General features: G+C 33.9%; 1 pseudogene; it reads right to left on the bottom strand.

Annotated features, from left to right (window-relative positions):
- Nucleotides 1–26,260: 26,260 nt before the first annotated feature.
- Nucleotides 26,261–28,595, bottom strand: LOC149551108 (transcription factor MYB123-like; annotated as a pseudogene).
- Between the last annotated feature and the right edge of the window lie 43,494 nt (nucleotides 28,596–72,089).

Here is a 72,089-nt window from a genome sequence, read left to right on the forward strand (position 1 = left end):
ATAGGTTGACCTATGAACCTCTTTGACCCATTAAATGAGGAGATATGTCCCTAGGGGTCCTAAGACCCTTAGGGACATATTAGAATAGTTAATATGGGTCAAAGGGGGTTATAGGTTGACCTATGACGCCCTTTGATTTGTTAAATGTTGAGATATGTCCCTAGGGGTCCTAAGACCCTTGGGGACATATTAAAATAGTTAATATGGGTCAAAGGGGGTCAGAGGGTGATGTATGACCTCTTTTGACCCATTAAATAATGACATATGTCTCTAGGGTTCTTAGAACCCCTAGGAATATATTAGAATAATATATATGGGTCAAAGGGAGTCATAGGGTGACTTATGAGCCCCTTTGGCCACTTAAATGATGAGATATGTCCCTAGGGGTCCTAGGACCCCTAGGGACATATTTGAATGGTTAATATGTGTGAAAGGGGGTTATAGGTTGACCTATGACCCCCTTTGATCTGTTAAATGATGAGATATGTCCCTAGGGGTCCTAAGACCTTTGGAGACATATTAGAATAGTTAATATGGGTCAAAGGGGGTCATAGGTTGACCTATGACCCCCCACGACCCATGAAATGATGACATATGTGCCTAAGGTTCCTAGGACTGCTAGGAACATATTAGAATGGTTAATATGGGTCAAAGGGGGTCATAGGGTGACCTATGACCCCCTTTGACCCATGGACATATTAGAATAGTTAATATGGGTCAAGGGGGGTCATAGGGTGATCTATGACCCCTTTTAACCCATTAAATGATGACATATGTTCGTAGGGGTCCTAGGACCCCTATGGACATATTAGAATTGTTAATATGTGTGAAAGGGGGTCATAGGTTGACCTATGACCCCCCACGACCCATTAAATGATGAGATATGTTCTTAGCGGTCCTAGGACCCTTAGGGACATATTAGAATGGTATATATGGGTCAAAGGGGGTCATAAGGTGATCTATGAACCCCTTTGACCCATTAAATGACGACATATGTCCCTAGGGGTCCTAGGACCCCTTGGGACATATTAGAATGGTTAATATGTGTGAAAGGGGGTCATAGGTTGACCTATGACCCCCTTTGACCCGTTAAATGATGAGATATGTCCTTAGGGGTCTTAGGATGCCTAGGGACATATTAGAATGGTTAATATGGGTCAAAGGGGGTCATAGGTAAACCATTAACCTTCTTTGATGCATTAAATGATGGAATATGTTCCTAAGGGTCCTAGTAACCCTAACGACATATTACAATGGTTAATATGAGTCAAAGGGGGTCATAGGGTGACCTATGACCTTTTTTGACCCATTAAATGATGACATATGTCCCTAGGGGTCTTAGGACCCCTAGGGACATATTAGAATTGTTTATATTGGTCAAAGGGTGTCATAGGTCACTCTATGACCCCTTTCGACCCCTTAAATGATAAGATATGTCCCTAGGGGTCCTATGACCCCTAGGGACATATTAGAATGGTTAATATGTGTGAAAGGGGGTCACAAGTTGACCTATGACCCCCTTTGACCCGTTAAATGATGAGATATGTCCCTAGGGGTCCTAGGACCCTTTGAGATATATTAGAATGGTTAATATGGGTCAAAGGGAGTCATAGGTTGACCTATGATCCCCCACAACCCATGAAATGATGACATATGTCCCTAGGGGTCCTAAAACTCCTAGGGACATATTAAAATGGTTAATATGGGTCAAAGGGCATCATAGGGTGAGAATGGTATATATGGGTCAAAGGGGATCATAGGGTGACCTATGACCCCCTTCGACTCCTTAAATGATGAGATATGTCCTTAGAGACATATTGGAATGGTTAATATGTTTGAAAGGGGGTCATAGGTTGACCTATGACCCCCTTTGACCTCTTAAATGATGAGATATGTTCCTAGGGATCCTAGGACTCGTAGGGACATATTAGAATGGTTAATATGGGTCAAAGGGGGTCATAGGGTGACCTATGACTCCCTTTGACCCATTGACATATTAAAATGGTTAATATGGGTGAAAGGGGTCCATAGGGTGACCTATGATCCCCTTTGACCTATAAAATAATGACATATGTCCCTAGGGATCTCAGGACCCCTAGCGACATATTAGAACGGTTAATATGTTTGAAAGGGGGTCATAGGTTGACCTATGACCTCCCATGACCCATTAAATGATGAGATATGTCCATAGGGGTCCTAGGACCCCTAGGGACATATTAAAATGGTTAATATGGGTCAAAGGGGGTCATAGGTTGACCTATGATGCCCTTTGACCCAATAAATGATGACATATTTATATACTATTAATACTATTGTAGCAAAATAATAATAATAATAATAATAATAATATAAATAAACACTAAATATTAATACTATTATATCTATAGTAATAATAATACTATTATGGTTATAATAATAATAATAATAATATATATATATATTAATACTATTATCGCATAGTATATATATATATATATATATATATATATATATATATACACTATTGTAGCATAATAATAAAAATATAAATAAACACTAAGCATTAATACTATTATATCTATAATAATAATAAGAATACTATCATAGGTATAATAATAATATTGATACTGTATATTAATACTAATAAACCAAAGTCGATTTCCCTCCAATAATTATTCTAATATTAATACTATTATAGCAAAGGCTGTTTTCCCTCCAAATGTCATTGGAGAAAATTGGATATTAGATCTGAAATCGGATATCCGATCTTTCTTGGCAGCAGTTTCCAACATATCCCTGTCCCTGGAAACCTAACAACATTACTTTTTATGTTTTTTTTCATGGATTTTGCAAAAAAGTGCGTTTTGGGGCCCAACCAATTAAAAAAAATTCAAAAGTATAACCTTAGGTGTTGAAATTTGTCATCTCAATGGGGAGCAACAGTCATCGAAAGGATAAATGCAAAAGGAAGATATCCAATGAAGACATTGCGACATATAGGGAAAGAGAAAAAATGGAACACCGAAGAAAAAGACAAGGTATGTGGAATATTAGTCAAGTTGACGATGAATTAGTTGAAGGTGAAATCATAGAGTTAGATAATGAATATGTATAGTTGGGGAATGAAAATGTATCTATTGAAAATGATAATGCCGAAATTAAAAATTTAGAGAATGAAAATTTTGAAGATGAAATGCTACCAAGTCATAATCCAAATTGCATAATTGACCATGTCGAACATACAATGCACAGGAACCTAATGTACAAGAACATTATATATGTCCTAATTATAATCAACATGAAGGTTTTAAAACACCAAAATGGATAATTAAAATTGATGAAATGATTATTACTAGTTTGGAAGGGAAAAAATCAGAAAGAACCATTGAGTTATGGGCTTCAAGACTATATTAGATGTTTTTTTGGAAACAAGACAGTGGTAGAGCAATGATAGCTTTTCATGCACTTATTAAAGATGCAAAAGATGAGACCTATGCTTTTGAAATTGAAGATTCGTGTCAATAAAATGTTGGAAAGATATGCCATTATTGTGAAGAATCTTTTCAATGCTCTCAATAGCATTGGGAAAAATAATAGGGAGAAGGATAACAGAGCTGCTCGAAGGGTTATTACAACCTCTTTGGTAAGTCATCATTTGAAAAAGGGTAGATATATGAGACAAACTTGTATTGATTTGAATCTAAATCATACTACTTTGAGAAGAGCACTTAGTCGATGAGAAAAAATTAATGATCCTCTTCAAAATGAAACATGGGCATTTGGTGGGAGACTTTCACATTTTGATAAGAAGCTATCGGATGATGTGAAGGAAGAAATTACAAAATTTTGGCACTCTATCTCACAATATCACCCAATGCCAAAGACGTGTTAAAGTTGAGAATTTGCATCAAAGACTGCATGCCACATCCTAAACACTATTTGGAGGTAAGTCAAACTATGTTGTTCAAAAAATTTAGAGAGAGTCATCCAAGTCTTCATATATCACAAAGGGCTTTTGAATCTTTGAAGCCATTTTATTGTGTGCCACTCAAAATTTGAAATACATGTTGCAAATATCAGTTGAGTTTTCTATGCACTATGAACTATTACGCTCCATCTGTTCTACTTTGCATAGTAAAGAAATGTTGGAGGATTGTGGTGCTAGTGGGCTTCCAAAATCATCAAGAGACTTGCTAGATCAACTTTTATGTTGTAGAGTTGATGGTTGTATCTTTTATAGAAATGCTTGCTTAAATGAGAAGTGTTCAAAATGTGGTGGCTTATCCAAGTTTGACAAATGTTTCCATGAGGGGTGCAAACAAGATCTTGGAAAGACAATAGTGAAAAAAAAGGTATATGAAATGGTGAAATACACATTGAAGAGTGGAGGTGAGAGCTCTAGATGTGATTTGGTTGGAAAAGATATCAGTGTGGCCAGTTTTATTTCAGATTTCAAGGAAAATCTTTTTTACAAGTATGCAAGACATAGTGATAGGTCTCAGTGGTTGGATGAACAATTTAGAATGTGCAAGGAGACTTTTCCCATTGGAACTATTATATTAGTTGTTGATTTTGCTGAGAACTACACATTGCAACCTCAAAATGAGGCACAATCTTAGTATTACAACTCTATTCAAATTGCTATTTTTGTTCAAATAACATATAGACATGCCCTTGATAGTGCGGAAGATAATAGAAAGATTATTAGAGAGTATCATTTTTATATGAGTGATGATAGATCTCACTCTCACGAGTTTGTGCAACATTGTTTCGAGAATTATTTTGATTTATTACATGAGCATGCAATTGCTATGGATAGACATATCATTTGGTCAGATAACTGTACAGATCAATTCAAGAATGCTCGCATGTTTTATTGGTTGTATAGGATGCACGTAGAATGAGGGGTGCCTCATATTTAGAGTTTTTTTGAGTTCGGCCATGGAAAAGGGGAACATGATGAAGCGGGGGCATGTGTGAAGAGAGCTCTAGGCAAGGAGCAACTGAAGATTTCAGCAGCAGAGCTTCTTGATGCTCGTAGCATTGTTGATTGGTGTAGTTTAGCATTATCACAGGGGAGGACTCTTGATTCAGTGGTACGCAGATTCTTTTGGTTAGTTAAGGAAGGGTCCATAGCTGATAGATTAGATTGTGCTACAGTGAGAGACTCATAAAAAATGCATTCATTCTAGAGCTTTGATTCTAGTACATGGACCATTTGGACACGACAGCTAGCTTGCTTTTGTCCTAGTTGTTGTCAATGTGATTGGGATCATTGTGAGTCAAGTGAGTGGGTGGACACATGGGCTCCACATTATCTTACTCCATTTTCTATCATATCCTCTATCAGAAATGATGGCATGGAAAGTTCACTTGAGCATAACCATCTATCAGATCTACTTCAGCCAAGACATGTCTTTGCATTGGTTACACCACAAGGGAATGATGAGAAATCTGATTATTGGTTCGCACGTTGTGTAAAAGGTAAACAAAAACTTGCACAACCAATCACAGATGATGATGGATTCACATATCCTACTGGTTCAGTGGTTGTCGCTACAACATGGCTGCGAACATACATGCTTAGAAGGAACGAAATTTCTGCATTCGAAGACTATCAGAAGCACAAAATAATTCTCATATATTCGCATCTTATTATCGCAACAAATGTAAAGTTGTTGAAGCATCAAGGAAGACCAAAAGTAAAAGAACTTTTTACTATTGCTAATGTTGATCATGAAGCCCTATTGGAGACCCTAAAATAGAGAGAGGACCCTATTGGAACACTTGACTAGGTATATTTACTTATGTTATTTTCTTCATAATGATTCAATGAACTAATGATTATCTTGTTTAATACAATAAGTTACTAACTTTTTTATGATATTGGAATGTAGGTACATCATGAAGAGTTGGTGGTGGGGGGGGAGAGGGGGTTGGTATTGGGGAGAATTCCTAAGATTTATGATGTATTATGATGTAAAATGTGAAGTTTTTTGTACATGGTTTTTGTAATAATGAAAAAGACAAGTTAAATTAGTTGGACATTCTAATTTGTATTTTGGTAGGTTCTTTGTAAGGAATTATAAGAGGAAGATATTGAACAAGTTCTTGCAAATCATATTTGCATGTGATACAAGGCTATAAGGATAATTTTAAGAGTATTTATAACTATATGAAAGATAATTTCTTGCGGATATCTTAATAAAAATTTGGTTTTTTCCTTATTTCACATAAAGCTGACATTATGATTATTAAAACTATTTTTATCAAACTAATCAAATAAGAAAAATTTAGAAAGTACGGATGAACAATTAGAATACTTGATTTCTTCCATTTTGCAACTAATCATGGCATTTGAAAGCCTAAAGAGTCATAATATTGTATAATGTTTTGAAAGACTTTCATATTGAAAAGTTGTAAAGGACCATGAGATTTGAACTTTAGTAATGTCTAAGTTTGCATAGGGTAAGTGAGTCATTACATAGGTCCTAATAAGGTCTCATAATCATCTCAAGTCATTTCATAAGTTGAAAAATTCACTAAGTTACTTAAAATTTAGCTTATTGCTTTAGAAAATTCAAATCTTGAATGTAACGACTACATAAGCTTTTTGGAAGGAAACTCTATAGTTTAAATTTTATGAAATACAGGGAACACTAGTGCAAAGCACCTAATTATTTTTCTTTTCTTGATGTAATAAGGTCTACGGATAGATCTAATGATCTCCCTATGACCATCCACATTTGCAATGGACAATGTTAGAAGAAGATTGAGTGGAATATTTGTAAGCTTTTGAGGAAGATGTTTGGAAGAAAATGGAGTGGAAGCCTTTGGAATATTGAATGTCAACTTAGATTTATGTTCAATATTAAAGTCTTTCAAGAGAGACTTTGCAGTCCATATAGCTTTAGATTTTCCTTTGGATACTTTATAACACATTTCTTCAATAATGGGTTTAGGAACCCATATTTTCTTTGATTTCACTTTTTGAATAGTGAACCTTTGTGGTATCTTCAATATATTTTCGTTATGTCCATTCACATGTTGATTAGATGAGACATAATGATCTCTAATTTTTAATGTATTATTATATTTCTTGTGTTGAACATCCAAATTGCTTCCAAAAGATTTGGGACTTATGGATGAATAAGGCTGATATGACTGGTTTAGATGGTTGAGTGGACGGTTATTTTCTAGGATGAATGTCTTGTTGATCTTGAGGTACATTAGGAGAGATAGAAGTAGAAATTGTAGGAGAAGGTTTGAAGACTTTAGATTAGATGGATAAGGACCAATGATAGAATTAGGAAATGTAAAGGGATAGTGACTAGGGATTTTAACATCTTTAGAGTAAGTGGCATGACCAAAGTCATCAATAGACTCATGAGTACCTTTTATAGGAGAAAGACCTTTGATAGGAGTGTTTGAATCTTGAGCATAGTTTTGAAGTGGATATGGAGAAGTAGAACATGAGGGGACACTTTGATCTTGACATGTTTCTTTATATAGCATAGAAAGATCACTTTTCCCATAAGTTTTAGTAAACTCAATGGAGGTAGTGGAAATGGTATCCTCATCATATGTAGGAGGTGGGTAACACACATGATATAGAAAGGTGAAATTTTGGATGAGATGAAAAGGTGTTTGATCTTGATCTTTATATATATATATATATATTTTTGAGAGTCATCTTGATATGAAGCACCTTCTAAGGATAAGGTAAAATGTGAGGTGTGCATGATAGAATCTTAAAGCAATAATGTAGGATTAGCTAAAGTGGGCATAGTAATCATTGTATTACATGAATGTTGAGGATATTTAGTCTTAGTGGCATGGAAAAGGTTTGCAGACAAGTGAAGGTTAGCTTGATTTTCTTTTAGTTGTAGCCCTTGAGGGTACACATGGTCTATATGGAAAGAATTAGGTTCTTTGTTTGGTGGAGACATTTTGGAAAGCTTTGACACTTTAGGAAGTTCATTAGTGTTATAAGAAGTGAAGCTGTCAAGGAAATCATCACTTGACATAGGTTCATCGGCATGATCTTGTGACACATGAGTCATTAGAGGTATCAACAATCCCATCATAAATGAGATCTTGGATTTTATGTTTCAATACTATGGAATCTTTAGTTTTATGAAATTTTCTTCCATGGAAGTGGCAATAATGATAATTTCTCCAAAATAGAGGTTTGATTTTGGGTTCATAAGGTCTAGAGTTGTCTAGTAATGTGATGGTTTCATTATCAAGAAGAGTTTGCAAGATGTTATCATGAGAATCTTCCAATGGAGTAAAAGTTCTCTCAAAAATTTCTCCATGATAATTTTGTTGTTTCTTAAGTGAATAGAATGCATCCATGTTTTCATCACTATCTTGGTCAAAGATAGGTCCATAATGAAAGTTTGGCATAGGCTCAAAGGAGGTATCACTTGCTTGTTCTCTAAAGAGGTCTTTAGATCTAGAAGATGAAGATATTTGATGTCTTGGAGTAGAATATGTAGACCTTGAAGAAGATGACCCATGTGTATGTAAAGGTCTCAAGGGAGATTAATTTAAGAATGCAATATTCTCCTCTAACCTTTTCTCAAGTTTAGAATTGATTTCTATCATGTGCTTAGAGAGACGAAGGTAAGAAAGATTATTCATCTCTTCTAGCTCTTTGTATTGAACATATAGATCTTGAAACTCTTTAGTGGCATGGAGGATATCATGATCATCTAGATTTGGTTGAGGTTTGGTAGCACAAGGTTTGAATACCATAGTGATAGATAGATAATAAAGCATGAAGGAGACTAGAGGAAGCTAATAAGGTGACACAAGATAACTTGATGTCCAAACTAGAGAGGTACAATGTTCACATGTCAAAGAGAGGTAGAAATGAATGAGTGACTTGTCAAACAAATTTTCCAAGCAGGTTACAACTGTAGTGACTCAAGTCAAGAGCTACGAAAAAATCCCAAATAGCAATGTAGATAAAGAAAGAGAGATGAAAAATGAACAAATTTAAGTGTAGTCAATAGATCAAGGAAACCATTTAGTGAAATAAATTCTTAGTATGCATATCATAGACCATGAAGTTAGAAAATACCAATAGCTCTAAGACCAAAGAGCTATTTTAAGAATGTTCAAGCACTAGAGACATAGAAAATCAAAGTCAATTTATGAAACTCCCCTTAGCAAAAAATGCAAACAAATATTTGCACTTGATGTTTTGACTTGGTTGAAAAAGTTAGACAATAATTGATAATATTGCAAGCTTGATGTTCAAAAGATTTTTTTTTCAAGAAAGATAGTGACACATGGAGTATTCTTCAAACAATCAAGCAAGGCACAAAGAAACCTTTCATGATACAAGTCAAAGGTGTCAACCTTTCTTGACAACTTTTCAAAATCTAACTCCTAATGGCTACAAGTTAGTGCCATTAGCTTTGAGTGGGTGGGTGAACCCTAGTGGCACCCTTGTTCCAACCACAGAGACCCTCTATTGTCTATGGCCACCCCGTACTAAGGAGTCCCCAAGGTTCTCTAAGTGCGTTTTGAGGTTGATCTTCTGAGGGTCATAACTCAGAGCTCGTGAGGGCTATTGATAAATTATCAAATTCTATAGGATGCTGATGTTGAGGCCTAAAATAACCTATCTCATTTTTGACAGATCACATTCTGTTTGGATTCAGCACAAGGATCTCGCTCGATGCCAAAACTTGCAGTGTGCCTCAGTTCATAGGTGCACCATAGCGTAACTTTGAAACTGCTAATCTTGGCATCAAATCGTTAGTTCCATTAGCTCTGCCTGGATGAGAAAACCCTAGTCACACCCTTGTTCTAGCCATGGAGACCATCCATCATTTTCAGCCACCCCGTACCGAGGAGTCTCCAAGGTGCTCTAAGTGCATTTTGAGGTCGATCTTTTGAGGGTCATAACTCGAAGCTCGTGAGGGCTATTGATGAACTATCAAATGCTATAGGATGGTGATACTGAGGCCTAAAATAACCTATCTCATTTTTGAGAGATCACATTCTGTTAGGATTCGGCACAGTGATCTCGCTCGATGCCAAAACTTGCAGTGTGCCTCAGTTCATAGGTGCACCACAGTGTAACTTTGAAACTGCTGATCTTGGCATCGAATCATCAGTGCCATTAGCTCTGGATGGGCAGGTGAAATCTATTCACACCCTTGTTCTAGCCATGGAGACCATCCATCATTTGCGGCCACCCTATACTGAGGAGTCTCCAAGGTGCTCTAAGTGCATTTTGAGGTCTATCTTTCGAGGGTCATAACTTAGAGCTCGTGAGGGTTATCGATGAACTATCAAATGCTATAGGATGGTAATACTAAGGCCTAAAATAACCTATCTCATTTTTGAGAGATCACATTCCATTAGGATTCGACACAACAATCTCACTCGATGCCAAATTTTGCAGTGTGCCTCAGTTCATAGGTGCACCACAACGTAACTTAGAAACCGTTGATCTTGGCATCAAATTGTCAGTGCCATTAGCTCTGGATGGGCAGCTATTCACACCCTTGTTTGATCCATGGAGACCATCCATCATTTGTGGCCACCCCGTATTGAGGAGTCTCCAAGGTGCTCTAAGTGCATTTTGAGGTCGATCTTTCGAGGGTCATAACTTGAAGCTCATGAGAGCTATCGATGAACTATCAAATGCTACAACATGGTGATACTGAGGCCTAAAATAACCTATCTCATTTTCAAGAGATCACATTATGTTTGGATTCGGCACAACAATCTCGCTCGATGCCAAAACGTGTAGTGTGCCTCAGTTAATAGGTGCACCACAGTGTAACTTTGAAACCACTGATCTTGGCATCAAATTGTCAGTGCCATTAGCTCTGGATGGGTGGGTAAACCCTAGTCACACCCTTGTTCTAGCCATGGAGACCATCCATCATTTTCAGACACCCCGTACCGAGGAGTCTCCAAGGTGCTCTAAGTGCATTTTGAGGTCAATCGTTCAAGGGTCATAACTCAGACCTCGTGAGGGCTATCAATGAACCGTTAGAGGAGAAAAGTTTGTAAGAAGTAGTGGCTTAGTTTTTTTGCTAAAATAAGTTAGTGGAAAGGCTTTATTAGAGGGTCTTTGCCAAACTAGTGGGGTGTTTGCCCACTCTCTAATTTTAGAGACAGTTAGGTTTTGGAGGGAGATTAGGGGAGCTCTACTACAACTATCCTTACCCTAGCTTGGACCAAGGTTGGTATCTCAAACTTGCTTCTTTTCCATTTCTTTCTTTTAGCATGATTAAGAAAATATGCAAGTGTGGAGTTTATCAATGGAGTATGCATTGCATTACATTGTGGAGTAGCATTCATGTGAGTGCTCAAATGGTGTCCATTCCATGTAGATTAGTGTGACACCATTGTGCATCTTGTTGTATTGTGTGGAGTATTGTGAGTATGAGGTTTGGATTTCCTCTATTTCCTTGTTGTATTATGGGTGTTGATATTGTGTTGTGAAAACGTGATGTGCTCTTGAAAATTTCTTGTTTTATTTCTACTTGGTTTTGTTTTCTTGTTTTGTGCTTGAGTGTTGTTATGGGCGTGGGATTTACACTCACCCTTGTGGGAAGGGAAGAGAAGTCCAAGGTGAAGGGCTTAAGTATGGGCTCCATTGTATGCCATAACCATTCATATCTTTCTGGGGGTGATAATGAAAGTATGGTGTAGAAAAGAAGTTTGAGGAGTTACAGCTGATGGTAGTGGGTTTGGAGGAGGAAATGTGGAGGCCCCGAGAGGGCATTAAATTGTTGATTTATGATAGCCTCGAGAGGGCATGCAAATTGTTTATTGCAGATATGGTTTGGTATGGCAAGTCTCCAATTTAGAACACACCTTCACCCTATGTTTATGGTTCCATTTGTGAAGCCATTGTGAAATAGCCTTGGGGGGAAATTGTTCAAGTTTGAAATGTAATGCTTATGCATTGAAAGATTGTATGTGTATCCTAGTTTGAGCCTTGTTCCCTAGTGTGGGGGTGGTCTCTTTGAGGCCTATGGTTGGGTGGAAAGAACCCATGGTCCTTGTTATTTTGTTGTGTTGCATATGAAGATTTGTGTCCAAGGGAGCAATGGAAATGGCTTGGAATGATCATCTTGCAGATTGATGTTGGATGAGAAAACTTGACATTGTGCCCTCATTTGTGAAGGAGGATTCACCAGCTTGTTCATGTTCTCAATGATCATGTTGGACAATGTTCATGCTACTCGTTGTCCATATCTTTCAATGTTCATGTTCCTTATGATTTTGAAAAGTCCCTTATGTTGTCCCATTGTGATGGAAGGAGATTGTATCATTGTTACCTAATGTACGTGTAGAGGAAATAATTGATAAGGTTGTATATGCATGTTTCATTTGGAGTTTATATTGTTATGAAAGCATTGGTATGAGTCACAAATTTTCTTTGACATCATTATTATCATTTGAAAATGTGAAAGAAGGTTTTCTTCTTGTCGTATTGTAAATGACTAGTTGATAATAACAATCCATAGATGTTATGTGATACCATTGATTGTATAAATTTAAAACTTAGTAGATTGCTTACAATCTTGTTGTGCACTCAATAATTTGGAAGGCAAATTTTACGTTCATATCACATGCATGGATAACATTGATTTTAATTACCAAGCTTAATGCAATTCTAAGCAAGGAAATCATCAAATTAATTTCATGATATAAAAAAATGAAGTTTGTTGTAAGAGAAGACATAATAAAATCTATGAGATACATTGTTGTAGGCATGCATTTTTCTCTTTGGAAAATGTATGGTAAAGGCAAATAAATCCCTTCCTTAATACAGAGTAATAAAATATTAAAGAATATTCCCAGATTCTAGACTACTATCCAATAAAAATAAAAATAAAAATAATAATAGCATATAGAGACTAACAAGTGTCCTAGACTAATATATTTCCTAAGTGATAGAATGATACACATTACAATCTTATGACCTCTAAGTCACATCCAACACTCAAATAATAAATTAGTAATTAAATAAATAAAGGAATATTAGTGTGCATGTTAGAGAATATGACAAATTTAAATATTTAACTCAAAAATAAAATAAAAGCCAAGATTGATCTTGACCACCCTTCTAGAGTAGCCCCCAACATTTCCTAAGCCATCATAATGCAAAAATTTTTCTCCATTCCCCAAGGCATATTGTTAAATCTGACATTCATTCTAACATGTCATGCCAAAACTTTTATCCTTGAGCTTGCCTCCTTGAAAAGGGTTTTCATCCCCATTAATATACTTGCGTGCATAGGAGAAAGGGTTTATGTCGCATCCTTGTCTTATGCACTAGTCATCCCCTCCATGCAATAGTGTTCATGTGTTCCAAAGCATAGGTAGTTGACTTGAAATTTCTTGCGGCAGTGGTCACGTGTTCCCAAGCATAGGTAGTCAACTTGAAATTAAGGGGGAGTGGGATAGCAATCCCAATGGATTTGTACTTAGGAGAATGTCAAGTTGACATGTAATATGACTTGTTCACATTAGGATTGTTGATTGGAGGGATGGGAAAAAGATGTCCTAAGGCTTGGATTAGTAAAAATTCTGCACATGACCCACGTGGGACCTTGTGAGGACCACGTGTAGGAAGAAATGTGGCCTTGGTAAGAGTTAGGGAATGATGAGGATTTAAGATGGATGGGAGATTCACCCTTTAGATTTGTTTTTATTTTTATCAGATAATTATTTAATCATTTCAAGTCTTGAGTAGAGGATAATGACACTTAGTGTATTTGAGCTTAGTTTAAGGGTACTATTTATATCAAGCGGCTCATTTAGAAACATGTAAAAATTAAACCATATGGTAATGGAAAAGATCAATATAGGAAAATAAATTAAATGAAATAAATAAGTTTATGAGAATGCATATATAATTGAGCATGATGTTAAGTACGAAGGGTTTAATTAAATTAGTGTTAAGACTGTAAATTAGGATAGTTGGATGTAGATATAATAGGGTTAATATGAAGTAAGTTGTCGAGATGATGGGATTGGAGAATCAAGGATAAGGATGGATGGTGGATTAAAATAATAACTCAAATCTAGTTTTATCTAGTCAATAAAGAACATTGATAGATAAGATTTACTAGATAGAATTGAATGCATTACAAACTTGTGTAGATTTTGGATTTAATGTCAAGTGAATTTTATATTTGGCTTGATGGAATGTTAGTTAGATAATGAATGTTGTGGATTCGATTGAAGATATTAGTAGAATATCAAAGTCGATAGAATATATATACCAATTTGGAAATGTAGTGTAGGAATAAAGCATTAGTTAGCTAGTATGTAATAAGGGTCAATAGGCATGGCATTAGAGGTAGCTTGTCAGCTCATGTACCCTATGTATAATTAATGATAATATGATTAATGTAGACCACATTTTACTATGTTAGTTGCATGAAATGATGAATAAATATATGTCAGAATGACAAGGCATGTTATATACAAACCTTATTTATGCGCTTGCACCTAATCCTTACATAAACAATTCATCTAACAAATTTAAATTGACACACTCAATACGATGGTGTAGTAGGATGTGTTTAAATACTGATCGTGAATTATTATTGAGTTAAGTACTTTGAATTGGCCCTTAGACTTACTAAGAGTTCCTCATTTTATGTGCTTACTAATTCATACTATGAAACTACTTTGAATCTTAACATGCTTTGATAATAATAATATTGATAGTGAGAAAGTAAGCTTATGGTGAATAATTAGATGTAATAATGTAAAAAGTAAATGTAATAGTATAGTAATTATAGTAATTAAAATAGTAAATGTGAAAGCATGGCAATGTAGCTAGATTAGTTAGTATAAGTTGATGAGCTAGATAGTTAGTAATTGGCTTTTGTTAGAGTGAGTTTAATTTATGTATTGAAATAGTAATTTTTGTGTTTAGGAAACTGTAGTGAGTGCTAGTTTGGTGAGGAAGCAATGTTGATAGAATACATAAGGATGACTAAATAGAGTAAAGAGGGAGAAAATGACTCAGTACTGGTCCAATCTTCGAGAGGACTTGTAACCAGTAAGATATGGATGCAAGCACATGATACACGTTTGGCACATAAAACAAATTGTTTATTCCATAAGTTGTGTATAGTATGTGTTGAATGATGGATACTATCAATACAAGTGGCCCCTTCTCCATCATGTAGACTTTGAAGCTACCTTTGGGGCATATCTTTTCTAATTTCCAATGGTTAGTTCTGATATAGTGTGGTAGATAAGTGCACATTTTCTTATTTGACTAAGGGTGCTCATGTGATGAGTACTAAATCTAAATTCTCTAGATATGTGTGTTTAATCGATTAAGATATACTACACTTCCACACCATATAGTAATTGTCATATTAATATATATTGTAATGATTAATGAATGTGTGTACATTGGTAATGAGAATAATAAGTAATTTTGATCCCCTTCTCTTACATGCTAGAATCATGACCTAGTCCATATGATACAACCGACAGACCCTAATATAATATTAGTATCAGAGGCTTTTTAGAATATGAATTACCTCACTAATTTATGAGTGTTGTATCTTTAACTTTCTCTTTTGACTCGTGACGCTAACTTGAACTAGACTGTCATCCAATCTATTTAAAAACCACCTGTGACTAAAATGTTACAACCAGATGACACTATCCACATGAGTCTTGAACTCCTATTCAATGATAACCTTGTTTTACACTATGTAATTTCTTATGCGACTTCATAAGCTACAAATTTTTTTTTAAAAAATAAAAAATTGTTGTGTTTTTACTAGTAAAATTTAGGGCATGACACATGATTCACGATAAATTGAACAATACTAGATACTAAATTAATATGTATATCATTGTGCACATAAATGACAAAAATATATATCAAAATAAATGTATCCATAGACAAAATTTTACACAAATATATATCAACGATCATGTATCCATAGACAAAGTACTCAAATATATATCAAAATACATAGATCCATATACAAAATGTGGTTGATCATGCCATCAGAATGTGTATAATATCAATGTTTCTGTATACAATGTGGCATATGCCATCTCAAAATGTCTCATGATGCATCCTACAAAAACTATACTATCCTAGGGTGCTGGTGGATAATCAAAATGCAGCCTCTTCGCTGCACTAGGTGGATCAGATGCCTCCTACATAAACAAAAAAGGAAAACCCAAAGTTAGACTACTAAATTCATATGATTCTACGTATCTAACATTGAATTAATCAAATGCATAATGATCCTTTTTGTAATGGAGATTAATACTATCAAAATTTCATAATAAATACCTCTCTCATCGACCTCCTACGCCAATTAGGAGTCCTCTCGTATGCCCTTGGCAATGTTGGTACCTCTCTGATTGTGGGTTGTATATGTTCAAATACCTTTGTCAGATGAACCTAAAATTGAAACTATAACATTATAATTCATAGCATGCTAAATTTATAACATATTTAATCATGAATTCAAACTACAACTTACTATTGTAGGCTCCTCCTTAGGAGTGAGTGGCTGCATCATCAAATCTACATAACTATCCCGTCGGACCTCATGTGCACTAGTAGTCTCCTATGAGATACAAAATAGTAGTTGTTAATATCACAGAAATCAATTTTGAATTTATTTATGAAGATAAGGATAATAAAAAATAAATGATACTTATACATACAATGGGGCTCTCAGTGCGAATGGAAATCCTTGATGGTCTATGATGCGAAATCTGTATAGGCTCATCACTAGTAGCGATGCCCTATATACAATAAAGAATGTTTAATTAAAGGGGATTACCACAAACATTTTACAAGAATGCATCGATATTTAATCGAATAGAAAGTTCCTAATTACCTTTCCTTTGTCAATGTGTGCTGGGTCACCCTCTGCACTTTGTCCCTCCGAGACAAGTGCTACCTGCAAGATGAAAGAAAGATTAGCAACCATATATGCTACAATATCAAATAGAAAAAAAAATGCGAACACAACATAATGTACCATAGATGTCTCAAGGCCAAATGAAATGGCTGAGAGCATGGTATCATGAATCTATCTGAGCTCCTCCTCGATCATCAACTAAACGTGAATAAAGATCACATACATATAAAAGTAAATATGGCTTAAAAATTAAAATTACTCTATTATGAAAATTAACTTTAAATCACATATGTCATAACAAAAAAATATATACATGTACCGACACCGAAGGAGTCCATGCCTATACATTCCCCTCCTCTCTCACATCAGGGTCTGTAGCCTCTGCATGTGTGTCTAGTGTATCCTCGTCTAATACAAAATGATACTCAAGAAGATCACCTATGGGACCCAAGCAAATATTCTCGCACATAATGCAAGTCTGAGGCACACAAACATGTGATCAGCTAGCTGATGATGAACTGGCACCAACATCATCAACATGAGGAGGTAGGATTGACCTAGCTTGAGATATCATTAGGCTACTTAGCCTATGAATGGCTCTGATAGCCTGAGAGCTAGCCTCTATCATAATATTTGGATGCTGCACTCGAGGAGGAGGGGATATATCAGTGGGGGGGACAAAAGTGCCAGCTTTATTCTGCTGGGAAGAGGGTCTATCTTGAGGAGCTCCTAGTCCTAAGCCCATGTTGGGCTTCATGCTCCAACAGTTCACTTTAAGTTTCAACACAAATTTAGCATATAATTTTCTAAGGAAATAAAATGGTATGTCTAAATTTCCATGTGGAGGGATATCAAAGACCATCCACCAACGATCCCAAAAGTTTGCACGTATGGCGTCATTTGTGCACCCTTTAATTGATAGTTTGGATTTTTTTGGGTCAACTGGTAAACCCATTTTTGGGTTCGCAAAAAGGCTGGCCAAATTGTTTTTGCTTATGTTGAGGGTTGTAACCTCATCATAATCCAAACCATCATCAAACATCTTGTGCATTTGATCACGCCAATGAAGAGAGGCATTTTGTTGGTTTGTAAGGGTTTCAATGTTATCCACTATAGTGTTTAATGTGGATAACATAGGAGCCAATGCGGGTACATTATTATATGTTCTATGCAAACCTCTCAACTCGGTGAGATTTTCATTTATCAAATCCTTGATTTGAGGAGGGTTTTGAGGGGGTAGAGGATTGTTTGGTGGACAGTTTTGTGGGGGTACTGGATCATTTGGTGGGGAGTTAAGAGGAATATTATTCCCTGCCTTAGTGTCATCATTCTGATCAGCCATTCCTATTGAATTGCAAAACGTAATATATATTAAAAAAAAACCTTAATTTTAACCTTTTTTTTCAAAAAAACCCTAGATTCAACTAAACCAAACAAAATCCTGTTAAAATCTATCGAATTTAGATTAAAAATTAGTTTAAAAAAAAAAAAAATCTTACCTTAATATCCCATATCCGATCTTGTATTTGATATCCGATTGCGTGCTAATACTGGCCCTCGAAATGTGAGAAAAAAGGGCCTGCGGGTCTGTTCTTTTTTTTAATGTACGCTACAGGTATCGTATATCCGATCGTGCCCATATCTTATATTTTATATATAACATATATAACATATTTAATATTTTATATATAGCTTTGAAATATTATATTTTATATATATTATAATATAAAATATTATATTATTATACTATAATATTATTATTATTATGTATTATATTATATTATATTATTATAGTTTATAATATATTATACTTTATTATTATTATATTATATTATATTATTATAATATAATATTATTATTATAGTATAATATTATACGATTATAATATAATAATAATAGTAATATTCTATTATAGTATAATAATAATAATTATTATAATATTATATTATATATTTAATAACAATATTATATTATAATATTATAATAATATTATATTATAATGTATTATACTGTTATAATATAATGTTTTTATACTATTATAATATTATAATAATAATGTCATATAATTATCAGATATCCGATATATAATCGTATATCCGATATATAATCGTATATCCGATAATATTGAATATCCAATATTATATTGGATATTCGATATTAGATTGGATATCCGATAAGGCTTGGCCTTTCCTTCTAGGCTTGGTACCTAGATAGGTGAAAAAAAGTTAGAGCGGATTTTGTAGTGCTTTTAGACGTGTTCAAACTCTATTTTTTCACATTGCCACTTTTTGGCACACCATGATCCTGCACATACCCTCTTCCTCTCTGATCACTATTATTATAATCATAGAAATCATTGAAATTATTTACCCTCTAATTTTGACTTCTATTGGCCTAATTCTTCTTTTCTAGATCTTCATTTTTTCAACATAAGATCATCCACTTAATCTGCCACCACAATCTCTTTCGCTTTTCCTACTTTCAAACTTCTTGTTCAAATTTTATTCTACTCTTAGAAAAAACATGTATGCCTCTTCAATATCATTTATTCTGACTAGATTCAACTCCTCCAGAATGCTCGGCCTTAACCCATTAAGGTAACATGCAAATTCCTCCTTGCTAGCTTCATAATGGCCTATTTTGATGATGAATTGATATAAATTCTCTGTATACTCTTGAACAGATCTTCCTTCTTGCTTCAACCCTTGCATTTTATTTAGCTGATCAAGCTTATAATCAACAATATTGAAATGCCACTTCAATTTATCCACCATTAGATCCCATCTTGTGATTTTATGCTTTTCTCTTCTATTTTACTCCAATTTAATCTTCTACCACCAAATCTTCACATGACCCTTCATTCTAGCCTTTACAAACTTGACCCTATCAAGATTCTCAATATCTTCATTCTCAAAATATTCTTCTAATTCATTGATCTAGTTGATCAACTCTCCTGGGTTAAGATTTCCTAAAAATGTGGGGACCTCAATCTTAGGTCTTTTCCCAATTTTGAAATGGCCCTGGAAAGCATTTCGTCCTCTTGGTTTGGAATCTTTCCTTCTACTTCTTGAGCATCATTTCCTTCTTTCAGTTCATCCTCTTACTGCAAGTTTTATACCTCTACAAATCTCTTCTTGTAGTGCTTGCACTTGTTTCTAGAGGTCTCTAACCTCACCTATCACAACTCTTGCTCTTCTACCACATTCCCTTCATGGAGACATTCTTGTGCTCTTTTTGTTCTAATTCAATCAATTTTACTTTATTTATTTTTCATGTTTCAACACCAATATTCATTTTTCTTTGAATTCTTTTTAAGTTGCATATTTCTCAAATAAATTTCTTAAGATATTTATAATTAAAAGAATTACCTTCTCTCATCATTATAATAATTATGCTTCTAATTTATCATAATCTAACCATGATTGTGGTTGTTATTCTAAAATATCATCATACCATCCTTCAAATTCATTTTCTTTTGTATCAGAAAGAACAATTTCCTCAAAACCCAAAGGATACTCTTTATCATATAAAAAATATTTAATTTCTTTTTTAATCCATATTCCTTTACCACTTGTGCCTTACCCTTGTATTTGACTTTATTCTATTTAGGAAACTTATTGGAAAAATTATCTCCCTTACAAATATAGCAAGTAGGCTTCTATGTCACATTTCTCTTGAATTTATCTTTCTTGTGAAAATAACCCTTTTTGCGTAAATAATTTCTCTTTCTTTGAAAACTTTCCCTTTCTATGAGAACATTTAGTACATGTCTAGTATAAAGCTATTTTTTTCTTGTCGTAATATTTTCTACAACCAAAAAACAAAGTCATTGTCTTAGACACAATAGGATAAATCAAGGGGTTTACCTTTTCATTTCATTGTGTTATTTGACCTAATTACAAACTTGTTCATCAGTCTTAGTTAAAAAATGAATCAACTAAAGAAATATACTCTCTCTTAAAGTCACATGTTCTATAAAAAGTATTTCCTTTTGTGGTAGTATTCTTCTAATCCTTCAAATCTTTTGGTAAAGGTCATGTACATGAGTTCATGATTTTTTTCTTGACCTAAATGGTATTTTAAAAAAAAGTTCTTCTACACAATACTGATTCAACTATTTTGGTTCATAATTTTTATTATTTATAAATCTATTGTAGGGCATTCTTTTAATTGAATTCGTTGTACCTAAAAATATCCTTATGATATGGGAACACACTTGATCTATGCCTCTACTAAGAAGTTCATTTTTATAAGTGTCATCTAGCTGATCATAGACTTTTGTTTTTTATCCTAGTAATTTAACTCAAGGCTTGTCTTATAGCATTTGGAAGTGATATAAATGGTTACCCATGCCATTATAATATCTATACTTCTCATATTTTTTGTTTCACCATAGTTGTCAAAATTAACAAAGAATGGTGTTAGCTATCCTTATAGTCTGAGGATTCCTATAAGATGTACTAGATCCATTTCCTTTACCATCACCTTAGACTATATGTATTATATCCCTTTGTTATTCCTCATGCATGGAATCTCTCATTGTTCTAGTGGTTGTATCTTTCTAGAATTGGTGCAATCAAACTAAAATTAAGAATTTTCCCCTCATGTTGGGATTTTAGATAGCTATCAAAACTAATAGGAAAATTCAATATTTTAATAGATTGAGTGGGTTGGATATTGATATTGGAAACTTGAGATCATATGTCACTTATGTCTTAATTTATTCAACTTGAGTTTTGAGGTGGATTTTGTTAAGATTGTGTTTTGTGAGTGTAGAGTTGTTTGGTTAATGTGTTGAGATAAAGTATCTTTAGATCATAGATCATAGAATTTGAGATGTTTTGATCAATTAAAGTGGGAAGGGCTTGAACCTATAAAAACCAAATTAACATCAAGTGTAAAAAAGACAACACAAAAAGATCACGAGTAGTGACCTTACCAAAGAATGATCATAGCTAGAACCAATAGCTACAACTAAAAAAAATCAAAAGATTTAAATTGAACCAAGCTGTGACAAAATGAAAAGCCCAACCAACTAAAAGGGTTATGAAATAGGCTAAATTGTCACTAGAAAAGCATGAAAATAAAAAATTTTCTAACCAAAATGAACATAGAAAACTAAACCAACCAAGCATTGCACCACACCAACCAGAAACCACCCAACAAAAACACTAGCATCAGGAATTGACACCAAAAAATGGAGGGACCCAAAACCATCATGAGGCACTATAGCATGAACCAATTTCCTACTTTCACAACTCTTTGACCTCATCCAACAAGAAGAACTTAGGGAAAATAATTTTGAACTTGTTAAACCCCTGAGAGGTCTCCTGCTGATGTTCTTCCTTTCTTGGATTCTCCTCCTTCCATTTCCTCTTTCTCACTCTTGTTAGCATGAATGCTGATGATTTTCCTATGAGGGAGTATCCTAGAATTTCTAGATAATTTTGGAGATTGTTAGCATGATTACATGTTTTATTCATGACAATGTTTGTCATTGATGTCAACATATTTGTTATTCTATGAAGATTGACAAGGAAATAAAAAAAGATTGAGGTCACTCAGTTTGAGGATTAAAGATGAGACTATTCACAGTTCAGGACATGTTTGACTAAGTGTCTTGTTTATGTGGTTAAGTGTACATGTTGAGATATACAGATAGATGGCATTTATTCAAGATTTATTGAAGATAAAATTTTGATAGAGTTCTTGAGAAGCAGTTACTATTGTTTTGATTCTATCTCCTAACATGGATATAATTTTGTTAAGTGTAGTTGTACAGAGGCATAAGACATGGTGAAGATGGTGTGGTTGATTGTGCTAAGTATGAGGTTCCACATGCGAAGGATTGTCAAGACCATGAGCTGAAAATGCTATGCAATTATGAAAATATGTAATGTAATGCATATTGTATTGTCTTAATGTGGTCCTATTGTAATTGTAAATCAAGAAAGGCTCAAGGTTAACTCAATAATTAGGTTGAGGACTTAGTATAAAGTAAAGTTATTTTCCTTGGTTGTAAGTATGGTATTGTGGTTTTTGTGCGTAATGCCAGTGAGAAAACTTGGATGTGAGATCTAGCGAACCCGATATTGAATATCTTGATATCAAAGAAGTGTTTAGTGTGCCTAAGGCATGATGAGCTAAAAAATAGACTATACTTTTCAAATAGGTTTCTATGGAGAGTTGTTTATTTGTATTATTTTGTAAAGGATAGTAATAAGGACAGTGGGAAAATGATCAGTTTAATAATGTTTCCCTTGAAACTATTTGGAAAGTAGGTCCTTTTGCCTTCCACAACTCCTAATAGGGTTGGAATCTCCTCAAAGGGATTCAAAGTCTCCTAATAGGGACTAATATCTACTAAATGTTATTCATTGACTCCTAACATGTCCATCCTCTTACAAGGAATTTATATATTAGTAAATCATTTCTAGGTAGCATCCCCACTGGGCTTTTCCCTTTGATCAAGAGTTTCCCTTGTTAAAAAATTTGAGGTTATTGTGTATGGTGATCTTTATATGGTTGTTTCACTTCTTGATTATATGTTTCAAAATTAATAAGGTTGAAAAAAGTTGTTTTAATTGATTCACACCCCCCCTAGTTATCTTGGTGGACTTTACTTTCTAACAACTCCCTCCTTGAGGTGTACCTTCAAACTCCCAATTTCCCCTTCCATCTTGATCTAGGCTTCAATACTATGGGAGGCTAGATTTTTAATTTGACCTCCTAGCTGAGCCTACTAATTCTTAATAGACACCAAGGCCTTTAGCACTTTGTTTGGCTCATCCTTATGGGGTACGTTGTTTTTGATATCCTCCACTTGTTCCTCTAGCTTCTCTCAATTATTGAGCTTGTCTCCTTGCTCTTGATCCACTTCCCACCAAACCCCATCCCTTTGGCTAGTTGTCTAGTCAACATAATTTCTATCCACTTCAACAATTGCCTCTAGTCATTTAATCTTTTTGCAGACTGTGTGCATTTGAAAGAGAAGTCACCTTGCTACTACTTTCAACCTATTGTAACAAAATCCATCTTCATAGAGTGGAGGGTTAGAGTGTTTGAATCAATTGATCCATCATCTTTTCTTGAAATAGGACAAGGAGAGGGCTCTCTAGACATTCGACGATCATGTAAGTAGCTTAAGTCCATCATGGAGGAGGGGGGTACATAATAGAAGTCAAGGAAAGAGAAGTTCAAAACTAGGACGAATTCTCTAGGGTCCAATCCATTTCAATGGCAAAGGAGTCTTTCTCTAAGTCCTTTGGAACTTCCGTGGTTTCATCTTTATTAGCATGGAGCTCATCTTTTTGTTCTTGGCTTTGCAGGGAGGTAGAGTCCCAACCTGAGAACCAGAGGAATTCTTGGGAGTAGCAAGAGTGTGGGATTGTCTCACCATGGAGGAAATGACCTTGAAAATTTGGTTGTTTAGCTTAGGGGCAAGGTTAGGGGAGGATTGAAGGGTCAAATATTAGTGGAACTCATAGAGTCTAAGTAAAAGGCCTTGATGTTTTGATAGGGAGTCTTTAAGTTTTCTTTTTACAATAGACAAAGAAATAAAGGAATAAATCCAATTAGGAAAAATAAATCTTTTATGTGGAAATGATTCAACGTATGAAATATGTGGGAGTGAAACCTTTTGTACCTACCTTCACAGGTGACCAATTGGATGAGAACCTTCACCAGAGCTTCCAAACCCCTTCCATCACCTCTTTGTTAAATCCATGATGCAATTTTGGGTTTTCCTCACCCAACTCCCTAAATCTCTCTAGAGCATCCTTGAAAGACATTTTTGTATTTCTCAGATTTCTTAACCCATTCCATGCTCAACCCAATGATGGTAGAGATGGACTCCAGAGTGATGAGAAATGTGACACAACCCACCATGACCTTCCCACCATCCCATGACTCCACAATCTTTTGTGAAAGTTTTAGATTTTAGCCCTTCATGCCCATGATATAATTTGTTAAACCACCCTTCTCAAGAATCTCCCAGAGCTCCTTATCATTCTAGTACTCTCCGATTTCATTAGGCTCAATCTGATATAAGGGTCTTCTCCCATCATTATGTTCAAATGAACGAAGCAAACACACACAATTCAAGAAATAACAAACCCACAAGCACCAAGAAAATCAAACTCAAGATTTTCTTTGCAGTAACGTTAAACTAAAAAACTAAAATGACATTCCAGCTCATAAAAATGCTTTGGCAAATGAACCCCATCAAGAGTAATAATGGAAATATCTTTAATACGTGATTTGGGAATGATAATGATAGATCACTTTGTACACCTCCACAAGGATGGACGGAGGGTCATCCCAAATTTTGAACCCATCCGTAAACTTGTCGATGCTTGCCAACCTATCCGTGCCATGATTAACCTCTTGATAGGTGTGTCTAAATGACACCTCCTCTAAGTTGCTTAACAGGTATTTAATTTTAACAATTATATCTCTACCATTTGATACAGTCAATGCCATGTCTTTTAAAATATTGATGATGTTTAAAGCATCCCCTTCGATGATTACCTTTCTCACATTTTGCTTAGTCAGCACTAGGACCCCATGGTAAAGGGTTAGGAGTTCGGCTACATAAGTAGTCTGAGCCCCATGCTGACCAAGTAAGCCTCCAGCACATCCCTTTTTGAGCTTCTCAAAAGGCCACCCGAATCACCTTGACCCAGGTTTCCCATAGAAGAACTAACTTTGAGATGTTGTTCATAGGCTTGTTATGTTGATTGCTGGACTTGAGCCATATTTCCTTGTTCATTTAAAATGTATGTATGTATGTATGTATCAATCTATCGATCGATCATAACAATATAAGATAAGACATGGATGGTATAGACAATGAATCAATATCCTAAATACATACTGAACACTACAGAAAAGACAGGATGATTTCAATCGTCTTCAATGTTTAAGAAGCATTATTAACCATCTATTGTTCAACCTAGATCGCTCACTTCAAATATGAAATGCCTTTGGCCTAACAACAATTGCATTTACGTTTTATATAAAATTTGACAAATATACTTTCTTTTGAAAGTTCATGATAGAAGAGATTAAAGAATCCTATACCTCTGGTCTCGAGATTGTCCTCGGATATGAGTGGAAAGACAACTCACACGGGCTTTGATTGAGAAAGCTACTTATTATATGATATACCTACCAATACTTTTCTGTTCTGTAGGATTTAAATAATTCTTCCTCTGCTGAATATTTGCTATCCATGCTGCGAGGAATACAATTTGTTTGCAAGTTAAAAGTGGAAAAACATCTATTCAGCACAACATATCATTCTCATAAATTGGCCACATGATTTCTATTCACTCATAATATCTTGGAAGCATATTGTTTCCTTCCCTACATTTTCCTTACATATATTGCAGCTCATTTATCCAATCTATTATAAGCTGCGGGCCATTATAAATCTCTGGTATTCCTTCCTCATAATCTTCAACTCTGAAATCAGATGGAACAGAATATTACAGTGTGTATTTGGCAGTTCGTTTAGAGTCAAAAAATTACTCCCCTTGAAAATCTCAGAGTTATGTGGGATTGAATGAAAAGCAGTGGGTTCTGAATTATCATCCAGAAGAGGCTTGCAAAGTGGTTTGGAGCGGCCATAATTACTTGTGATTGTGTAATTAGGTTTTGCTATTTGAGAGCCTCTCACAGGCTTAGGTTTAACAACTTCGTCATTTTCTTCTCCATTTGAACCAGCTGTAATTTCTTTTCTATTTTGAATTCTTGTGGAAGTTTCATGCTTCTTTCTGAGATGGGTGTTCCAGTAATTCTTTATTTCATTATCTGTTCTTCCCGGCAGCCTTCCTGCAATCAGAGACCACCTGCATATATACATATATCAAACACACAAATAAATTGATTCATATACATGTTTTAGAATGGAAATCAATAAAAATTTCACAACATTTCATTAACAAACCGGTTGCCAAGGAGACGATGTAATCTTATTATAAGTTCCTCTTCATCACTTGAAATGTTTCCACGCTTTATGTCTGGCCTGAGATAGTTCAACCAACGCAATCTGCAGCTCTTTCCATACCGATTCAAACCTGCAACCATCACTTCTCTAAGTTTTATAAACATTTAAAAAATATCATATATTCTACCCCAAAGATGATCATAGTTGGAAAATAATTATGATGAGAAGTCCTATCTGTTTGTAAAAGAGAAGTAGATAATACAATACCCTCCATAATAAAATTAACATCATATTGGTGTCGAGTAACTTCTGTAATTTTGCACGCTTTTTAGGAATTTTTATAGTTAAAAAATGATTCTTTTGGAGTTATCTAATTTAAATATTTTTGGATTGGATTCTTCTATCAGTCAGTAAGACTTCATTCATCCATGATAGTACCAATCTAAGAACTTTCAATCCATTTGACTTGAATATTTCTGGATTAGATCATGTGTCTTTTTATTCTATCATTCATAAGATTTTGAGAATCTATATCTCCATGTTTTTTATATTTCTGGATTATATCATGTCTATGTTTTTCTTTTCTATCATTCAAAAGATTTCCTCAATTCATATGGTATCATATTAGGAGCTTACACTCTATTAAGAGCTCACAGTCTATTATAATTTAAAGTTTTTGGATTAACTTGTATATAAGATTTCTTCTATATCGATACAATCTAACGGCTTAAACTTTCTGAACATTTATATTTAAAGTTTTTGGATTAACTTGTATATAAGATTTCTTCTATATCGATACAATCTAACGGCTTAAACTTTCTGAACATTTATATGTTCTTTAGAAATATATATGCAATCGATTAACTTTAATATTTCTGAATTAGACATATATTCTTGTGTCATCCATAAGAATTCCTCAATCCATATCAGTGCCAATTATCTAAGAGCTTAAACTGTCTACGCATTTATATATTCTTTGGGATTGTAATAGTTGAAGATCTGATTATTATTAACTTGAATATATCTACATTAAATTATTTTTAATTTTTTCTTTTTATCATTCTTGAAAATATTAGTTCTTTTGGTTCGTGGAAGATGACACCAATTGGTTTTTTCAAAATCTAGATTTTTTTTTTTTTTTAAAATTTCGTTTCAAAATTGGCAAAATGGAACTAGAATACTGCACTTCTAATTATTCAAAATCAAAACCTGGTTATGTTTTTTGAGGAATGTAAAAACAATAGATGGACTTCTTTTTGAAGTCTGCCTTCAACTCCAAGCTTAGGTATAAAAATGTGTCTTCACACTCATCTTCCTAGTGAAACAAAGGGTTCAAGTAAAATCCCAAAAGTAAGAATGCGGATTTGCAAAACCTTGATTTAGTTAAATAAAGATTTGTAGAAATCTAGATTTTTACAATTCCACAAATCAAACGAACCTAATATACTAAAATATGTTTACATATAAGACATGTATGAATTTGGTCCATAAAAATAAAGGTGATATCAGTATCAAGATAGGAAAAAACACCTTTTGTGACTTAATTGAGTGGGTTGATAAGAAAAAACAAAATGGAAAATTAGAAAGACTGTCATCACTGCAAACACAATTTAAGACTGAGATTTACCTGCTCTCTTGGGAAGAGATTTCCAACAACCGTTTCCATGAGTTCTAATGTACTCACTCAACGTCAAGTCCTCCATGGCTGTCCAAGTTCCTCGGTTGAGGCCCATCATTTCTAGGCTCCGCGGACTTCTAACCATTTTGGGTATTTTCAGCTTCAATGGCTTCCTATATATAGATAAAACATGATGTTGCTTGTTAGAGGACGTTAGTTCTAGCCATTCATAACCATGTGTATGAATGCTTTAGACTAAACATGGGTATTGATATTATATTGTTACAGACAATATTATTAATATTTAATGTTAATGTATAGGAACGTGGGCTCTCCACCAGATTGAACTACTAATATTTGATAAACTTGAATAAGAAAGAAGTGGTTGGCGATCAATATATTGTTGTAGACTAGCTTTCACAGAAAATAACGCTGAAACGAACTTGGGAAATTGATATTTTTATATGAATTCCTCTATATTTAATATTTCTCTCGAATGAGATTTGATGTGTGGAAAAATTGAATCAAATAGAATAGGATGGTTACTTGTCTTATCAAGTTGCTTCTCTCTCGTCTAAATATTCCATTTCTTGAATTACTTCTAGTCTTACTCTATTAACTTCCCTTTTAAGTAATTTTTGTTCGGAATCTCCCTTAGTTTCATTATTTTACTATTACTTTTGAACAGTCATCACCATGTTTTAAGCTTGCACATTGCAAGGAACATGATATATATTCCTACCTCCTATATTCTAGGAATGTAATTAGATTATTTTTTCTCCAATCTTTAAATTATTTTAGTTGACTATTTTAAAATATATATACAATAGGGTAACCAATGCAAATCTAATCAAGACTAATGTTATAAATTATTGATTTGATTAAACTCAACAAACTTTGAAATATAATAGAAAGATAATATTAAAAATTAATAAATTTGAAATTTGAAATAGAAAAATTCTTATAAAGAAATAATATTTTTTTGGTAAAAAGAGATCTAAGCTTTCATTATTCTAAATAATATATCTTACAATTTACTCTTTCATTGATCATAGTCTAACATCATAAAGTACCTAGAATGAATGTTACAATCCACTATCACATGTTTCCAATATATAATAACTTTAAATAAGTAGTAGAAGAACATTTCATTTCTGCAAATAATGCCAATGATTTTTTCTTTTAATGGAAGAAATTGACAAATATTAAAATGATTGAGAGATAATTTCTATGCTTGTAAGTTTCACATATAGTTCTAGACATTGATAGTTCATGTACAATCTATATTTCTGCTCACAATTTACACAAACTACACAAAAATCAACATAGTCATATAATAATGAAATCATGTCTTAAAAATGAATTGAAAACAAATTTAATTTATAGAACTATAAAAGTATTGTAAAAACCCACAATGAGCTCTATAAACAATGATGGGTGGGTGATACAATTTTTGAATTCAAGTGATCCATAATAATTCCTTCAAGATATGATTTGTAGATATTAGGATGACTTCTAGATCGGTCAAGGGGCTCTTACCAAAATGTCCTTTAATAAGTATGTGGTTGACCCTCACCTTTTTTCCTAAAACTACTGGAACTATTGATTTCTTTAAGGATAAATTTAAATTAGTGGTCCAAGTGTTTCCAAGGTAAGTAGGTTCTCTCCTTACGTGTTCTCTAAGCATATGAATTTTGGAGGCGCAAGGAAGAATGTATTTGTAATTCCCTAGGAACCTTTAAAATGTAGTGTTGAGCTATCATTTTGCACGATGCTTAATGACAAGAATCCTTTTGAACTGTTCTCAATGATCTAGGATCAACTCCAAGGTTTCGAGTGATCTTGCAATCTAATGGAATCCACTTAGTAGAAGATAAATGTGATTGTTCATGAGGAGGCCTTTGCTAGTTCTAACTAATTTTAGATAAGATGTTGAATCTACTTGTTATCTCAAAGCAAAAAACCAGACAAAAAGAAATATATTTTTATATTTTTTTGTTCATAATGAATGCAATTTTAACCATGTAACTATATGAATTCCTAAATCAACCAAGTGTTTGTAAAAGAAAATAATGAAGATAGGGTAACAAGAAGTTGAAGAAAATGACTTGAAAAGTGAATTCCTATTAGACATAAGCCACAAAAACAACATGTCTACGGGTTAAGCCTTTGAAAAGATTGATAGATAACCAATGAAAATAGGAGCAACCCTTCCTCAAATCTATTGATGTAATTGTTGATAGGAATTTAGTAACCGTAATATGTTTCACTTTTCATCAGATCACAAGGCCACAAAAAGTGCACTCATGTGAGACACAAAGCTATGCAGGAACAATAAGGTGATCTCTTCTCCAACTAAGTACATTAGTGGAACTTGTAAATATGTGGAAAACATTAGAACTAAAAGATCATACAATCAAAATAACACAATAAAACTATTGGCTCAATTACACTCCATGAACATACATTCACAAAATATAACACACTTAGGCAAGAATACCTACACCCCAAATGAGAGCTCTAATAGCATATATTATTCCATCAAAATAACGGCCTACAATACATGTTTAATTCATTAATTTATAAGAAATCATCTCCTCAATTTGTGTTGAGAATGAGAGATTTATTCATGCAAATATATCCTTCTAAACTAATAAAACACATCTATTTATGTACAAACTGACTCTCTAACTGGTGCTAAGTAGGACTCCACCCCTATTTATATTATTTAATGGGTGCATGAGCCTTTACATGTCATCAAATAAAGGAAGTATGAGAAAATAAGAAGAAGAAAGCCATCAAATGATGTAGGAGTCTTTGGAGATGCCAAAAATAGAAGCTCAATCTTCTCTGGATGTTTGTAGGAGTTAAACTGCTGCTAGAATACATTTCTGGTGCATGGAAAGCTCTAAATTTGGAACTGGAAGTTAACTATCATCACACCTCTATCTTCTTCAAAAATTTATTGTGCACATTTGGAGAAGTGCACCTTGGCAGAAGCACACCTTGCAAGACAAGTCCAAAAAATACAAAATTTTACCAAGTGTCAAAACTAAAATTATAGCTTCTGGGTTTTGTTCCCCTTCATACCAGAGCCATATGTGGGTATTTTCTCTTGAATTTCTCTATAATCTCTATCACTTGAGTTGAATTTGAAAAATATAAAGCTTCATATTTATACTTTACCTTTTTTTGATAGTTGCCCACATTATGTGAGTCTCTGTAAAATCTCCCAATTTCACATCTAACTCTAGAAATGCCTCTTCGATCTTAAATGCTTGTCTAATATCCTCATTAATGGAAGCTTCTTCAAAATTCTTTTGAAATTGTTCAACAAATTCTTGTGAAATCATGAGTTTATCCCTTGAATCATCTTCAAAAATGTCTAGGCAATCATCACTGTAATGTCTCTCTGCCTGCAAAATTTGCTCTTGGGTTTGATTTTTGAGCTTATAAATATCTACATGTAATTTTTACATTACTTTATTACCATTTTCAATCATCTCTATCCAATCATCTATCTTATCTAACTCATCTATCATATATACACCCATCATCATCTGATACCTCTGACCCTTTATTGATTGTAACACTTGTAGATCTTTACCCTAGGTATGTACTTCACCCATTAACCCAAAATCATGGTTCAATATAGAAACCAACTTATCTACATTATTTTGTATGTGGTGTAGTAGTTTAAGATTTCCTTGTATAGTCCACACACTTTTCTCTTCAAAAATTTCTTGCCATTGCTGACAAGCCTTCAAAAATGGATCTAATTGTACATTTTCCTTATCCCTCTTATCAAATGCCGAACTTAAAGTCCCCTTGAGATTTTCAAGATCCAAAAAACCAACTACTTCATTCAAATAACCTCTTAGGATTTCATTCTACTTCTAGAGGTTTAACAACTTGGACTCATCTGGTTCTAAGTTCTTAGAAACTTCTTTAATTCCTATAGTGACCATCAATTTGGCAATATCCATAGTGGGTTTTCCAAGAAATACCTCCTTGATTTGATAATCTTTGGGAACTTCAAATCCTTAATATCTACATGTAGAGGAGGGATAGAAACATGGGTGAACAAGTCCTGATTTTAATCACTCGTAACAAAGGTCAATGTTTGTGCATCACCTATGGGTGGATCAAGTTTCTTTAGAGCTTCAATTAATTCTATCATCCCCTCTTCCTCTATACAATACAACTTACCTTTTGTGTCTAAGAATCACCTCTTTTCCCAACCATCTTGGAGCATCTTCCATTGGAGATTTATCCTTAGAAGAAGAGGGAGCTTGTACCGCTAGGTCTTTTCCCTTATCACTCCTCTCTAGAGTCTTCTCCTTTTGTGAGAGATCCACATCAAGCATCTTTGTGTCATTTGAGTCCATAGTTCTCACCTCTATATCTTGGGAAGTCTGTTGAGGTTCTTCATATATTTTCCCCTCCTCTGGTACTTCATTGATAGGTGTTTTTTGTGGCTCTTCTTCTTGTTCAACTTGTACCCATTCTTCATTACTTGGAGGGAGAAGAGTAACTGAACCTTTATCTAAGAAAGATAAATCTTGACTTGGTACTCTATGGAGTCTTCTCCTTTTGTGAGAGATCCACATCAGGCATCTCTATGTTATTTGAGTCCATAGTTCTCACCTCTATATCTTGGGAAGTCTGTTGAGGTTCTTTATATATTTTCCCCTACTCTGGCACTTCATCGAAAATTGTTTGTTGTGTCTCTTCTTTTTGTTCAGCTCATACCTATTCTTCATTACCTGGAGGGAGAGGAGTAACCAAACCTTTATCCAAGAAAGATAAATCTTGAATTGGTAATGGTGAAACAATTAAAGGTCCTGGTGGCTAAGGTGGAAATTGACTCCAATCTTCTTGTGGAGGTTGATTTTTCAGGGTATCCCTTATCTTGTCACCTATCAACTTAGTGCCTACCAACATGAAATCAAAATCTAACATCTTAAAGACATTGACCCCTTGGTTATCTTGCTCATTAATATATTGTTGTAACTCATCCTCTAAAGTTGTATCTTGAATAGGTTGTATAGGAATGGATGGTCGGTGAAAGCATAAACCTGTGTCACCCTTTTGTAAAGGAAAAGGGTAACAAAAGTATAACTGTTCACCTTCAATGACATAAAATTGGTATTATTATTTTTAATTTGTAAATGAAGTGAACCAATGGAATGTGTGGAAATAGATGAAGTTTAGGATTATAAATTTTAATAATTATTTGGAATAAGAATTGATATATTTTCCTAATTTTTATAGACAATTTTTTAGCTATTGAAAAATGTTGAAAATTGGGGGTCTAGTTTCCACCACAAAACTATAGGGAAATTAATTTATTTCCTTTTGATCTCAGACTATGTTATACATAACACATATAGATAGAAAATTCAAAAATAAAAATTAGCTTTAGACCTATATTTTCTCTTTTATAATGATTGAAATTTCAACTCATCTAAAATCGATGGTTTTCATCTCCGACCACATCTTTTAGAACAAATCTATTCTAACCAAGAGAAAAATTATACATTCTAGAAGATGACTCTCTCCTCTAGAGTATTTCATATAATTTTTTAGATTTTTTTGATATGATTTAATATTTTTTTTTTTCTCAAAATTGACATATTTTTTAGTGTTAAAATATGTGTTTGTAGATTTTTTTAATTACAATATACTATATCTAATTAAAACACTATAAACTCTATATGAGAATATTTTGGACTTCATGCTCTATAAAATGGTGTTTGTATGTTATTAAAAAATATCATAAAAATACTAAGAATTATTAAAACACCAATTTTCTAAAATAATTTTATTCTTTAGTAATTGGATATAAACTAGTATTAAACATGCATTTAATAGCCATTTCCAATTGGAAAAATGTGAGACTATATATAACTTAGCTAGAATAAATTTATCTAGATCATATTTTTTAATAAAATTGATTTTTTTTATAGAAATACTAAAATTTAGTCATTCTGATAAGTTAGCCTAAAAGGTGACACAACTTTGTACTTTTACCTGGTAGTATTATAATAGAGCTTCTTTTCCATTCTAGCTCGGTAGCCCTAGCAAGATGAGTCCTTTGACTCAATAGAAGGCTATCCTATTCATCTTCATCATCTTCTTCTAGTTCTTCCTTTAGGATAACTTCTAGGACTAATGGAAAAGGAATAACCTTTCTTATCACCTTTTGTCTCCTTGTCCTTCTAATTGGAGTTTTCATCTTTCTTTTCTTGGTAACCAATGTAGAGGCTTCTTCCTCTTGTGCAGGAAGAGACAATTCCTATGCTTCTACTTTAGCTTCTAGCCCTTGTTTTGGTGGTGGAACTAGCGAATTATCCTAAGTCTAGATGACTTCTACATTTTTTACCCCTCTTGCATTCTCCGCACCTTGATGTTCTAGTGCTTGAGTTGTTTCCTCTTCAGGCTCTACTTGCTAAGGGGAAGTTCTTTTCCTTTTGTTTTTACCCTTATATGCCTTGAAGTATCCAACTTCTCTATCAAGAAGATGCACTATTTCTGACCTTACTAGAGACTGAGCTGTAAATGTTGGCACTATCACCTTTGCTTCTCTTCTTTTCATTGGTCAGGCTATAGCTTGGAAAACTATAGTTTGTGGGATTGGATCTAGCTTGAATGATCTCTTGATCCAATCCTTGGTTGACTAGATCGCATGCCTCACCCTAGATTGATATATGCATTTTCTTCCTATCAATCTCTACATTCATGATAGGCTGATCATTTATCTCAGTTATACAAGGGATCCAAGACATAATCAGTATCTTATTGTACAATATTTAATGGGACCTTCATTTTCAAGGCACTACCTACCAAATAGAGTTTTCAAGGCACTACCTACCAAATAGAGTGTCATCCTACAATAATCCCTTATTTAGACTTATAGTTGTCCACTACATTCATCCAATGATCCTCTATGGCATCTTCATGTTGGAACTATTTTCCTACCAAGTATTGCACTCTAAAAATGTTATCAAAATAGGGACGAGGAGAGTTATAATACTCCAAGAGATACTGATCTCATTCAAGCTCAAAAGTCATGATATCCTACTTCTATTTAATGCCAAATAGACCTATAGTGATGGACCATACCCAAGTCTTCTTATGTTGCTTCCTTACTCTCATATCTAGACAAGAGTTGTCTTGTAATCTCTAGTAGTATAAGTCTATCACATAGATACCTAGGGAGATTTTTTGGATTCACAATTGTACCTACTACCCTCAAATAGGTGAATGTCTTAAATTGGATGTAGTAGGCATTGATTTCTATAATTTTTGTTGCTACCTCTTCTAACATCCTTTTCACATAATCTCCTTCAATGAATTGGATGATTGCAAAAATGAAGGCATCATTCACTATTTTGTATTCCTTACTGTGGTTTGAAAGCTTTTTCTTCACCAGCTAGGGGTATACCACATAAGGCCATGCATTAGCATCTTGTAAGTTGCCCTTTTTGAACAACCCTAGATAATTTGTTGCTCTTGCAGCTAAAAAGTACACCAAATAAGATGTCATGTAGAATCTTTGGTTGTTTTTAACCGCCACCAGTTCTTCATCTAAATTCTCAGTAAGAATTGAGGCCTAGTCAATTGGCATCTTCACCATTCTAATGGTTTCAATGAAGTGTACCATCCATATATTCAAGTATCCTACCACTGGTAATCCCATAATTCTACTTAGGAGCACTATAGAATTTCTAATTTCATCTTTCATATAACCTACCGTCATATCTACTTTGCCTTCTTTCTTCCCAAGAGGAGTCTTATCGATGAGATATGAGGATTGGATAAGTTTTTATGCTTCCACTTTGTGTTCTCTATACCACCTTTCTACTTGATGATATGTTAACCTAATCTATTGATCTGCCCTTGGAAGATGGAAAACCTTCTTGATATTCTTAGGCCTCAGATCTAGGATGATCTCTCCAGTTATGCTTTTTACAACTCTCTCCTTTGAAACATAGTTTTTTGCCAATGCCATGATCAACTTAGAAGACTATACTGAAACTAGGTGTTATGCTACATTTACTAGCCCTAATTTGATGAGTGCAGATACCATTGGAGACCTCTTAGTTGGTTTTTTGCATAGGACAGAGAATGCATTCTAGTCAATATGGCCTAACTTAGTATCTTGGATCTCTGAATATGCATCCTTAAAGTGTGACTTTGATGGAACACCTTGAAATTTGAAGACCACTAGTTCCAGAGCCATCTTTACAGTGAGGGAGGATGAGGAGGAAGCCATTTAATCTTTCCAAAATAGTCACCCATTAGTCTAGAAGGTTGAAAAAATGAATTAAAACAAACCCTAGTCACCAAAAATACTGATCTAGAATGCTAAATCCCATTACAAGACCTAAAAGACCATATTCTAAGGGTCAATGCAAGAAGTTGGGTCTCACTTTTGGCCAAAAAGTGGAAGTGTTTTTCCAGTTTTTGAAATATTTTTTCAATTGATGCCAAAATTTGAGCCATTTAGAGAGTAAATATAAAAAAACTTCAGAAATAAAAATTGTAGTACCTAGAATCTTCTTTTTGAATATGTAATTTATTTGTATACCCATATGATAGATTATTTTTTTGGTATGGATCTTTAAAAACCACTTTTTCAAAATGCCTATTTCAGGACCATACCACGCTTGTGTACAAACACCATAATTTGACACAAATGAATGAATTTTTGTGAATCCTTTTAAATGGAGTTACCTGACACACCAAATAATGATAAGAATATTTTTTTTAAATAAATTTTTAATTGGCTATAAAGGAAAATTTTAAAAGCTCTCGTGTAGAGACACCATAATTTGATCAAAATTTCACTTTTTTCAATTTTATTTTTTTAACTTCAAAAGAATTGAATGTAGATTGATGACATATAAATTAATTTAAGAAAAAATATAAAATAAAAAAGTTATTAAAGTTTTAGTGAACGTTGCTATTTTACATTTAGGTACCACCTTTAAATAAAAAATAATAAAAAATAGTAAATAAAATCATAACTCTATAAAATTTATGTTTCTAAAATCTAACAATGAGAGCTCTAATGGGTTTTTGTTTCATAAAAAAATTTGATCGGGAAGACCCTCTAAAAATTATGGCAAGGCATGAATTTTTTAGTTTAATGCGTTAGCCAAATCTTGAGAGGCCAAGGCATAGGCTTGGTCTCACCAAGCCTATCCCGAACCAAAATTCGAGGCCGAAAAAAAAAATCCCGCCTCATATTGTAAGAAACGAGCACCCGTTATTTGAATTTCAAAAAATGGGTACTCATTTTGAAAACCTAAAAGTGACATGTAAAATCCGTTGAAAACTTTAAAAAATGATTTTTTTAGAAACGGGTACCTGATTTTTAAAAAACAAGTGCCCGTTTCTTAAAAATTCAAATTTTTAATTTTTTGAGAAATAGGTACCCATTTTTTGAAAATAAAAAATGGGTACCCGATTTTTAAAAATAACGGGTGCCTATTTTTTAAATTAAAGGTCGGGCACCCGAGCCGAAAATGGGTGCCCATTTTAAAAAATCGGGTACCCATTACTAAGAGGTCTCATTTCGTCGATTTGACTTTCGCGAAATTGTGACCCAACTTTGTGCATTCACCCCTAACTCTAAAGGAAAAAAATTGGCACACCTTGTGCACCTTGAGGGTGTGTTAGGTGCGCCATTGCTAAGCAAAAAAAAAACCTCAAACCAAGGGTGCACACCTAGCGCACCTAGTGGGGTGTGCTATGTGCACACCCTTGTAGTGCAAAACTTATGTTTAAGTGTAGAAAAAAGGGTGCACACACAACGCACCTTGTGTGGTGCACTATGTGTGCACCCTTAATTTGCATAGTAAGGATGTTTTACCTTTATAAAGGTGTGCATGTATGCACCTTGGATAGGTGCACACATGTGCACCTTTACCTTTAGTGAAGTTAGCTTAGATTTAGTTAACGTTTGATTGTTGTGTTTTATTAAGTTTGTGCAAAAAAAGGTGTGCACCTTGCACACTTTTCAAGGTGTGCAAGATGCGCACCTTTTTTGGTTCCTTAAATTTGTTTGTGTGTTGTATGTGTAGGTTTGCAAGGATGAAACACACCTTACAATGTATGGAGGTGTACTCATCGAAGACTTTGAAGAAAAGTGAGATAGGAGGAGGGAAGGGATTTGGAGCTTTTGTAGGCCTAGGATGGAGCACACCTTTGGAGCACTTCCAAAGGGAAGTACTTCCACTAGTGGACTTAGTGCACTAGCTCACCTTGAAGGGTGCACTAGGTGTGCTAATGCACCATTCTACATAAAATTTGACCTTTTGTCCTCAAAATATTAAATTCCTGAAAAAATGGGTTTTTTGGTAGAGAACCAAACTAAGAAAAACCACCAGGTAAAACCCTAAAAAGACTCAAACCTCATACTAGGGATCTAGAAAGCTAAAAACTATACTAAGGCATTCCCATTTCTAGGCAAAATGGGGCATGGATTGTGAAACTACATCATGTGGGATTTTAGTGGATACATCTAATGTTGTTACTAGTATAAACACCATTTATCTTTCCCTCAATCAATCCATTGCATGAATGCAAATCACTTGGTCAATAATGTTTTTTGTAGTCATCACCTTGATATTGTTCTAGCTAGAGAATGGACTTTTGCATCTCAAGATTTGAAGGGATTGGTGCATGTCTCATCCCATTCAAAAGATTTTTTTAAGTTTTCCCTTACTTTAGAGGGGGATTGTGTTCCTTATCATGGAGCCTTAGTTTTATGATAAACAACCGAGGTTCAGGTTTGAACTTATTACCTACCTCTTTGATATTGTTCTAACTTGGGTGTATCTCCTTGATCTCCTTCTCTAATTTTGAGATGAAGAAGTGATTAAAGGAATCCAACATTCATTTTTGTGAATGATTGGGTGTGGACACCATGACTAAACATAGATCTTAAATATATTTTTTCTTGCTTTTGTGTTTCTATCGTTCCTAGAATATTTTTCCCATGTCAATTGAGATTAAACCTTATTTCAGGTCCTAGAGACAAAAACTTGAATATGAGAACTTGACCCTCTATTGCTAGCTTTTATTATCAATAAGTCATCATAGTTTGAAATGTTGTAACATTGATGGATAAAAAGGTATTCAATTGGAATTTTCATCCTCCAAGAAAGATCCTATGGTTGCTACCCTCTTGCCTTATTTGGTTGATGTAAAAGGCATTATTGGTTCTTTCTTATATATCTTTTTCATGGTAAGTATGTTTAGTCAATGTTGATAGTAATCTAGTGAAATTTTCAATTGGTTTTGCCATTCAAGTTTTTTTTCTAAGGATATTTTAGTGGTAGATATTCCTCTAATAGAAATCTCCTTATCATTATTCACCTAGTCCCCTTTGGTGATGTGGTGCTCTCCCCTTTTCTTCTCCAACTTTCTCCATCCTTCACTTTTTCCAGCTACTGTACTCCCCTTAGAATCAATGTTGTTTTTATGGTTTCCCCTTACCTTTTCATCTCTTATTCCTTGTTATACTATGTACCCTTCCCCTTTTCTTCTTAAATGATTCCCCTCAATTCATCTCTTACTTAAAACTTCATAAATATTTTGATGTGAGAAACATCAATAAAATAGGTCATATATCAAAAAAAATTTTTTGAGATCCTACTACAGTTTTTTTTATTTTTTATTTTTTTATAATGGTAATAAACATAGTCTAGAGAAGGATTGATCCCATAAAATCAAAAGATGATCATTCTCTCCTAGAACATCAAATGGATAAACAACTCATATAAATAGATTTTAGTTAAAAATATGATAAACACTTTCATCTAGATATTCTTCTTATCCAAGAAACTAAAATGGTGGATCAAATATTCTACAAAATAAGTAACTCATTTGAAATTTTCTAATTCTATCGTTATTGGTATAGTTGGAGCTTCTTAGGTTTTGACTTTTCTTTGGAGCCCTAATAACCTAGTTGATTTCTTACATGGGTCAAAACATAATCAGTAGTCATGTTTTAGGATAGCTTATTAGCACAATTGAAACTGAATAAATTTTGGCCAAACATATGGTATTGATATATTCATTCTAGCTAATTTAGATAAGTTCTTTAACTTTTCTAATAAGAATATCTATAAAACACATGTTTTATACCAATTTGGGTTCAATTACTAAAAAAAATATTTTAGAATTTTTTTTTTGATATTAATAAGTTGCAAAAATGGGGGCTGACCCAAAGACAAAGCTTAGCTGAAAATCAACTAAAAGTCATTACTAGCACACTAACCTAGCCCCTTATTTAATATCAACAACTTGCACACTAACATAATGATATATCTTGTTAGAAATGCTTTAGAATAATTGAGAGGGGGTGTAAATTAGTTATTCAAGGTTCAATGTCCTAATAATTTTTTTTTCTAAGTATAGTGAGCCCATTAAACTAATCATGCATCCACAATAAACATTCTTCTTAGCAAGTTACTGAAAAATCAACATACAGGAATACAAGATGAAAGATCAACACATAAAAAGGTGATTTATGTGGAAACCCAATTTGGGAAAAACCACTAGTAACATGCTACTCAATTCTCACTCTTTTGAAGTAATGCCTTGTGAAAGGCCTACCCTATTAAAGGCTCCAACACACTATTACATGTGACCTAGTTAAAGGATTTCAACCACCCTATTAGAAGTGGGCCTGATTAAAAGACTTTAGAACATTCAATTGGAAGGTCACCTTGTTAAAGGATTTACAAATGGCTGTTAAACCAACCTAAGTCCATAGGATTTTACCCTAACTAATGCAATTTCTAGAGAGTTAAAATAAGGGATTTTGATCTGATACAACTCACAACATAACTTGCAGATTTTAGATCTCAATTTAGCTCTCAAATTTGCCTCTCCTTTAGTCTCTCTAGCTCTAACAACTTTTCCTCCTTTCAACATTTGTCTCCTTGAGTCTCCATGCTCATTATGCTAGTGAAATAACCTCTATGGTAACCTATCGAATTAGAGTCTCTGTACTCTGTTCCTCCCTCTTGATGCCTTCTCCTTAACACCACATACTATCTCCAACCAACCACTCTTGCTTCTTGACCTATAACTCTTTAAATAGAAGTCTAGAATACTTTTCCCGCTCTGATCTTTCTTTTCTTAATTTTTGGTTCAAATCGATTAGGTAGGATTCAATGAATCTATTCTTAATCATGTTTCTTCTAGAAAAATCATGAAGAATTCACTTTTATTCACCTAAAAATGGTTAACCTAAAATTCTATGCCACTAGCTCATTATCCTTATCTTCCATCTTGTTCACAAACTTTAAGGTAACAAACTTGTCGGCTCAGATTTGGTGAATCCTTGACTTTTCAAATAATGCAATAGCTTGGCACTATTGAATTTTTGATGCTTAACACATATTGTGTTACTTGGCACCAACTATGTTTTATTGATTCTTGATAGCTACTATGGATTTACTTGACATCAACTAAGTTTTACTAATGCTTGGCACCTATTACTCGCTTGGAACCTTTTTTTTCACTCGACACACACCAAATTTTGTATTTTCTTAGTACTTAATGATAATCTACTCAGCATAAACTACCTTTCTCGACACCCACTAATGAGTTTAGTCAAGCTTTGTAGATAGATTTATTACAACTTATTCTTCTAGAGTTTCTAAATGTAGCCAACCTCTGCATATTCAAGTGTATTATTAATACATCATTTTATGATTGTCTTTACCGATCCTTGTACTTCATTACAAAATCATAACTCAACCTTTCCCTTAGGCACTTTTGTTACATCTCATTGATTAAATCATCTTCATCAATCAACTAAGTGATAGTACTTGGATCTTATAAGCAACTGTCATTCCAACAAATAGAAGGTTTGACATTAGTGACAAAACATTGATTGAAAACATTCAACAATCTCCCTCTTTGCAAATAATCTCCCTTCTTCAATAATGTTCTTTTCAATTAGATCTTCAACAATCTCCCTTTTTTGCATTGATGGCAAACCAAACTAATCAACCAAGTTATCAAAATGCTAACTAGGTTAAAATAGTAAGTCAAATGCTAAAAAAGAAAAAGTTTGTATCTAAACTTATTCATTCTATCAGAAACTATGAATTCTATGACTCCCTCTAAGTTCTATATGTAACTTCCTCTTTCAAAGTATTAGAGATATCTCTTTTGTTGATACATTGTCTTCTTCATTTTGTTGTACTCCCTCTCTGATCTTGTCATCAACTTTCAATTTCTTATTTGTGTTGTTTTCTCCCTCTTAGCTACTATTTCCTTTTCTTCTTGTTTTCTACTACTCTCCCTTTACACATTTGATCTTGTAGATTTGATTAGTTTCTATTATTTTCCCTCTTTTTTGTAACTTTCCACTTTGATCAGAGATTTGATCAGTTTAGCTATTTATCCCTTTTTGATAACAATGCCAAAGACATACTATTTTATCATCTTGTCATGCAAATGTAGCAACTCCAATTTCTCCCTCTATCACCTTGCCTGTGACTTGGTTAGAATTTTATTATTTTAATTACTTTAGGCAAGACCTAAACCAAGTATCCTCTACATCAATTTATATCATTTCAACAATCAACTCATTTGATGTAGGGTAATCTTTCTATTACTCAAACAACCTTAGATAGGGGTACCATCCCTAAGTTACCTTTAAGATACTCGAATGCATCTTTAGGTAATGCTTTTGTGAAGATGTCAGCAATTTGGTCCTTTGAGTTGACATATTCCATCTTCACTTGTTTGTCTTCCACCAATTTTCTTACATAGTGATACTTAATTGGAATGTGCTTTGTTTTAGCATGCATTATAGGATTCTTTGATATGTTGATGGCACTTGTATTATCACAATAGAGTATCATGGGCTCAATTACCTCTTCCTTTATACCTTTCAATAAGTGCCTGATCTACATAATATTTGTGCAGTTGATGGCTCTAGAAATATACTTAGCTTCAGCTGTGGACTGTGAGGTACAACTTTTTCTTTTTTCTGGTCCAAGTGACTAGTCCTTTACCTAAGAAAAGTGCTTCTCCACTAGTATTTTTTTTGTCATCTATATTACCTCCCTAATTAGCATTAGTGAAAGCATTCAACTCAAAAATTTTAGTCTTCTTGTAGTATAAACCAAAGTCATCTGTTCTTTTAAGGTACCTCATTATTCTTTTTACTACCATATGATAATTTTCTCTTGAGTTTGCAGAAAATCTTGCCACTATTCCAATAGATAATGCAATGTCTGGTCTACTATGTCCTATTACCATTGGTGTACTGACTATTTTTGAATCCTCTAAGCCAAATTTCTTGAGTATCTCCTTGATATATTTTGATTGGGTCACAAATATGCCATGTTTCAATTGATGTACTTGCAATCCAACAAAGAATTCAATTTCCCCAAACATTGACATCTCAAACTCATGTTTCATCTAATCAGAAAAATCTCTACATAGTTCATCTTTCCCTCCAAATATTATATCATCAACAAAGATTTTAGATATCAAAATGTCTTTACCTTTTTCTGCCTTGATATAGAAATTGTTGTTGTCATCTGTTCTCTCAAATCCTATTTTCACAAGATATTTTTGAAGTCTCTCATACCATGCTCTAGGCACTTGTTTCAAACCACAACATGCTTTATGCAGTTTGCAAACCATATTCTTGTTGTTGACATCAACAAATCCCTCTAGTTGTTCTATATAGATTTCCTCTTCCAATATACCATTCAGAAAAGTAGATTTTACATCCATTTGGTAGACTTTAAAACCTTTGTAAGCAACATATGCAAGTAGAGTTCTTACTCTTTCTATCCTTGCAATAGAGGCACATGTTTTCCCATAGTCTGGTCCTTCTTCTTGTGCATAACCTTTGCAAAACAGTCCAACCTTATTTATTGTGATCTCACCATTCTCATCTAGCTTATTTCTAAATACCCACTTGGTACCAATCACATTCTTATCAGCTGGTCTTGAAACTAAATTCTAGATTTTGTTATTCTCTATTTGCTCAATTTTTTCTTCCACAACTTTCCACCAGTCATCATCTTGTAGTGCATCTTTCACTATTTTGGGTTCAATCTTGCTTAGTAGACATGATTCATTTCTTAGTCTATTCCTTTTCATAGGTCTAGCTTCCTTGTCACCAATGATTTGTGTTGCAGGGTGATGTCTTCTCACATACTTGGATAATCTTGGTCTTGTCCTTGTTTCCATGTTTGGTCTTTTAGCTTTAGAGTCACTGCACATATCTCTTTCTAGTATTTCAACATCTCTTTCATGTGTACTAATTTTAGAATTAGTATGTGCATTTTCTTCATTCTACAACTCAACTTCTGAATGCAACTCGAAATTCACTAGTTGTGACTCGGCTGATACTAAGACTCGTTGCTAATTCCTATCTTGATTGGTAGCTTCTTCTATAGTAGGCATTCCTTCATAGAAGTTTACAAAGGATCTATACTCTTCTGGTTTCTTGATGGATTCATCACCTTGAACTTTTTTGCATGCTAATCAAAATTTACATTTGCACCTTCCACAGTTGTATTCAAACACATATATGCTTTACTTCTAGTGTTGTATCCAAGGAATTTGCTTTCATCACTCTTTTCATCAAAATTTCCATTTCTAAAATCTTTAATAATATAGCATTTACAACCAAACACTTTGAAATGTTTTACATTGGGTGAGTGACCATACCATAATTCAAAAGGTGTTGTATTTGTAACTTTCTTGACTTGTACTCAATTAAGGGCGTATGCAACTATACTTATAGCTTCTTTCCAACACCTTAGAGAAACATTCTTCTCCATCATTAATGTTTTGGCACATTCTATCACTAATCTATTCCTTCTTTATGCAATGCCATTCTGTGGGGGAGTTCTAGGTGCTGATGTTTGTCTTTTAATTCCTTTATCATTACAAAATGTCTCAAATTCTTTTGATGTGAACTCTCCTCCTTTGTCTGATCTTAGGTACTTTATACTCTTCCCTGTTTCCTTTTCAACCCTGACCAAATACCACTTAAACATTTGAAATGCATCAGATTTTTTCTTTAAGAATATGACATTCATCATCCTAGAGTAGTCACCAACAAATAGAATTATATATCTATCTCCTTTGTAACTTTACATTTCTATTAGGCCACATAAATATGTATGGACTAACTCTAGTACTTCTTTGGAAGTTTAGGTTTTACTTTTGAAACTTGACTTGGTCATCTTTCCTAGCTGACACTGTTTACACATTGTATTATCAAGCTTCTTCAGTCTAGGTAAACCTCTGACTTTCTTCATTTTGCTGATGCTAATTAGGTTATCAAAGTTGACATGACATAGCCTTTTATGCCATAGGCACACATCATCAAATCTTACAATGAGATAGGCTACATCTTCCATATCTAGGTAAAAAATATTACTCCTAGTTTGTTCCCCTTTTCCTATTAGATTTCCATCAGTGTCATAGATTTTGGCAATTTTGTTTCCAAATTCTACTTTGCATCCTACATTGCCTAACTGTTACACACTCAAAAAATTGTAATTTAATCCTTCAATATAATATGCATTATCACATGAAATTTTCTCTATAAGCTTAATGGAACCTTTTCCTTTGATTAGGCATGGAGCATCATTTCCAAATCTAACACTATTTCCATCATACTGAATAAAGGTAACAAACTTACTTTTCTCTATTGTCATGTGATGTGAGCACCCACTGTTTATGATCCACCTATCATTCTTGTTTATATAGGTTACCAGTGTCATTGCCTCATCTTCATCTTACTCATCTTTCATGGCTACATAGACTACCTCATCATCATTTTCATCAGAATCCTCTTTTTCAACAATATAGCACTTTTTTCCTTTCTCTTTGTAATCTTTGCCATCATTTTCTCTTCTATTCTTGTACTTCTTGCCTTCTTTTTTGTTCTTTTTCTATGTGCACCTTGTAGCAATATGTCCTACTTCATTGCAATTAAAACAAATGATAGGAAACTTACTTTTGAATTTTCCTTTGCTCTATGAAATCTTCTAGCCAACAATGCTTCCAATTGTTCCACATCTTCTTCATCTATGCTGCTATCACTGGATGCATATTTTATCTTCTTCTTTTTCTTTGGTTTCACCTCTTCAGTGTCTTTCAACAATAGCTTGGCCTTGAAAGAAGATTCAAGATTCTCAGGTCTGTAGTTATCAATGTTGGATAACTCAAATGCAATAAGTCTTCCCACTATACCTTCAAGAGTTACCTTGTTTCTTGGTATGCATCATAACTCTTGGATGGCTGATACTCTAATATCATAGATGGGGAACAAGGTTCTTAAGAATTTTCTATTAATAGTTTCATCATCTAAATGACCACCCAAACTTCTTATTGCACTTACTACTTCCTTTATTCTAGAGACATATTGAGAAATGTTCTCACCTTCCTCCATTCTCATGTCATCAAACTTTACTCTAAGGCTTTCTCTTTTTTCTCTTTGGACATTCTACTCTCTTCGATAAATATCAGTCAAGGCTTTCCACATCTTTAATGCTGAGTCACATCCCTTGATGTCATCAAATTCAAAATCGTTGAGGGCAAAGACAATCTCTAGCATTGCCTGATTATGCTCCTTCTTTTTTTTCATATCTTCTATAGTAGGGACACCAACTAGATCAACATGTTCTACTTCAATTGAGGTTTTTTCATGATCACCTATTGATCCAAGGTGTAGCTTCATTAAACTTTTCCATTTAGCAAAGTTATCTCTACTAAGCTTGGGAACTTCTCTTTTGGACATCTTGATCTTCTCTACTTCTAGTACCTTTAGACCAAATCAGCAGATGGCTCTGATACCAATTGTTAGAAATGCTTTAGAATAACTAAGAAGGGGGTGAATTAGCTAGTCAATGTCCAAATGTCCTAATAATTTTTTTTTCTAAGTATAGTTAGTGTAATGCCCTGCCTAGAGATCATTGGAAACAAGGATGAAATACAAGCAAGAATATATATATATATATATATATATATATATATATATATATATATATATATATATATATATATATATATATATATATATATATATATATATATATATATATATATATATATATATATATATATATAAACCAAGTGTAAGTGCACATGATAAAAACTTACATAGATCAATAAGATCACAATGGAAGGCAAAAAAAAACCTCACACCAATGGATCTCCAAACACCACTACCAAACAAAAGTTAAAAAGAGAACATACGAGATCAACCAAGCTGAAGACAAAAGCCGACTCCTAAAAATTGGCTAAGTTTGAAATCTTAAAGCCTTGAAATTTGGCTAAGTTTGAATTTCTGAAGCCTTGAAATTTCCTAAAATCTTTATCTTAGCTCGTAGAGGTCTGGAACCTATCTCAAATGAATCATCGCATATATTAAAATATATCTTAAGTATAAGTTGATGAATATTTTAATATATAAGTTTATGTTAATTATAAGTATAAGTTGACATTAATTTCTTATACTTAAATAATATATTTTAAACCCCTAGGAAATTTGTTTTGAACTAGGAAGGTGAAAAACCCAAAAGGGTATCCAAAACCAACTTTCAAACTTTGTGCCGACAAGCCTAAATAGCCCCTTTTTTTTGCGCAAAAATACAGGACTGCAAAATTTTGCCAAAGAAATTCCTTCTTGCGCGAAGAAGTGCACATACTCGCATGAAGAAGTGCATAGCCTCACGTGAAGACTTGCATTCTTGTGCGAAGACTTGCATCCTCATGCGAAAAAGTGCAATCTCGCAAAAGAACACAAATCAGCACGCACACAAAAAAGGTAATAAAAGGCTAAGGAAATTACAAAACAAAGTTCCTCCACACCGGGGAGTATTAGATCCAGCTTTCGAGGTAAGAACACTCGAATCAAAGCTAAAAGATGAAAAACAAGAAGCAAAGTCTAACCATCTAATCAATAGAAAAGGGAAGAACAAAAAGGGAACATTGCAATGAATTGAAAACAACATCACACAAAGCATAATTAACATCACAATGCACAAAACAACCAAACTAGGAACACGGTTCCTCCCAACCATTAATGACATCATAAGATCATCACGAGCCCTAGCCATCCCACCCATGCGTAACATCCCAAGCCACTGACCGGATCATTGGTACTATCATGATAGGGATGCCACTACTAAACATGCTACAATATAAGCATAAGAAAATCTAACATGCTAATAGTAAGCATAAGATAAACTTGTAAGTAGATAACATCACCTACCACATGCTAAATATCATAATAAGGAATGTGTTAAAACTACATCAATTAAACATGATAAACGACATCCTAATGAAAGCATAAATCGTGAGAAAGCATACTCTGTAAACTATAGTACCAAGTGAACATATCCAACAACGGTCGCACTAGGATTCAAGACCATCTCTGTACACCAATCCCTAGCAATGGTGTAGGTAGCTACACCTCCCAACCATGTGGCACCTATAGGTCCACACCCAGTATGCTAATGGAGAAAATGAACCAACCACAACCACACACAAAGCAAAAACCATGGCTAACACTCACGCCAAGAAGTATGATGACTAAATCCAAGACAAAGACAATGAATAACTATAGGTCCTAGTCAGACATCTCAAAGGGCTACCATGTATGGGCTGACATCATGGAGAGTCACTTGGCATCAAAAGGCCCAAGCTCAGATCACGTGTCCTCAAACTTAAATGGGTGCTCGCACATTGTGTCCTCAAACTTAATCGGGTGCTCACACATTTTATTATCTTAAGTTTTATTACAGCCAGTATTTTCTTTAGTTATCACTTATATAAAACTTCTTCTACCAACCCATGGCATCATAATCATCGAGCTGCAAGATAGAAGCCCCCTCCATATGCTACCCTACCCTACCCGTGCTCATCTAGTGATAAGTGCCTGTAGGCATGCAAATTCCCAACCCAACCCCAATGATTACACTTCCAAAAATACCATGGAAGATTGGGACTAGCAAGTCATCTGACAATGTATACACACGTACTCATGTGTGGCACTCCACCATCACAAAGATCATAACAAAGGATTGGATGAGAACACAAAGAAAAAAGTCCCTCAACCAATAATAAAATCAAGAGGATGGATGCAACATGCATCCCAATGCAAAAAAAGATACAAAAGTGGTCTGACAGATATCCAAATGGATCATCTAGTTCCACGACCCACATTGTGCCAAGAAAAATCAAGAAAATAGGGTGGCATGAATAATGAGGTAAAACCACCAAATTTTGAAAAAATTCCAAAATTAAAACCCATTTGGCCTTTGGGTGCAAAAACTTTGAAAATCCAAAAATAACTAAAATTGGATACCGTATGCAAAAATGGCTAGCAGAACAGCTCAAAAACCCAAATCCCCATTTCAAAAATAGGGAAAACATTCATACCTAACCAACTAGGCAGAACCAACAAACAAAAATGGAGGGGAACACTAGTTCTCAACCTTCTAACATACTACTATAAGAAACAGAAGCAAAAACAGAGCCAAAATATTAAAACGAGAAGGCCCTACTTGACAGCAAAAGGGGCTAAAACTAAAACCCATAGAATAAAATAAATAATCCATTGAAACTACTAAAATTGATGGCAAAGCAAGAACTCCTTGAGCTGAATCCAACGAGACCAACCTCGCAAAGATCCCACACTTACAGCTCCCATAATGAACAAAACAATAATCCTTCAAAAGAGGATTTCCAATTTTTCTCTCCAAATTCAATTTCCAAAATGTGAGAAGTGAATAATGAATTCACTTTTTGAATACTTATTCATTTTTGAGTGAATGATCAATTATAGAAAATAGCTAGCTAGAGTAGTTAAACTCTGAATCAACCCAAATGAAAATAGGTTATTATCTGTAATGGAAATTCATCTAAGGAAAAGCTGCCAGAAATTAAATCAAAAAAGATTTAAATCCTCCAAAGCCAAAATCACAAAAAAACCCATAACACTTTCGTGACAGAGCAAACCTCTAAATGCATAGACATGCTTAGTAGTCTAATCACATAATGTAGATGAGTTCAGATTTACTAATCACTGAAAGGTTTTAATTAACATAACTAAAATAAGGATATGTCAACCATACAAGGATGACATTGGTAATTATGAATAGCTGAATCACTAACTCCATAGGCCATTGCTAGGGATATAATTCCTACACACTAAAACACACAATCAAGTGCAATTGCATATAATATAATAGCTGAAGCAATTTAAATATTAATTAACTAATTAATCTATTTACATCACTCACATTCACAAAAAACGTAAAGAACATAAATGAAGTAAACAACCATAGCATAGAATCCATCTCATAACATAATCAACAAATATGTCCAATACATCATATAACCAGATATCCTCATAAATCTACTGTCATCTCAAAATAGCATCAACATGCAAATATGATAAACTGAATAGTATAGAAGTAAAGCATCTATGGTACTGAATCCAAGTATAACATCTGACCCTCAGGTCATCTCAAGAAACATAAAAAGAGTATCAAGTATCTCTCGAATAATAAATACACAAGGTATAGATTGCAAACATGAGAGGCACTATAGTGAGTCCATTAAACTAATCATGCATCCAAGCTAAACATTCTTCTTAGCAAGTTATTGAAAAATCAACATGCAGGAATACAACATGAAAGATCAACACATAACACTGTGATTTACATGGAAACCCAATTTGGGAAAAACCACTAGTAACATGCTACTCAATTCTCACTCTTCTAAAGTGATGCCTTGTGAAAGGCCTACCCTGTTAAAGGCTACAACACATTGTTAAATGTGACCTAGTTAAAGGATTTCAACCACCCTATTAGAAGTGGGTCTGGTTAAAGGACTTTAGAACATTCACTTAGAATGTCACCCTATTAAAGAATTTATAAATTGCTATTAAACCAATCTAATTCCATAGGATTTTACCCTAAAACATAGCTTGTAGATTCAAATCTCAATTGAACTCTCAAATTTTCCTGGCCTTTAGTCTCTACAGCTTTGATAGCTTATCCTCCTTTCAAGCTTTATCTCCTTGAGTCTCCATGCTCATTGTACTAGTGCAATCACCTCTATGGTCACCTATTGAAGTAGAGTCTCTATAGTTTGTTCCTCCCTCTCAAAGCCTTCTCCTTGACACTGCATACTATCTCCAACCAACCACTCTTGCTTCTTGACTTGTAACTCCTTAAATAGAAATTTGGAATACTTTTCCTGCTATAATATTTTTTCTCTTAATTTTTGGTTCAAATGGATTAGGTAGGATTCAATAAATCTATCCTTAATCTTGTTTCTTCTAGAAACATCATGAGGAATCCACCTATATTCACCTAAAAATGGTTAACCTAAAATTCTATCCCACTAGCTCATTATCCTTATCTTTCATTTGGTTCACAAAATTTAAGGTAACAAACTTGTTAGCTCAAATTTGGCAAATATTTGACTTTTGGAATAATGTAGTAGCTTGGCACTATTGAATTTCTAATGGTTGACACATACTGTTTTACTTGGCACCAACTATGTTTTACTAATGCTCGACACCTACTGTGGATTTACTTGACATCAACTAAGTTTTATTGATGCTCAACACCTATTACTCACTCAACATATGAACTTTCTTGACACTTTCTATTTCACTCAGCACACACCAGATTTTGCATTTGCTTGGCACTTACTGATAATCTGCTCAACATGAACTAGCTTGCTTGGCACCCACTAATGAATTTAGTCTAGCTTTGTAGACAGCTTTGTTACAACTTATTCTTCTAGAGTTCCTAAGTGTACCCAACCTCTATATCTTCAAGTGTATTATCAATACATCATTTAACATTGTCTTAACTGATCATTGTACTTGATTACAAAATCATAACTCAACCTTTCCCTTTGGTGCTTTTGTTACATCTCATTGATTAAATCCTCTTCATTAATCAACTAAGTGATAGTACTTGGATCTTATAATCAATTGTCATTCCGAAAAATAGTAGGTTTGACATGAGTGACAAAAAATTGATTGAAAACATTCAAAAATCTGCCTCTTTGCAAACAATCTATATCTATATCTATTGTAGTATGAAATACACATATTAAATTTACATATAAAAATTTTCCAATTTAAATTAATGGGCATAATAGAGGTCCAACAAGTTTTAAACAAAAATTCCCTATGGGCACACCAGATAACCATAAACATAAAGCACCAAAAAAAAAAAAAAAAAGGTCTTAGAGCTAACCGTCCTTGTTGTGCTTATCTAGATTCTCTAATAAATGTTGCATCTAAGTAATTGTGTATTGTCTTTGATGTTACACAAATGTCATATCAGTTATCAGACAGAGTCTACCGAGTTCTATCAACCAGGAAAATAGTTTACAGAGTCTACCGAGCTCAGTCGGTCAGTAAAAGCCTTTTGCAGTGTATACCGAGCGTTCCTGTATATCACACAGTGAGTTAGTATTAACCGAGTTCACTCGGTAAGCTAAGGAAAGTTTAGTTCTTACCGAGATCACTCGGGTATCAAAGGATTTTGTTGCGAACGGTTAGTGTTAACCGAGTTCACACGGTAAGCTAAGGAAAGTTTAGTTCTTGCTGAGATCACTCGGGTATCAAAGGATTTTGTAGCGAACGGTTAGTGTTAACCGAGTTCGCACGGTAAGCTAAGGAAAGCCGAGTTTTTATCGAGCTCACTCGGTAGTCGAAGACAGCTTTTACCGAGTCCAGTCAGTTTCCAAAGGAAGTGGCAGGTTTACCGAATTGCCCGGTAATTGTAGTTTTTACCGAGTTCTGTCGGTTAACACAGGAAGGAAGTTTTTGTTCTGTATTGACCGAGCAGCGTCAGCTAGTAAAATTTTTTTTTGTTCAAGATGACTTTGGAATTGTTTTGACAAGTTGGTTGGGCCGACCTAGTATTATGTATAGTATATAAAGAGGTGCTCAAGATGCGAAAAAGTGTGGGATACAGAGGAGAGAATGAATATACGAAAAGTGCAAGGAAGTGCAAGGAAGAGACTTGCGTGTGCCTAAGCAGAATTGAGCAGAGGGAAATCTTGGAGCTGCAGAGATATATTTGATCAGTAAGGATCTTGTGGAGCAAAACTGAGATCTGTATTCAGCAAGATAAGTTGCATGTATTTTCAGATTATTCATTGTTGCTTTCTAACCATTGTAATAGTGATTCCAAAATCTCCTAACAGAGTTGGTTTAACAGCCATTCAATAAATCCTTTAACAGGGTGGCAATTTAGTTGAATTGTTCAAAAGACCTCTTACAAGGCCACTCCTAATAGGGTGATTAAATCCTCTAACAGGGTCACACCTAACAGTGTGTTTTGTAACCTTTAACAGGGTTGGCTCCTAACAGGGCTCACTTCAGAAGAGTGAAAATTGGTGACTAGTTGCTGGTGGTTTTTCCCATATTGGGTTTCCGCGTAAATCTAGTGTCTATTGTGTTCATGATTACTTTCTTTTGCATAGTCACTTATTTCTGTAAATACTTCATAAATTAACTGAACACCTATCAAGTTTTAAGGAGTGATTTTTGTAGCAGCAGCAACTAAGTTTAAGGCATCTTTGGGACTTTTGAAAATGTTTTTGTGGTAACTGATTCACCCCTCCCCTCTCAGTTACACCATCTTCATTTTCCAACAATTGGTATCAGAGCTTTTGGTGCTTGCAGGAGAAGATTTTAAATATCTAAGCCAAAGATCAAGATGTCTTATACGAGGGAAATCCCAAGGCTTAACCGAAACAACTTCTCAGCATGGCAGGGATTAATGAGACTTCATCTAGCTTCCATTGGTGACACTGGTCTGAAATATCTTGATGAGAAATATGAAGAACCATCAGGTACATTATCAGTCAATGACATTGCTATAAAGAAGACTCATAACATTATGATGATTGATATTGCATCTGCCTTGAGTTATGAAGAGTTTGATGATATCAAGGACTGCACTACTGCCTGTGAAATGTGGGAAAGACTAAAAGAGATCTATGGTGGAGATGACAATGTCAGAAGAGCCAAAGCTGAAAGTCTGAGAGGATAGTTTGATCAGATGAAAATGAAAGAAGATGAAAATATTGCCAAATATGTTGAAAGAATTAAAGCATGTATCAGTGCTATCAAAGCTTCTGGAGGAAGTATCAGTGAAGAGAGTCATAAGTAAAGTTCTCAGAACTCTACTTCCAGTTTATGCCATCAGGGTATCAGCCATTCAAGAAAGAAGGTGTGAGGCCAATCACAAGATAAACCTAGAGGCCATAGTTGGAAGATTGACAGCATTTGAATTAGATAATTTTGATAATTATGTTCCAGCTGCAAAGAACATTGAGTCTGCATTTGAAGCCAAGCTTTCACTCAAGGACAAAGGCAAAAAGAAGAAGGAATCTCAGTCAGAAAGTGAAGATCAATCAGATCAGAGCTCTGACAGTGACCTTGAAGTAATTGAAGCCCTACTTGCAAAGAAATATTCAAGAGGAAGAGGTAAATACAGAGGTAAAGTACCCCTAATCTACTTTTCATGTGAAGAAGTCGGTCATATTGCTGCAAGGTGTCCAAACAAGAAAGATAAAGATGAAAAGAAAGATAATAAATGGAACAGTAAGAAAGATTTCAAATCATTTAAAGATAAAAGTAAGAAATCATGTTTTATGGCTAAAGATTCTAATGATTCTAATGATGAAGAAGAGGATGAGATTGTTTACATTGTTGTAAAAGATGAATCTGACAATGACGAAATGGCACTCATCTCTCACATAAGTAAGAATGATACATGGATCATTGATAGTGGCTGCTCACATCATATAACTGGAGATAAAACAAAATTTGATCAATTTGAAGAGTATGATGGTGGCAGTGTAAGATTTGGAAACAATGAACCTTGTTGCATCAAAGGAAAAGGAAGAATCACTCTAACCCAGGAACTTGTATGTGATAATGCTTATTGGGTAGAAGGACTAAAGCACAATTTATTGAGTGTGGCACAGTTACTCAACAATGGACTCAAAGTAGAATTCATCCAAGGCAAAGCAAGACTGCTGAACGGTAAAGGAAAGCTGATTGGATCTGGTATTCAAACTAAAGGTAACTTGTTCTATCTTGAACTTGATGAACATTCATGTTTTATTGTTCAAATAGAAGAGAGTTGGTTATGGCATAAAAGATTATGTCATGTGAATTTTGACAATCTGGTAAAGATAAGCAAATTCAAGAAAGTGAGAGGCATTCCTGATTTAAAGAAACCAGAGGTCGGTTTATGCAAGAATTGTCAAATTGGAAAGATGGGTAAGTCTAGTTTCAAAAGCAAAAATTATCAGTCTGAAGATTTATTAGAAATTGTGCATACTGACTTATGTGGACCTATTGAAACTGAAAGCTATACTAGTGAAAAATATTTCATTCTTTTTGTTGATGATTATTCAAGAATGATGACCATCATGTACCTAAGGAACAAAATAGAAGCATTTGAAAAGTTCAAATGGTATTTGGCAAGAGTAGGAAAAGAAACAGGGAAAAGATTGAAATGCCTAAGGTCAGATAGAGGTGGTGAATTTATTTCACATGAATTTAACAACTTTTGTATTGAAAGAGGAATCAAAAGACAGGTTTCAGCACCAGGTACACCTGAACAAAATGGCATAGCTGAAAGAAGGAATAGATCCATCATGGATTGTGCAAAAACCTTGATGATAGAAAAGAATGTTGCTATCAAATACTAGAAGGAGGCTATCAGTACAACAATTCATACCTTAAATCGAGTACAGTTAAAAAAGAACTCATTCAAAACTCCCTACGAAATATGGTATGGCTATAAACCCAATGTAAGTTATCTGAAAGTATTTGGAAGCAAATGTTATATCTTGAAAGAATCTAGAAAAGGAAAATTTGATGTAAAAGGTGATGAAGGTATATTTCTTGGATACTCATGTAAGAGTAAAGCATATAGATGCTTAAACTTATCTACTCACAAAGTCATAGAAAGTATACATGTGAAAGTTGATGAGTTTGCAGAAAAGACTGAAGAAGAAAGCAGAAGAGAACCAGAAGATTACAAAAGATTCGTCTTCAGTGAACCGGATATAATATCAACTGCATCTGAGAATCAGAAACCTTCTTCTACCGAGTCATCACTAATCGAGTTGCAGGAAACATCTACCGAGCCAACATCTACCGAGTCAGAGAATATCGAGTTAGAGATTACCGAGCCAGAGGTAACCGAGCATGTGCATACTGAGCCAGTTGATACCGAGCCAGACCAAACCGAGCATGAAGGAGAAATGCAAGAAGATAACGACAAGATTCATCCAAAAGGAAAAGAACCTATTCTAGCCAAATATGTCAGGAGACATCATTCAGCAGATCAGATCATTGGAAATAAATCTGAAGGAACCATCACAAGAAGTAAGTTGAAAGGTACTTGTTTACTTGCTGATTTTGAACCTAGAACTGTCAAAGATGCATTAGAAAATGATAATTGGATTGAAGCAATGAATGAAGAAATAGAGCAGATAGAGAAAAACAAGACATGGACCCTTATACCCAGGCCTAAAGACAAAAATGTAATCAGTACAAAGTGGGTTTTCAGAAATAAGTTAGATGAAAATGATAAAGTATCAAGAAACAAAGCTAGATTAGTGTGCAAAGGATATTCTCAAGAAGAAGGCATAGATTATGGAGAAACTTTTGCTCCTGTTGCTAGATTGGAAGGTGTTAGAACCTTATTAGCATATGCTGCCTACAAAGGATTCAAAGTTTATCAGATGGATGTCAAGTCAACATTTCTAAATGGTATACTGGATGAAGAGGTCTACATTGAACAACCTAAAGGTTTTATTGATCCACATAAAAAGAACATGGTTTGCAAATTGCACAAGGCATTGTATGGTCTAAAACAAGCCCCTAGAGCATGGTATGAAAGATTGCATAGCTATCTTATTCAAATTGGATTTCAAAGAAATAATGATAACAGTAGTTTGTATATCAAGGAAGGACCAGAAAATAAGATTGTCCTGGAAGAAATATTTGTAGATGATACTATTTTTACAGGAAATGATGATCTTTGCAAAGAATTTTCAGAACAAATGAGCAAGGAATTTGAAATGTCAATGTTCAGTGAAATCAAATTCTTTGTGGGACTTCAAATTCAGCAGAACAAGAATGGCATCTACATCACTCAAGCAAAATATATCAAAGAGATATTGAAAAAGTTTGGTATGGAAGACTGTAAACCAGTTGGAACTCCCATGTGTACTGGACTAAAACTTACCAAAGAAGATGATTCAAAGGAAATAGATCAGACATTGTACAGATCTATGATTGGAAAGTTGCAATATGTAGTTCATACTAGGCCAGATATTGCTCTTGCAGTTGGAATTGTGGCAAGATTTTCAGCCAAACCAAGAGAAAATCACATGATGGCAATCAAGAGAATAATGAGATATCTGAAAGGAACTGAAGATTATGGATTATGGTATAAACTTGGAGGAAACCTAGACTTAAAAGTGTTTACTGATGCTGATTGGGCAGGAAACCTTGACGACAGAAAAAGCACAAGTGGAGGTGCATTCTTTCTTGGAAAGAGGTTGGTTTCTTGGATAAGCAAAAAGCAAAACTGTACAGCTCAATCAACAGCAGAGGCAGAGTATGTTGCTGCAGCAGTAAACTATTCTAATATTGTTTGGTTCAAGCAATTGCTACAAGGCATGAAGATGGAAATCAAGGAACCAGTCGTCATGTTTTGTGATAACACAAGTGCCATCAATATATCTAAAAATCCAGTAATGCATTCTAAGACTAAGCACATTGCAATCAAGTATCACTTTGTCAGAGAATTGGTGCAAGACAAGGAAATCAGATTGGAATATGTACATACAAAGGAACAGATTGCTGACATATTCACAAAGCCTTTACCTAAGGATGCATTTTTGTATCTCAGAGGTAAGTTAGGGGTTATTCCCCTATCTGAAGTTCACTAAAATAAGTTTTAGTGATGCATCAGCTCTTACAAAATTGAACAATCATCAGTTGATGCAGCAAATCAAGGAAATATTGCATATGAATCAGTACTAAAGGTATAATGAAATTCATTTGAAATTAGATGGTCTTTGGCATGTGTTGTCAAAGAGGGAGAGTTTTACTGTCATATCTTTTCCGAAATCTGAAATTTGATTAAGTAATTTCTTCACAGAGGGAGATTAATGTAAGAGGGAGAGTTCTCTATCTTAGAGGGAGAATTGTTAATTGTGTTGTGTTGCAGTAGACTTGCTTTCAAATTTCATTTCTGCTATGACATGTTGTGTTGCCATCAATGCCAAAGAGGGAGATTGTTGGATACAATTAAGTAATTGTGTATTGTCTTTGATGTTACACAAATGTCATATCAGTTATCAGACAGAGTCTGCCGAGTTCTATCAACCAGGAAGATAGTTTACAGAGTCTACCGAGCTCAGTCGGTCAGTAAAAGCCTTTTGCAGTGTATACCGAGCATTCCTGTATATCACACGGTGAGTTAGTATTAACCGAGTTCACTCGGTAAGCTAAGGAAAGTTTAGTTCTTACCGAGATCACTCGGGTATCAAAGGATTTTGTTGCGAACGGTTAGTGTTAACTGAGTTCACACGGTAAGCTAAGGAAAGTTTAGTTCTTGCCGAGATCACTCGGGTATCAAAGGATTTTGTAGCAAACGGTTAGTGTTAACCGAGTTCGCACGGTAAGCTAAGGAAAGCCAAGTTTTCACCGAGCTCACTCGGTAGTCGAAGACAGATTTTACCGAGTCCAGTCAGTTTCCAAAGGAAGTGGCAGGTTTACCGAATTCCTCGATAATTGTAGTTTTTACCGAGTTCTGCCGGTTAACACAGGAAGGAAGTTTTTGTTCTGTATTGACCGAGCAGCGTCGGCCAGTGAATGTTTTTTTTGTTCAAGCCGACTTTGGAATTGTTTTGACAAGTTGGTTGGGCTGACCTAGTATTATGTATAGTATATAAAGAGGTGCTCAAGATCCGAAAAAGTGTGGGATACAGAGGAGAGAATGAATATACGAAAAGTGCAAGGAAGTGCAAGGAAGAGACTTGCGTGTGCCTAAGCAGAATTGAGCAGAGGGAAATCTTGGAGCTGCAGAGATATATTTGATCAGTAAGGATCTTGTGGAGCAAAACTGAGATCTGTATTCAGCAAGATAAGTTACATGTATTTTCAGATCATTCATTGTTGCTTTCTAACCATTGTAACAGTGATTCCAAAATCTCCTAACAGAGTTGGTTTAACAGCCATTCCATAAATCCTTTAACAGGGTGGAAATTCAGTTGAATTGTTCAAAAGACCTCTTACAAGGTCACTCCTAACAGGGTGATTAAATCCTCTAATAGGGTCACACCTAATAGTGTGTTTTGTAACCTTTAACAGGGTTGGCTCCTAACAGGGCTCACTTCAGAAGAGTGAAAATTGGTGACTAGTTGCTGGTGGTTTTTCCCATATTGGGTTTCCATGTAAATCTGGTGTCTACTGTGTTCATGATTACTTTCTTTTGCATAGTCACTTATTTCTGTAAATACTTCATATATTAACTGAACACCTATCAAGTTTTAAGCAGTGATTTTTGTAGCAGCAGCAACTAAGTTTAAGGCATCTTTGGGACTTTTGAAAATGTTTTTGTGGTAACTGATTCACCCCTCCCCTCTCAGTTACACCATCTTCATTTTCCAACATCTAGACATCAACTAAAAAGCCATAGAGGGAGCATGTAGTCTCCAAGTCCTTTACATCCTTGAACTCCTCCTTACTAGCTTGTTGGAGGTGAAGAGTAGTGGCCATGAAATACATGACGCACACTAAGAAGTTTTCTTCATGATAACATTTTTCCTCCATATCTTCATTCTTCTTAATTAGGGTAGTAATAGCCTCTTCTAGTCTTTTATTATCTTCTTTTAAAGTGGGATTTTTTCCAATTTTATCATGGGGCTTAGAGTTTACCTCCTATTTTTTGCCATCATTGGGGTCTATCTATTGATTATCAATAGGATTCTTACACTTCTTATGATGAGGTTCCATATTTAGGTTCCTAATTTGCCAGGTGATTGTCCCATGATCCCCCATATCATCCCCCACCTTAGAATATGGTGTGTTAGCTTTAGTATTGAAGGTATTAGACACATGGGAAGGTATATGACTTTCCTGACCCGTCATAGTAGTATCATCACCTCTATCTTCACTAGTAGTCTCCTCCTTGTCCCATTCCCCATAATTACTCCTAGTATCTTTCCTCTTAGGTATGGATCAAATTTTCTTTTTAGTATTCTCAATTGTGTCCAAACTAGGCAAATTCTTCTAACTAGGAGGGGTAGAGGGCTTGTTTTCTCTTAATCTCTTACTAGTCCTAGGGGTTTTCCATTTTCCATTTCTCAAGCAGTATCCATATGTAGAACCTCAATTTTTTCTATTTTAATGTTCCTCATAGTGGGAGAGGGGCCCTTATTATCCATGGATTAACTAGAAAGGGATGAATTATGTAGGTCAACATACATTTTTTTTGAGGAAGGAGATAAGATTTGTACCTAAGGGTTAAGACCCTTATGGAACCTAAAGAGACAAAAAATTAGGGCTTGGTGGTAAATGTCATAAATCTTACCCTCATCCCCGTTTTTGTGAGCATTACAAAATGATTTATCTATGGAATGCAATAGCAATTAAGGAAAGGAAATGATTTCTATATTCCTAAGGTGATTAAGAATCAAAAAGTAGTAATAATGTAAAACCTTGATCCTATCTTTGAGCATAATGTATCTTATTATAGTATAGCACAAAAAATTCCAAAGTTTAATTAGTTTGTCGAATGCAAATCCTCCACAAAAACAAATAGGGCCCTCATCAAGTTGAAAGAATTTCCTCAAGCTAGTCTCATCTGCTACCCTTAGCTACTTCCTCCATTTCTTTGCTTCTAATGCAAGACTAGTAGCTACAACAATGAAATCCTTAGTGATTTCAAATGTTAGCCCATTAATATTAACCCTTTGGTCTTTCCAAGTATCCACAAACTAGCTGTAAACCCTTTTTACGAGCCCCTTTATGCATTCAATGAATGGAATAAACCCACCTTAATGTGAGTAAGTCGAAGAAGCTTTTTCACTTCTCATAACTTCCCCAATCCTTGGTGGCTCAATATGAGAAACATTACTCTCCATAGTCTCCTCATCTCTGAGCTCTACCACTAGATCCTCTAAGGCTTTTGACATGCACGCAACTAAGAAAACCCTACAACTAGAGGTGAGAAAATCAAATAGACTTTTTCTTGACTACCACCAAGTTACAATAGCATTAAGGATGTTAAAAATGTGGTAAAACTTGTCTTTATCACAAGTGAAAGTGGCAATAATTATATTTCCAACATGCCACCTACCACCCTTTCTGTATCCATTTAGTAATGTTTAAAAGTGCTTCAAAAATTGAAAAGTTCCAGACTTTGGGTATGTAAAAAATCTCCCCATATATTTCCTTGAGTATTGTACATGCATTCAACATGCCTTGAGAAAACTAATAATGCAATAACTCCTCTTCTTTTTAATGATATTTCTTTTAAATATATGAATATATGGGGCACTAGTGGAGAGATTCCTCTTCAAGAATGAACACACACACACACACACACACACACACACACACACACACATAGATATACACATACACCACACACATATCTACACACATACATATACATACACACACACACACACACACACACACACACACACACACACACACACACACACACACACACACACACACACACACACACACACACACACACACACACACACACACACACACACACACACACACACATACATATACACATACATACATATACATTCATACACCACACACATATATATAGACATACATATACACAGATACATATATCTATACATACATATACATATAGACACACACACACACACACACACACAGACACACACACACAGAGAGAGAGAGAGAGAGAGAGAGAGAGAGAGAGAGAGAGAGAGAGAGAGAGAGAGAGAGAGGTATATACATGTACATGTACATATGATTTCATATGATAGAATTATTATAGAAAATGTTGTGGGAGATGAAAAAATTCAATTTAATGTGGGTTGGAATGGAGTTAAAGAGATCAAATTTCAACAATACATTTTATTACATTGATTTGTTTATGGATTCGATTGTGTAACTTTATTTTTACCATCAATGTTTTGAATCACACTACATGATCCATCATGAGGATGAAAGAGAGCAGGAGATGCAAAACAAAGTGAGTTGCAGATGATGACTGACCAAAAGATATAGGGACCAAGGGATTACACAAACACCAAGGTTAGAAATAAAATAAGAGATAAGATGGCTAAACAAGAAACCACAAGGAATAGACTCCCAAAGACAAAAAGAAAGAACGTGAGAAGTAAAAGTGAGAACAAAAGAAATAAGTAAATGATATGTTAGAAACTGAGGATAAGTAAATTTATCAAATCAAAAGGCAGAAATAAAAAGATAGCAAGAAAGGAAGTCACAACTAACCGAATCTAAAAAACAAATAAAATCTAAGCATGATCAAACAAATATATTATTATTAAAAGTATTGTATGTAAATATATAATATATAACATGTATTATATATTTACACACTTGTATTATATGTTTTTAACCTTGGTGTGCGTGTAATCCCTTGGTCCCTATATCTTTTGGTCAGTCAAAATCTATAACTCACTTTTTATTTGCACCTCTTGCTCTCTTTCATCCTAATTATGTGATTCAAAATGTTGATGGTAAAAATATTTAAAACAATTGAATCTAGAAATAAATCAATGGAATGGAGTTGTGATATAAGAGGAAATCTATGTCAAAAGCCATATTTTCTTTTCTCATGCAGAAGATATATATGTCATCTATAACGTATCTTTTAATTATGGGAAAAATAATCTATTTACAAGTAATAGTTTGGAGTGAACTAAACCCCTGATTTTCAATAATTTTCAACATTTTTAAAACTATCTTTAAATATGTTAAACACATAGAAATTCATATTCAAAAGAATTATTAAAAATTTAAATTATAAATTTTATTGATTTATAAAAATTTCATCAATTTAGATCATTTTCAAATTCAAAATAAAAGTGACATTTTATGTCATTGAAATTGATTAGTTCTTGTTTTATTAGCATTTCCTTTATAAATGTGTGACAACTGATTGTGCTTTTACTACATCCTCAACCAAGAAGTAATCTACATGTCTCATTCATGGATGTTTTCTCTTTAACCAAGTAGATGTTGTCTAATATATCTATGATCTTGATAGAGTGACACAAATAGTTGATTTATATGGTTATATTCATCTATGTTGTGTATGTTTTTGGGATGTTAATTTCATAATAGTTGGGGGATTTTAACTCTCCTCATTTCCTTTCCAAAAATACTATAAAATTTTGATTTCTCACATTCAAAGAAAGATCTTCATGATTTCTTATCTATTTCCTACCTTTTAGATATAGAGTTGATGGGTAATAAGTTTAGTTGGTCTAATATGTGTACTACTAACCATCTTATCAAGGTGAGACTAGATTGCTATATATTATTTCTTCTATTTTTTCGTATATGATAAATGTGGTTTTGTATTCTCATTTAGACTTGGTTCAAATCATATTCATATCCTAATTAATTGGGAATTTATAAATTCCCAAACTATCTCTCCTTTCAAATTTGAAATGACATGGACTCAAAAACTTGATTTTAAAGCTCTTCTTATTGTCTAATAGTTGGACAAATTTCAAGGTACTTTCATGTTTAGATTGGCTAGCAAGATGAAATTTATTTATTCCATTTTGAAGTAATTTTGAGGTTTTCTTTTTATGTATCATAACTACTTTTTGCGGTATTTTTCTTTTATGTTTTTATTTTCTTTCTAATATTAATAAATTAGAAGAATACATTTAGGTTTAAGATTTGCAACTGTGCTCAATACAAATTTATATTCATTAAACATAGAATATATGATCAATAATGGTCATTATAAAACCCCTTAGGGATCATTGTTAAATATTTCAAGACTCTATGATTTAAGAGTTTAGGACTAAGAGTTAATGAGTACAACTCAACTATACACCTTTTGAGGGTTGACATATCTCTATGGAGCCTATCTTAGTTCAAGATTTTCTTCTTCAAAAAAATATTTTCTTAGTTTAATGTAATCTCTATAAGTTAAGGTGGTTTTTAAAATTGGTTTAGAATCAATGTAATTGGGGGTGAGGGGGAATGTTGGCATAAATAAGTATTAATTTTTCAAACAACTATTAATATGATATTACTCAATGATATTAGTTATATATCAAATGATACATTTCTATAATCAATGTTCAATGTTAGTTGTAAGTTATATATGTATATCATAAGTATAAATACATGAACTCCATTCTTGGATAAAACATCAAGCTTTTATCACCTACAAATTAGTTGATTGTTTGAATGAAAAATTCCTAGGTTAAATAATTTAGTGGTTGTTGCCCTCACATTGTTTAGGTTAGAAAATGCATTTTATGTCTTGGGCTTTAAAGGGTTTGGTCTCTATTTCTTCTCTTCCAAAAGGGTTTGGTCATGATAGGTATCAGTAAACTAAAATTTTTTCCCCATCTTATTCCATAAAGTTTAGAAGAAATGACTCAATAATTTGTTATCAAAATCAAAGGTAATAGTTTTTGGAACATTGTGCAACCTAAAAATTCATAAAAATAATATTTATGCCACCATTGAAATATTACTAGTTTTCTCAAAAGTAATGAAATAAGCCATTTTTGAGAGCCTATAAACAAACACAAAGATAAAATCACTACCTCAATCTATGTATGGAAGCTCCAATATAAAATCCAAGCTTAGATATATCCATGGCGCTGTCGATACACACAATAAAAACTACATCTCTATATTTTTTGATTGTCTTTTAGTTACTTGAGAAATCCCACACCTCTCTACATACTTGGTTATATCCTATTTCATCTTTGACCACTAATATTGATCTACTATAAGACTATTTTTTTTCCTTTCAAAAAAATCCATCCATACCACTACTATGAAATTCTATGGTAATATTTTCCCTCATAGAGACAATAGGAATGCATAACTATTTTCCTTTGTATAAGTAGCTATCCTATACAATATGCTTACCTTGAATATTCTCCATGTCACAAGCACTAGATTTTTCACGTGGACCACAACTTCCCCAACAATACTATGAGATTCATACAAGTATTTGATGGCATCAAAGCCAACTACTTTATTTTCCATGGTGGTCAAAAGGACTACACACCTACATAAGACATTTGCAACTTAGTTTTGTTTCCTTGACTTATGTTTCAAACAAAAGTATAGCCTTGTAGAAGTGAGACATAGTTTACATGTCTAGTATTCATTTTTTTAGTTTTCAAATATATTAAAACAATATGGTCTATAAAAAATGCAAATGGGCACTAAGTGACATTTTTAATGTCTCAAAATCTTGTCAATTGTATATAATTCTATAACATAATTTGAATAATTCTTGTGCACATAATTAAAGTTTTCACTAAAACAAGTAAGGAGATTACCTACTTGACTAAGTAATGATCCAATACCCAAGTGTGAAGCATCACACTCTACCTTAAATACTTTATCAATATTTGGTAATGCCAACATAGGAGCCTCAATGAGCTTCTTCTTTAGATACTAGATAATTTTTTTAGCTTCATTAATTCACAAAAAATGATCATTAGAAGACCTTGCATCACTTTCTCCCTCTTTATATCCCTGAAACCTCTCTCTCACATGCACATAAACACTCCCCACTCAGAGACCTCTATATCCATATCTTTTTTCCTCTTTGTATCCCTACCTATCTTTCAACCTATTTCAAACATAACATGAAGGTGTTGATAACTAAATTTGAGTATCTTTCTAATTTAAAGTTTTTTTTCGTAGTTTTGTGCACTAAAAAAATGTATGCAAAACAAACTAAATCTTTCAATGACCTTCCACACTTGTTTGACACATTCAATGTACACCGAGATCTAATTATTAGTTATATGAAATTTACATGATGAACTAATTAGACATGTAAAAATAATCTTTTTAAAAATACATTAAAATTTATACCAAACACTCTTAAGAGTTTTAAATAAAAACTCTCAAAACTATGCATTCAAAGCAAATTTTTTATCTTATGATCATGTTGGTGTGGACAATTGCTATGAGGCCTAAGAATTGACTCTATACTTTTTGGCAGTTGTGCTTTTAGTGGACGGAGTTGTAAAGAATAAAGAGTACTAACAGTTCAAAACTTCATTTATATGTTGGTATATATGACTAGGTAAAAGTATGACACCACCCTATTCAAAAAGGCTTAAGTTGGGCCAACATCATATTCTGAATGTGCCTAGTATTCTAATGTAGAAGATTGGGTCAAGGAACTATTGTATCGATTATTACCTTTATTTTGGTGCCCTATATAAGGTGCGGTTGGCATTGGCTTCAAAAGAAGTAGGTTGAGCTTATGACAGGGTGCGTTCTCATAAATCGGTTCTTGGTTCCTACCCTCGCATGGGTACTTTCCCTCCCTTAGTTTTAACAAACACCCCTATTGTTATTGTTATGTTGTGTTGATTAGCCATTGAGTAGGGCATACCCATAGCCTACTATTGAAAGGGCCCTCAAAGTTGTGTCACCTTTAAGGCTGACTTATCAGAATGACTAAATTTGAGTATTTCTATGTAAAAATATTATTTTTTCAAAGATATGATCTAGATAAATTCATTCTAGCTAAGTTATATATGATCTCACACTTTTCCAACTATAAGTGTCTATTAAATGCATGTTTTATACTAATTTGTATCCAATTACTAAAAAAATAAAATTATTTCAGAAAACTAATGCTTCAATAACTCTTACTATTTTTTCTGACATTTTTTTTAGTAACATATAAACACCAATTTATAGAGCTCAAAGTCAATAAAATTATCATTTAGCATTTATATAGTGTTATGATTAGTTATAGTACATTGTAATTAAAAAATTCTACAAACACTTATTTTAACAGTAAAAAATATGTCAATTTTGAGAACGAAAAAACATTAAATTATGTCAAAAGAAATTAAAAATTACATGTCATTCTAGAGGAGAGATTCTTCTTCCAATATGTATAATTTTTCTTTTGCTTAGAATATATTTTTTCTTAAAAATGTGGTGGGAGATAAAAGCTATCAATTTCGGGTGAGTTGAAATTTGAATAATTATAAAAGAGAAAATATAGGTCTAAAGCCAATTTTTATTTTTTATTGTTCTATCTATATATGTTATCTATAACATAGTTTGAGTTCAAATGGAAATAATTTTAGTTCCATATAGTTTTTTAGTGTGAACCAAATGCCTAATTTTTAGTGTTTTTCAACAACTAAAAATTTATCTATAACAATTAGGAAAATATATCAATTCTTATTCCAAATAATTATTAAAAAAAATAATAATAAAATTCATCAATTACTACACATTTCATTAGTTTACTTCATTTTCAAATTCTAAATAATAATGCCAGGTTTATGTCACTGAAGGTGAACAATTATACTTTTGTTAGCCTTTTCCTTTACAAAAGTGTGATACGGATTTTGTTGGAAATATAAGAGGAGTAACTAAGAGGGGAGGGGTGAATTAGTTACTACAAAAATAAATCCCAAACCTTAGATTTCAATACAAAACAATTTTGTGAAAGCTTAATTCTATTGATGGTTGGTAAACAAAGAAATGTTGTAACTCGGTAAATACTGAACATGCTTGGTAAACATTTACCATGGAATCTTAAGATGATACTTGTGATTATCATTACTTTAAATTAGTTGCAAACACATAAAGGGAATACCATAAACCCATTAGACACCAAGATTTAATGTGAAAATCCAAGTTGGGAAAAATCACCAATTGCAACTAGTTACTATTTTTCACTCTTATGAAGTGAGCCATGTTAGGAGCCAACCTTGTTAAATTTTACAAAAGAAATTGTTAGGTGTGACCCTATTATAGGATATATTCAACCTATTAGGAGTGGTCTTTTTAGAGGTCTTTAGGCAATTCAATAGAACTACCACCTTGTTAGAGGATTTACAGATAGCTTTTAAGCCAACTCTATTAAAAGATTTAGATCACTATTACAATAGTTAGAGAGTAACAATGGCGTGACCTAATTTTGGATACAACTAAATTGATGATTATAGATCTCAATTTTGGCTTGTATACTTGATCCTTCCTAATAGAATATATCTTTTTAGCTTCTCAAGGATATTCTACTTACCCTTCTAATTCACTTCCTTTCAGCATCATTAGATTTTCAAAAATCTTCCATGCATTAACACATACTTCACACACTCTAACCCTCAACTTGATCTTTTATTTATATCTTACATTTTGTCAAGTCATCTCAAATGCAACTTAGAATAGCTAATATTCATCTTCTCAGTTGGCTAGAACCAATAGATAAATCAATTAAACTTAATATGCCAAAATAAGAAAATCCTTCATTAGCCAACCTTGCTCAGTAGACACTAACTAAGAAATGATTTTCTTGTGTTAACCAAGTGAACTCAGTTAACGCTACATACTTGCATAGATCCTATGGTAACTAGGTGAGCTTGATTAACACTAGTTCTATCCAACATTTCCTTCATTAATTGAGTGAACTCAGTTAACACTCAACTTTTGTAATCTTTGCTTTGATGTCTAAGTGAACTTGATAAACACTGCCTTTTGAACTAGACAAACTTTGGAATTCTTAGTAGCCATAGAAAACTATCTTCAATGCCTAAGTGAGCTCGACATACACTAGCTAATAATGATATGACATTTTGTGTAGCATCAAAGAAAATTCACAATTAATCAATTGTTCCAGCAATCTCCCTCTTTCACATTGATGGCAAGACAACATGTTATAGCAAAATGAAATTTTGGAGTAAGAATAAAGTAAGGAACATATCCTTAGTTTCATTCTAATTCTTATCCATGAGAAATCTATCTATCAGTGTGAACTCTGTCTCCACTGTTTCCCTCTATCAGAAAGTTTCTATTTGCTAGAACTTCTACTAGGTTCATTCTCCCTCTTTGGAAATTCTTTCTATTCCCTCTTTTCAAAAAAAAAATTCTATGAGATATGACAATAAATGTAGGGCCCATTTGCCGTTGCACCAAAAGCCATGACTGTTAGTGAACATGGAACACCACATAATTAACCACCTGTGGGCAGGGGAGTGCATCGCATCACCCAACAATCTCCCCCTCGATGTGCATACCAGGTACTTACGCGGGTCGGGAAGGCACCGGGGAGATTTGAACCCATGACCAAGCCAAAACTAGGCTCTGATACCAATTGTAGGGCCCATTTTCCATTGTACCAAAAGCCATGACTGTTAGTGAACATGGAACACCACATAATTAACCACCTGTGCGCAGGGGAGCACGTCACATCACCCAACAATAAAGTTCTCCCTTTTTGACATCTCATGCCAAAGACAATACTCAATGAATTTCAATGTACCTTAAGTATTGATTCATTTGCAATATGCCCTTGCCAATTCTGTATCAACTATTTGATCTTCAACATGTTCTAGTTGATGCATTACTAAACTTCCTTTAGTGAGATTTAGATAGGGGAATGACCCCTAGCTTACCTCTTAGATACAAAAATGCATCCTTAGATAATGGCTTGGTGATTATGTCTGCAATTTGTTCTTTTGTATTTATATATTCCAATCTAACTTCTTTATCTTGCACTAATTCTCTTAAAAAATGATATTTTATAGCAATGTGCTTTGATATATTGATTGCATTGGTGTTATCACAGTATATGACTACTGGATCCTTGATCTCTATCTTCATACCTAACATCAGTTGTTTGAACCAAACAATGTTAGAACAATTAACTACTGCTACCACATATTCTACCTCTATTATGGACTGAGAGATATTAATTTGTTTCTTTCTTCACCAAGACATTAGTCTTCTACCAAGAAAGAATGCTCCATCACTAGTGTTGTTCTTGTCATCAATACTTAATAACCAATCAACATCAGTAAATAATTTTAAGTCCAAATTGCCTCCTATTTTGTACCATAAACCATATTCTTCAGCACCTTTTAGATATCTCATGATTCTTTTGACTACCATCATGTGATTTTATTTGGGATTTGCTAAAAGTCTTGCCACCATATCAACTACTAATGCAATATTAAGCCTTGTATGCACTACATACTACAATTTTTCAATCATTAATCTATAATTGGTTTGATCTACATCTTTGAAATTATCATTTTCAGAAAGCTTATGTCTAGTATACATAGAGGTCCCAACTGGTCTTGAATCTTCCATTCCAAATTTCTTTAGAATTTTCTTGATAAATTTAGATTGAGTAATGTAGATACCATCTTTCTTCTACAAAATTTGCAATCTAAGAAATAATTTTATCTCACCAAACATAGACATCTCAAATTCTTTCCTCATTTCTCCTAAGAATGCCTTGCAGAAGTCATCATTTCCTATGAATAAGGTATCATCAAAAAATATTTCTACCAACACAATCTTCTTCTTTGGTCCTTCTTTGACTATTGTTATCATTTTTTCTTTGAAAACTAATTTGTATCAAATAGTTATGAAGTCTTTCATACCAAGCTTTGGGATCTTGCTTGAGATCATATAATACCTTGTGTAATTTTTAGACCATGTCCTTTTTGCAAGGATCTAGAAAATCTTGAGGCTGTTCAATGTAGACTTACTCATCAAGAACTCGATTCAAAAATGCAAATTTTACATCAATTTGATAAACTTTAAATCCTCTATAAGCTGCATATGCTAGTAAAGTTCTAACACCTTCTAATCTTGCAACAGGAGCAAAATTTTCACCATAATCAATACCTTCTACTTGATAATAGCCTTTACATACCAACCTTTCTTTATTTCTAAATACTTTTCCATCTTCATTTAGCTTATTTCAGAACACTCACTTTGTGCTAATTACATTTTTATTCTTGGGTCTAGTTACAAGAGTCCAAGTTTTGTTCTTCTCGATCTGTTCTATTTCTTCATTCATTGCTTCAGTTGTACTTTCATTATCCAAAGCATCTTTAACATTTTTAGGTTCAAATTTAGCAAGTAAACATGTACCTTTCAATTTGCTTCTTGTCATTGTTCCATCTAATTTGTCTCCAATCATCTGATCAAGTGCCTGATGCCTTTTGACATATCTTGCTATCACAATTTATTTGTATTTGGAATGAGTTTCACTTATTTCGTCATGAAATTTAGTATCAAGCTGAGGTCCCACTATCTATGACTCAAGTCCATGAGACTTGATTTTCTCTAGTTCAATAGCTTTTGACATGGGTCCTTCAGACTATGACTTGGGTTGCATTATCTACAACTTAGTAGCTGTTGGAGATTTTGGGGACTTGGGAGGTGAAGCCTCCTTTCTCTCAGATAGATTTGGCAAGGTATCAAGTTCATAGTATACAAATCTTTTTTAATCCTCTGGCTCTTTATTTCTTTCTTCTTCACTCATTT

Source organism: Cupressus sempervirens, chromosome 6 (assembly GCF_028749045.1).
Source record: "Cupressus sempervirens isolate cs-2001-9-10 chromosome 6, ASM2874904v1, whole genome shotgun sequence".
Taxonomy (NCBI): Eukaryota; Viridiplantae; Streptophyta; class Pinopsida; order Cupressales; family Cupressaceae; genus Cupressus; species Cupressus sempervirens.